General features: G+C 32.0%; 4 protein-coding genes across 7 annotated transcripts in view; 3 read left to right on the forward strand and 1 right to left on the reverse strand.

The window, feature by feature from the left end:
• Window positions 1–25,387: 25,387 nt before the first annotated feature.
• On the forward strand, window positions 25,388–27,119 carry LOC105785413 (syntaxin-121). Its single transcript, XM_012611494.2, has 2 exons — window positions 25,388–26,190; window positions 26,515–27,119. The coding sequence occupies exons 1-2, from the start codon at window positions 25,626–25,628 to the stop codon at window positions 26,865–26,867; spliced, it is 918 nt and encodes a 305-aa protein (XP_012466948.1). The 5' UTR covers window positions 25,388–25,625; the 3' UTR covers window positions 26,868–27,119.
• Window positions 27,120–57,266: 30,147 nt separating this feature from the next.
• LOC128039681 (protein ALP1-like) lies at window positions 57,267–58,136 on the reverse strand. The gene is made up of 2 exons (XM_052627827.1): window positions 57,609–58,136; window positions 57,267–57,509 (listed from the first exon to the last, which is right to left on the reverse strand). Exons 1-2 carry the CDS (start codon window positions 58,134–58,136, stop codon window positions 57,267–57,269), a joined length of 771 nt encoding a protein of 256 aa, XP_052483787.1.
• An 8,826-nt stretch (window positions 58,137–66,962) lies between these two features.
• On the forward strand, window positions 66,963–69,268 carry LOC105785416 (dihydroneopterin aldolase 2). 2 transcript variants are annotated; one of them, XR_001130974.2, is made up of 3 exons: window positions 66,963–67,829; window positions 67,913–68,196; window positions 69,122–69,268. XR_001130974.2 is itself a non-coding variant. In XM_012611496.2 (2 exons), the coding sequence occupies exons 1-2, from the start codon at window positions 67,627–67,629 to the stop codon at window positions 68,115–68,117; spliced, it is 408 nt and encodes a 135-aa protein (XP_012466950.1). In that variant the 5' UTR covers window positions 66,963–67,626; the 3' UTR covers window positions 68,118–68,406. The 2 variants fall into 2 exon arrangements, 1 of the variants encoding a protein (XP_012466950.1); XM_012611496.2 differs by lacking the exon at window positions 69,122–69,268 and having other exon boundaries at window positions 67,913–68,406.
• An 85-nt stretch (window positions 69,269–69,353) lies between these two features.
• Window positions 69,354–72,089, forward strand: part of LOC105785415 (uncharacterized) — a 4,056-nt gene continuing 1,320 nt past the window's right edge. The window contains exons 1-10 of one of the 3 annotated variants that reach the window (XM_012611495.2): window positions 69,354–69,503; window positions 69,659–69,853; window positions 69,937–70,064; window positions 70,144–70,252; window positions 70,395–70,434; window positions 70,618–70,707; window positions 70,826–70,925; window positions 71,031–71,170; window positions 71,571–71,673; window positions 72,088–72,089. The exon at window positions 72,088–72,089 is cut by the window's right edge and continues 612 nt beyond it. In XM_012611495.2, coding sequence (XP_012466949.1) covers window positions 69,715–69,853; window positions 69,937–70,064; window positions 70,144–70,252; window positions 70,395–70,434; window positions 70,618–70,707; window positions 70,826–70,925; window positions 71,031–71,170; window positions 71,571–71,673; window positions 72,088–72,089 — 851 coding nt within the window. In that variant the 5' untranslated portion in view covers window positions 69,354–69,503; window positions 69,659–69,714. Of the gene's footprint in view, window positions 69,504–69,653; window positions 69,854–69,936; window positions 70,065–70,143; window positions 70,253–70,394; window positions 70,435–70,617; window positions 70,708–70,825; window positions 70,926–71,030; window positions 71,171–71,570; window positions 71,674–72,087 lie in introns of all 3 variants that reach the window. The other 2 variants (XM_052632908.1, XM_052632910.1) reach the window with 2 other exon arrangements.

Below are 72,089 nucleotides of genomic sequence, written 5' to 3' on the forward strand. Positions count from 1 at the left end.
AAAATATTAAAATGAAAAATATAAAACAATTATAAATAATTATTAAAATTTTAAAAATTAATTGAATAAAATATAATATTTACTCCTAATTTTTTATTTTATCATTTATAATCTCCAATCATGGTTGTTTGTTAGTATATTTTGGAAAAATTGCCGGTTGAATACATTCATGAAATCATATCAATTTTAAAAGTAAATGGTTATAAACTTAGTAAATGTACTTTATAGAAGGAAATTATTATTAACTTTTCAAATATAAATATTAAATTTCAAATTTTTGATTCTCGATCAAGATTTTAGAATCGGATCGACGATTGGATTGATGTACATTTGGTTTGATCAAATAAATTATTAAAAATATAAAAATAAAAATAATATTTAAAAATAGAAAACCACTTTAATCGATTTTTTAGATTGATTTAAAAAACCGATCGATATCAATTTGCTGGTCAATTGATTCAACATTTATCATTGGACCAATATCTTGATCGGTTTTTGATCCGACTGGTCGGCCTAATTTTTAGAATTGTAATTTACAATTTTTAGAATTATATTCATGTTGGTTTTAGATGTGTAAAATAATACTCTCTTTTTTTATTTATAATTTTTAGGGTTTTATATTTTTTCTAGTTATTAGAAATTCTAATAATTATTTATGATATTTATAATTTTTACCATTTTTAATATTTTTTACAATTCTTATAATATTTAAAATTTATGTCTGGAATGTACTTGAACCCTAAACCCTACATCTGAACAAATGATTGCTCAAATTCATTTTAGGTGCAAATGTTTAAATTATTTTTAACAAATTTTTGGGATTTTCTTTTACTTTTTAAGCATATGTTTATGTGACATGACAATTCAACAACTTGTCGATATGGCATCCTATATGCCAGCTTTGTCAACCACGTTAGTGCCATTAACGATCAATTGGGTTTTTGTTAATAGAAAAACTTAATTTATTTTTTCCATAATGGCTCAATTAAGTGCACTTTTTCTTTAAGGGCTCAACTTTTTTTTATTTAATTTTTTTATTAATGGCTTTTTAGATCCATCTATTAGTATAAAATTTCTACGTTGTTGTTTACTTGAGAAATTTTAGTGTCAACTAAAATTTATTTCATTTATTTATGAGTTAAGAGTATCTACAAATTACATGCTTATGTTTGGGCCTTTTTACTCAAATAATATAAAAATAATATTTTTTACCCAAATAATATAACTTTCTTTTACTAAAATAATATGAATGCTATAGGAATTTCTATTCTGACACATAAATCGCCTTATGAAATGACGATTTGGAATGGAATAATAAGTATGGTTGATGGGGTTTAATGGGCCAATTGACCCATTCCATCGAAGTCAGTAAGGCTGAGCCCAAGAACCCAATATTGCTATTGGTACATGTAGCCATGACGTGCGAACACGGGTATTTAAGAGTTTGAAACCTCCTACAATCACACCATCTATTAAGTAGATTGACTCGATAAGACCTGGGTAGGGTACTTGCCTAATGACCAACAAACTCAGTCACTTAGAAAGTTTTATTAGTGTAAGAGTAGATTTACGTAGACATCAAATTTGCTTTTCTTCAGTTGACATCCATCGCCTTTCTCAGATCCTCTAAGTATATGTAGCTTGTCCATGTCACTATTTCTTGTTTACTACCTATCTTTGGCATCAAAGCGATCAACTTGTAGAATGTTACTGAGAAGACAATTGATATTGGTAGATGGCACACTCTTTTGAATACAAAATTCATAGCCTCCGCTAGATTGGTGGTCATATGACCATAGCGTGACCTGCCATCAAAGCTCTGTGCCCATTGATATGGCTCCACTTCATTAAACCAATCAACAACTTCTTCGCCATCTTCCATGCGAAGCCTCTCTATCCTTTGATTGAATCGATGACTTTGCAGATTATAACTTATTGTTCACAAGAATGTCATCATTTGGAAAACTATAATTAAATAATAACATAAGATATTCGAAGGCATTGAAGTAAGTACCCATGTTAACGACTTGTTTATGTCACAATGTATTCTTATACTTCGCATGGAAGTTACTTGCTATATGTCAGATACGATATGTAGAACATCGCGAACTCCCAAACACCTAATTGCAATAATGATACCCTTCGCCTAATAAAAAATCAAGCAAATAATGTCCTGAGTTTCAACATGGCGGCACAAGTTAGTTAAGAAAAATTCTCGAGACTTTGTGTTTTCTTTGTTGACTATGGTAAAGGTGATATGTAAGATGTTTTATTTACCATTCAATGCAACCAAAATAAACAACATCTGCTTGAATTTCTCGTAAAGCTAAGTTCAATCAACCTAAACAATTGGCTCGCAATGAGAAGAACTTGAACTCGGGCTGTAAATGTCCATAAAAATGATGGAATATTTTTATCCTTGGCACTATTCGGTTTGCCTGTTAGTCTACATCGAATGTTCGCATCCTTACCACCATTCCTAGCATATCGTCCTGCAATGCTGCCAACCAATATTGTAGTTCGTATTAGGAGTCATCCTAATCATCGTAGAGCTCTTTCATTGCCATTTGTTTAGCTATCCAGGCTTTTTAATATGATGCTTTGTAACCATTTCTGCTCATCATTTCTGCCACCAAAACAACAACAAGAATAGGTGGGTTTCACTTCCACCAATGGCTTGAAGCATTTAGAGACTAAATTCACATCTAATTTTTTATAGTCTTATGTTAATTGTGTAGCTGTGCAAGTACGTCTTCCCAATTATCCAATGACTTTTTCATGAGTGTGTTACCCTCAGAGGATATCCTTAATCTCTTTGGGGGTAATATCTGTTTTTCCAATATGATCCTATTTTATCTCATGATAACCATTACATCTTCCTTCATGAAAAGTCAATCACTATCAAATAGTAATCAAGTCATCCATCATAAAGATGAACGACCCGTGACCATATTTGTAACAACCCGATTTTAGGTCTAGTTGGAACAGTGGTTTCAGAACCACAAATTCGATGAGAAAAAAAATTATTATGACATGGGTTGCATTATGATAGGAATGTTGCATGAAAATACTGATATGAAAATTTTATCGATTTAGTGATTAATTAAGGAAAGAACCTATTTGTATAAAATGTAGAATTTGAATTCTAGAAGCTAGAAGGGTTAACTAGCTATGAAATTGTAATATCCCGAAAATTTCTACAAAGGAGAAAGTAAGATAATATCCACGATATGGAAAAATAAGAAAATAAAGTGATAAAAGGGTACTTGATTTATGTCAACATTGGGAAGTATATTATGACATATTAATTCAAGAAAGGATTAAATTGCAAAAGTGAGAAAAGTTTTGTTACCCAAGAGTAAATACTCAAAAGTTTAGGGGTTAAAGTGTAAATATGAAAAGTTGAAGGACCAATAGTGTAAATATTTTAAGGGTAGAATAATCTAGAAACTAAAGAAAATGGATGAATTGGGACCAAATTGAATAGATGAAGAATTATGAGAGACTAAATTATAATTTTACCAAATTAAGTGATGACTCAAGGATGGAATTTTAAAAGATCTAAAGGGCAAAATGGTCTATTAGAAGAAAGAGAAATCTAGAAAATAATGATGATGTTGGAGATATTTTAGATTAAATAAATAAATAAATAAATAAATATTAGTTTATTAATATTTTAATTAGATTTTAAATGATATTTTATTATTAATTTATTTAGTATATATATATATGGAAGAAAAGATGAAGAATCATCTTCTTCCCCATGCAACTAACGTATGAAGAGAAAAGAAAGAGAGAAACTTTCTTTTCTTTACAAATTGGTCCTTTTACCAAAAATTCACCATTTTCACTTAGAAATCAAAAGAATTTCCATACCATCAAGAGAGAAAGATAACAAGGAGACTATGGGGAACTAGAATATCAAGTTAGATTCAAGAAATAGAAGCTGAAGAAGGCAGAAAAATCAAGTTAAAGATTGAAATCAATGGCATAAGGTAAGAACATCAAGATTTTTATATACTTTGAGTTTGATATTATTGAAAAAGTAGAAAATTAATGTTAAGGAAGAGTTTCATTATATAAGGTTCTATATTCTTGTTATGTTATTAAAGGAAATAAGAGAAAGTGATGGAAAATATTGAAGAGAAAGGAAAGGAAAGTGTTATAAATTTAGTTATCAACATTTTACACTAAAACAGTTTTGAGACAGCAGCAGTAGTCTGACTTTGAAAATCTACCAAAAATCGTATAAATTTAATTAGAGGGTGAAAAAAATATAAAATTAAATATTATTGAGTTTAGTTTCTCATAGAAGAAACGGTGTAAGCAATGGAATTTTATATTGTAAGATATAATAGATTTTGTGAGACAAGGTCAGAATGATTTCGGGTTCCCCTGTACTGACTTTGGAAAATCATAAAAAATTGGAGAAAAATAATTAGAGGCTTAAATTTATATTTTTAAATCCTTAATAAGTCTATTTTCAATATAAATAAACGGTAACATCATTATAATTCTGTATGAGGAGATAATTAATTTTTAGTAAAGAAGGGTCGAAACTGTCAGACAGCAGAACAAAGATGACTTTAAAGAATAAACTGTACTTATTCGCCAAACCAAAAATTCTGAAAATTTTATGGTAAGAATATATGTGAGCCTAGTTTCAGAAAAAAATAACGTATCTTAATTTGGAGTTCTGTAGCTCAAGATATAAATAATTTAGTGACTACGACTCAAGTGGACAACTTTGAATGAATATATAAGTAAATGGTGAAATTATAGATAATGTTACCTATAAGCATGTTATATATATTAAGGATGTGGAATGGAGAGGAGGAGGAAGAAAATATATGATTATTCAACTAGCATGAGTTTTCATTAAAATGACCAATTTACATGTTTTAGGTTTAGGGACTAAATTGAACAAATGAGAAACTTTAAGGGTAAATTTGTAAAAATTTCAAAAAGTGACCAAATTACATGAAATGAATTGTATTATTATTTAAATTAGTACATTGAATGAAATATTAATTTAGATCATGATTGGGTGAAAATTGAGAAAAATAGAAAATTTTCAAAATATCCACGAATTTTGGTATTTACGCAATTTAGCTAGGTTAAATTCATATGAACTATATTTTGTGTAATTTTAATTGAAGTGAATGCTATTTGGTAATGAATATTATATATATGTGTGTTTTATTATTGGAATTAAATTATTATTGGTAATATGTATAATTATTAGATGTTTTGAAATAATTATCTAAGCTCGATTGGATTGGAAGCTTGTTGGAGATATATCACATTATCTATTGGTTCTATCTGTAATTTTGGATGACTTGATTCTGGTTATAATGGCATGTACAAGTTAAATTGGTTAACATTAGCTCATTAATATTTTGATTTTGATGGGTGATAAATATGAATGCTAGATAAAAATGAAATGTCTGAAAATTAATTAGTAAACTTCGGTAATGCCTCGTACCCTATTTCGGTGTCGAATACGGGTAAGGGGTGTTACAATGTTTACATTTCATCAACCATGTAATATTAATGAGAGGATATGTAACAACCTAATTTTCAGTGGTGACGGAATAATGGTTTCAAGACCACAAATTTTCATTGTGTCGTCTTGTAAATATTATTTTTAGAATATTTATGGATTCATTAGAGTCATATTAAAATTTTGTTAAGAAATTTTAACGTTTAGATAGTTAATTAATGCTTTTAGTCACTAAATGGCTTAATTATTAATTGAGGAAGGAGCTATATGGTAATTAGGCCTTAATTAATGTGGTGGGATGGTATTAGTAAGGAAAAAGATAAAAATATTATGTAATTAATGGAAAAATGGTAAATAACTTGAAATTTAAGTAAAACAAATTGAAAAACTAAACAATTCCTATTCATTTTTCTTCAACCTTGGCCGAATTCACCATTAGGGAGAGCTTCAAGCTTCGGTTCTTTCACCTTGTGCATGTGAGCTTAATTCTCACTTATTTCTTGTAATTTTTATGTTTTTGAGATCGTTGCAACTAGGTACAGCTAGCACGTACCTTTTTTTTGAATCTGTTAAAATTTTTAGAAATTTTCATTGATGAATCTTGAATGTTATTGATGATAATCATCTATTTGAAGCTTTGATTGTGATATTTGATGATTTTGTGGAGTGATTTTTGTTAGATTTTGATTTAGGGATTAAACCGTAAAAATGTTAAAATTACAAGGTTTAATAGTGAATTTGTTGTTTAATAGGGACTATTTGAGGGCCTAGTATATTTTTCTAAAATAGTTACTTGAGAAAAATAGTTAATTTGATGATTTTCGGGTTAAGGGATTAAATTGCAAAAGTTATAAAAGTTTAGGGTAATTGTGTATTTTGAAAAATAAAAGGGTATAAATTGTAAAGTGGATTGCAATGTGAAATGTAAGATAATAATTGAGGAATTTGACATTTTAGATCAAGACCCAGTTGATACTCGTGGAAAAAGAAAAATTACGGAATAGTCCTTGAACTTCTGTAATTACTATTATTCAGTCCAGGTAAGTTCGTACAGTTTGTAATTTAACATCTATATAAAATGTTTGATGATATAATGTGATAGAATAGATATATTTGATTTTAAATGATGTAAAGATATTTGAGAAATTGTTGAAATTCTATATTTGAATCAAATTGAACGTGGGGTAGAGTACAATCGATATTTAGTGTGTTACGGGGGATTGGTGTGGAGATTGTTGTGGAGAGTATTTCCCGAGTGGACCGAGGTTCAACATTTGTTACGAACTCTTGTGTTTTACTCTCTATTTTGGTGTGTTTCGGATGGATTAGCTCTTATGAGCAATGGTGTATTTCGGATGGTTTAGCTTGTATGAGCATTGGTGTGTTTCAGATGGTTTAGTTTGTATGAGCATTGGTGTGTTTTGGTTGGATTGTCGATGTAATCTTATCCATAAGTCGTTCATCGAATTGAAAATCTTGGTAAGATAGTTTGTTTAGTGATTTTGATTAATTTGCTATATTTTTGAATGTGGAATTGAACTTTTATGATTTACTAGTTGAGATTGTAGATGACGGGGAACATTATTGGTTGTAATGTTATTGTTTGATTTGTTGTACTCACTTCGATAAGATTTATTGTTTTAATATGTCGAACTTACTAAGTTTCTTTAAGCTTACTTGTGTTATTATTTGTTCTTGTAGATACTCGGAAGGTTGGATGATCGGATCGGCACTCAAGTCACACTATCCATATATTTCAGTAGTTTTGGGAACCTTTATTTCGGATTATATGGTATGTAATAGGTTTGTATGTCATTTTTAATGTTTTGGATGTGTAAAATGTTAAGTAAAATCTTATATATATATATATATATTACTAACTTACATGATATATGTGAATGAGGTAAGATGTTCTATTGCAAATATGTATGATATGTGTTAATGATATGTTGTATTTGAGGTACCTATGATAGGTACACTGGTTAGGTGATAGATTTGATGAATTTGATAAGTTGTGTTTGATGTTTTATTTTGATGTACAATTTTATATACTTGTGGTGTCAATGATGATACAATGGTTAGGCACTGAGGATGTTGGTTTGGCATGTTTTTGGCTTGATTAATGTCACATTGAATAAGTATTTTGGTTGATAAATGGTTTACTTAGGGTCCAAGTAAGCTTGAAATGGTAAACTTGCTGTTTAAGGTTCATTTTGGGTCCACACGGCTTGAGACACGGGTGTGTGACTCAGCCGTGTGTGACACACGGTCTGACACATGGGCATGTGACCCTATTCAGTGACTTACACAAGTGAGGACACGGGCTGGGACATGGCTGTGTGTCCCTAGTCCAAAAGTTACAAGGCCTGAGACACGGGCATGTGTTTGAGTCGTGTGAGGCGCATGGATGTGTGACCCCTGTTTCTATAATTTTGTAACTTTTGCATAAACTTTCCAAATGATTTCAAATTGGTCCCAAATTATTTCTAACGTAATTTTTGGGCCTCGAGGGCTCGATTTAGGGACTATGTGTATGTGAATGATTGATTTATAATGTGTACTGGATAAGATATGAAATGTATGTTTAAATGTTCCGTTTGTACGATAACGCTTTGTAACCCTAATCTAAGGACGAATATGGGTTAGAGGTGTTACAAGATATCATTTACCCATGTCTCGGGCTATGAATTCCACTGTTGAGAATGACACTACATACTACAGAAATCGTACACTCAATGCACCTGCTTTCAGTTCCTTATCTATTAAAACTCAGGCTTTTACTTACATCAAAGTGTACAACTCATACATACATAGCCCGTAATCCACTGAGGATTTAGGTATGCCACACTATGAATGTCACAAGTGAATAAATCCATAAATCGATTCATGATCTATTCCTTTTGGGTCTAGTTTGATGTATTGTTAATCTAGTCAGTAACATCTATGTATATATCTTCTGGGTATCATCCGCTCCAATGCCCAAGACAAAGTATCTCCCCAATTGGACTTGATAGATGACATATTAGTCTTTCAATCAGTTTGCTCATTTTCGATTAGATTAATGACATGTTTATGTTCATAAATTAATATAAGTCATCTTTCTGTATTACGATCCAACCACGTAATACTGCTTAGTATTAGTTTGAACATTAGACAACCAATGAGCAACATTTGCTTCCATTTTTCTTTGCGTACAAAAACCATATGAAGACAATCATAAAAAGTATATTAATTTAATCAATGAATTTGTTTTATTAACCAAACTTTTCAAAAAAATTACAAATTTAAAAACGAATATACTACACTCAAGGTACCAGATTCAATAGTTTCCCACTTGCCCTAGTGAAATTGATGAGTAATGTTATGTATTCTTATGCTCTCTACGTGTTTCTCAAAACTTCTTGTTGTCTTTAGATGTGACTTTGACCATATCTATGATTCTGCCTGCAACTGCCTCCTTTATGATATGATACTTCCAATCAATATGTTTTGTCCTCTTGTGGTTTCTCGTTTCCTTGGTATTAGCTATTGCCGCACTATTGTCACAATGCAGTGTGATAGCTTTTCTTATGCTAGGAATGACTTCAAGATCTGTAAGGAATTTTCAAAGTCATATTGCTTCTTTGGTAGCCTCAAAAGCGGCCACATATTCAGCCTCTATAGACCCACCGCCTAGGACAAAACCACATCTCGGTGTTGATTTACTCGAATCTTGACACATTTGGAAGTTAGAATCAATATTTCTGATAAGAGTAAGATCTCCTCCATAATACACAAACATATAATCCCTCGTCCTTTGAAAATACTTGAGTATATGCTTAACTACTTGCAAGTGTCTTGGTCCTAGATTCTTAGTTATAATTGTGTGTATGTCTATAATTATATTATGATATCCATGTTCCTGTGATTTGTCTAAAAATGGTCGAGTATTCCTAGTTTTAGAGCTCACTAAGTTCTTTTGAACTTACTCCATTTCTTTCCCCTCTTTTAGGTGGTACTTCGTTGTAAGGCTTGTTGCAGGAACTCAGCTAGAAGAAATGACATTTGCTATGAGCTTCGTCTGTGTTTGTTTTGGAACATGCAAATATTTTGGGGGTGGCGTGTAGTGCTATTTTGTAATTAAGATCTGTATTAAAATACTTCGTTATAAATCTCTATTTTCAAAAGCATGTTACCCTTGAGAAATTGATTAAGTTTTGATGAAGTTGGTATATGAGGTATTTCCTAAATGTATATGCCAATATGTCTTAAACGGGATTTATCGCTAGTATTGCCTTTGGGAATTTTGTAAAAGAATACCTGGTATTTATGACAATTTGTTAGTTTTATTTAAGATTCCGCCAAAAGTTATTTACTAAAAACATTTATATCATATGGTTTACACCCGTTTTGGTTGTTTTAAAATCTAAAGGTTTTGAGTTAACTCCCAACTTGTTTAAAATATGTCAAATGAAGTATATGAGTTCAACTATGTGAAAGCCTACTTTCTATGTAACACCTTAGCTCGCTATTTAGAGGTAAGGTGCTACATTTGGGTTCGATCATTGGAATACTCCAGTGTTCCATTGTAACACTACAAATATTACAATTGATCTGTATGCTTGCAGTAAAACTGCGCTTTAAATTTGTTTTATAAAATCAATTGTTTTATGTGCACAAGTGAACACGATCATTGAACCAATGAACACCGTTAGTTAGGTGTCATGCACATAGAAGGGTGTACCTTTAGAGGCTTCGACTCGAGGTTGAATATATTGTAATTAAATAGTTCCTTTAGAGTTTGAAATTGAAGATAGTAAGTTTTTATTTTAATTTAAGGTTTTTATTGCATGAAGTATTTATTGTTACTTAATAAAGTCAGTCTTTAGAATTGTTAAGTTTAAAATTGTGTTTAGTCTAATCCAGTCCATTTGTGGCACCCCATACCCGGATTCAACGATCGGGTTGGGTAAGGGTGTTACATGTAAAATTTAAAGTTTCTTAGTATTAGTATCAGATATATTCTTTGTCTTCATTGTTTAATTAATTGCGGATAATAATGCTTAAAGTCTAAGTTCTTTTTTGTTTTTTTTTTAAATTGGAGTGTAGCATCCTATAGTCCAGACCCGACGATCAGGTCGGGTATGGGGTGTTACATATGTACTTTTAATTTGTTCATTTTGATACTTGTACTTTCTTTTATGTCTTTTATTTTGGTACTCCACCCTGACGACATTAAAATGTGTCCAAATTTGATACATGGCCCATTGGATGAGTGACACATTGCATAGTTGTTTAGAAGAAAAGTCGGGTAAGGACTTCAAAAAAAAATTCCCTTTTCATATTTATAGGTTTAGAAAATTGAAGAAAAAGTTAATAATGTTAAATTTTTTTATTTCTTTCATTTGTTCTTCTTTATTTTTTTTAAAATTTTTAACAAATAAAAATCTACAGTTGTTAGTAGAATAGTGAAACATTGAAAAAACAACTGTTTCACTTCCATTTCTTTGATTCCTGTGAGATAAAAGGAAAGAAAAATAAGAAAGCTAAACAAATATTAGCTTCAACTTCCATTTCTCCTTTTTTGGGTTTGCTTCAACTTCTGTAAATATATTTAATGGTTGAGTATATCTATTTATTTAGGAAGGTATCCTTTCATTTATATGGTATTTTCTTTATGCTTTTTCAGGCTTAATGCTCAATTTGACCCTTGAACTATTCTCGTTTCCCCACTTTGGTAGTTAAACATTTTTTTGTCCCAAATTGATACTTAAACTATCATTTTGTTACCTAGTTCAACACTTTTTTTTGTAACGATGTTAAAAAATTGGTATCCACGTGGTGCCAAAAAGAATGTGCCACGTGGCACATCCAACCAATCACAATGTATCGCGTGACAATTAGGTTTATTTAAAATAAAAATATTAAATTTAAATTAAAAATAAAAATTTATAATATTAAATATTAAAAACCCACTGACTTTGACAACCCATTGATCAAATGTTGATCAACATTGATAACCATTGACTGATATTGACCATCGTCGACCATCCATGTGGTGCTATTAGTACTTGCCACGTGTCTTTTTGTTTTTTAATTATATGTTGTATTGATTAAAAATGTAAAAAAATATATTAATATATAAATAATTCAAAAAATTTTAAAGAAAGTGCTGGAACTCTATGCCAACCTGCTTTAGAGTATTGATGATGCCACCAACAATCTATATCACAAAGTGTGTGTGCGAGGTAAATGGTACAAGTTCAGCCTGCACAAATCAGAGACTTGCTACACCATCCTTGGACTAAGTGTGTGGAATTTGGGGAATCTAAAGACACTATTGTTGCCGAGATTACTAATGGAGTTCACCTTACATGACCAGTTGGTTCAGAACTTCACTCATCAACCTTAGAACCAACTTATGTTTCACTCTATGCCATAGCCATGAGGAATTGACTTCCCAACAGTTCAAGGCACAATGTGACCAAGAAGGTGGCTACCTTGCTAAGGAGTGTGAGAGTAGGAATCCAATTTGATATTGGAAACTTGATCTTTACAAAAATTTGTTGTCATGCTGAAAAGGTTTACAGTAAGCTTAGTGTTTCCTATCCATCTCTCATATATCAAATCCCGTTTTTACAAAAAGAATAAATTGTAAAAAATATTGAGAAGTATGAGGGTATGCCTCCAGAATTGAAGTTCTCTCAAGTGATTAGAAATCAGGCAAGCTCCTCTGGACTGTGGAAATGTGCAAAACGAAGAAGCCCTTACTGAAGACACAATAATGCCTGAAATTGTTGGCACAGATTCTGGCACAATTCTTGGTTTCTCAAGCACATCAACTATTGTTTATTAGATTCTCCTCAAGTTGCTTTCTATTGAAATTATTGCCAATAGGAAGCAAACTAAGGACCTCAAAGCATGCAACAATAAGCTATTGGCCATGAAGTTGGATATCATGGTCAAATAGCTTCAGTGATCCCTTTGCAATCATTGAAAAAAAAAGAGGGAGTAGTGAAGTGATGTATGATGTTTTTTTGGGACAATAATAAACACAAACTTAGGGTTTCAATTCTTATCAGTCTAGTATGGTGATTCTTCTGCTCTCTGCACAAATGCTCACTCAATCTAGTAATTTTGTACTCCTTTCCTTGTTTTGAGTCATATATTATTGTCTTTTTTCTGTTAATACATTCAATAATGGTTAAATTACTTTGAGATGAGGTAGTTGAGATTCTTTGATTAAGGGGGAGATCCTTAAGGGGAGAATTTGTAATTGTGATGATTTTATTTTTCCCTATATATATTTATTCAAAAATTGCTAAAGAGGTAGATTGTTAACATATTTGAAGGCAAGGAAAAATTCTATGGTTGTTTTTATGGCTGAAATAGTGGCCACAACTTGAGGCTCTGTTTCATTGCTTTACTTGTTTATTTTTAGAGTTGGAAAATTTTAGAACAAAGGCACTGAACTATTTGTTTTGGAGATATTTAGACGAGTTAGAGCCCAAAACATGAAGACCAATTGAGTTAAAGTTGAAGACTTGAAGATCGGTTACTCGCGGACCAAATAAAGTCACTTTCCATATTTGAAGGCATTGGATTACATTGAGACTCTTATGCTGATTTTTAGCTTTACTTTATAGAAAATTGATTAGATTATGACTCTTATGTAAGCAAAACTTAAGTAGCATATAAACTTATGTTGTCTTGGTTAAAATGTAATTGAGAGATTGAGATATTACAAATTTGTTCAAGTTAGACACATTTTATATGCGCATTGTTTTTGTAAGCAATCAAGAGAGTCTTTTGTACTGCAAAACTAATTTATAAGGGGGAGGCTTAGTGGGAGAGTGATCTAGCTTTTGTACAATGGTGATGTCTCTAAATTGGTGACAGTTTGCTCAATGTTAAGACTTAAAAATCATTGGTTGCATTTTGAGAAAGATAGTGTATCAGTGTTTTGGGCAAGGCCCTATAAACGTAGGCTAAGGTTGAATTGTGTAAGCAATCTTGCTGTTCATCGTTACGTTTATGCACTTTTTATTTCGTAGTTGAAACTGTGACTATAGTTCCAAGCACTATTTTAGCCATAGTTTCTGTTTGCTAAAGTAAGTATCCCCTTTTTCTACAAAATTTTTATTTAATTTTATTTTGATATAAATAGTAATTAAATATATTTAATTCCTATATTAATACATCATAAATTGATAATTTAGTACGAGCTAGTTTGATGTTATTTAATTTTGCTTCAATTAGATTCTTAAAAAATTTAATTTATTTTAAAATTTGACCATAAATATCATAATATGATAATAAAAACCCCAAATAATAAATAATAAAATTATTATAGAATCAAAAGTTACAAAAATCCAAACAAATTAAGAAAAAAGTTCTAATTACAAGAACATTAATCCAATCAAAAGGATATAAAATTAGGTTATTTTTATACTTATATGTTTAAAATTTTAAAATTGAAGCTTTTTTTTTGTCTCCGCATAATCAACTCATAATCTGCTTGAAAGAAATATACTAATATAGGATTGTTATGTTTTACTTTAGATTTCAACAAAAAAAATTGTATCCGCATCATGGAAAGAGACAAACACTTAATAACTAAGTTTTCTCTGTAAACCTTCCAAATCAATAGTTTTCTTTTTGTTCCAACACTTAACCCTGCAATAGTCCTTCATTATCCATATCTCCACCAACTTATTGTTTTGTCTCCTGCATATTATTGTGAGCTTCTCTTCCCGTACGACAAGATTGATGAAATAATGATTATTATTGTTTCACGAATTTGGCATTAGAATAGGCTCCAAATTCTCCATATCTTGGTTAAAAGATAATATTTTATATTGATTTTCGATTAGTGTAAATTAAGTTTAGACTCATGTATGCGAAAGTTGAATCTTATGAGGTCAAAAGTTCATTATGTAACTTTAAATCATCTAATCGTTTTCAAGCTCATATATTTTAATCAAAATTTCAAAATGAAAAAATTGAAATTATAATGAAAATTTCATTAAGCATCTACATGCATAAGCTATTAGCTTTGCCATGAATATCAATGTCTACACTTTATGGTGAAAAATGAAATACACAAAATGAGTGATCTTGTAAAAAATTAAAGAATAATTTAAATTATTATTATTATTTGTTATTATAAATTATAATTTGTGATCATAAAATCTACAATATGATATTTACATTTTGTGGGAATCAAATGAGATAAAATAAAGAAAACAAAGTTTACTCTCACATATACTTTTAAGTCCTAACAAGCATGATAAGAAAACACAATGCAAATATAAAAAAATATTAAAAGTGTTATTAACTCAAATTTTAGCTTATGAATGAGTGAGGTGATTCCTTATAATCATTAGAAGTAGATCTCTACTTCATCTATACTTCTTGTGTCTATAAATAAGTGTATACAAGGAAACCAATAGAAAATGAAATGACTGAAATGAATTGAAAAATGATTTATTATTGCCTACCTTGATGTAGTTTTAACTAGTGTATTTATATACAATTTACAGAGAGATAATTTCTACTAACAACTTGTGAACAACTCACTAACCATACTAATAACCTAACAGAATCTTTACCAATAACGTATTCTAATATTCACCCAACTTCTCGACCGACAAGATTTGAAGAAGACGATGAAAATGAGCAAACGCGGATGCAGACAAAGGTTTTGTGAGAATATTGACAACTTGATCGTAGGCTGGAACCTCAAGTACAATAAGAGAACCATCAACCACTTCCTCCCGAACAAAAAACAAGTCAAGCTCAACATGTTTGAACCTAGAATGCAAAATTGGATTAGCAGCTACCGCAACAACACTAGAGTGTTCACACCAAACAGTTGGAGCATTAGTATAGCACAACTGTAATTCATTTAATAAAGAAATCAGCCAAGTAACATCAGAAGCTGCAACAACCAAACTTTTGTACTTAGCCTCAGCAGTGGAGTGAGATAGAACTTGTTGCGTCTTAGAGCACCAAGAGATAGGATTAGTTCCAAAATACAAGCAATAACCATTTGTCAATTGTCTATCATCAAAGTCCAAGCCCAGTTAGCGTTAGCATAACCAACCAAAGCTAGTCTATCAGAGGGGCGAAAAACCAACCCATAATCAACAGTGCCATTCAAATATCGTAAGATTCATTTTAATGAAATCAAATGAACACTAGTGGGCGCATGCATGAATTGACAAATTCGATTGACCGCATAAGCAATTTCAGGCTGAGTGAGAACCACATATTGCAATGCGCTAGCAAGACTTCTATATTCAGTAGGGTCATCCAGAAGAACTCCTTCATCATTAGACAACATAGAAGAACTGATCATGGGCGTGTGGACACCCTTGGCATTATCTAACGAATATCTATCAAGAAGATCCAGAATATACTTATGTTGGCAAAGATGAAGACTCCTAAACGACAAATGATAATACTCTAAAATGACATACTTTTATGTGTTAATTACATATATATTTTGAGTATGATCCTACTAATTTGGGTTGTTTATGGTTTTTTATCTTGTAAGGAATAAATTGAAGGCAAAAAGAAATTTGGGGGCAAAAAGTGTGAATTTAAAGACAAAATGGGTAAGCATGTGAAATAGGGAAGAAGTGGTGCCGAAAATACAAAATGTGGAAGACTTGGGGAAAAATTTCAAAGAAAAGATTTATGAACATAAAACTTTATTTAAATTTAAATTTTATTGTTAAGATTATTGTTAAGATTATTATGATATTTTTTAGATTTAGTTTCAAATTATCTTTTAAACATTATCATCTAGAGTTTAAATAGGAATATACTAGGGTTTTTTTTATGTAATATAAATAGGGGATGTAGTGACATGAATATTCACTCATCACTTCTGTAAAAAAACTTCATCCCCCTAAGGCTCTTAGCCTTTTTGTTCCTTTTATTTTCGAATAAAATTCCATTCCATTAAACTTGTGTTTTTCCCCAAAAAGAATGAGCCACTAAACTCATCTAGCCTTAGGTTATCAAGACTCCTCCAAAAAATTTCATGAGGCTTAGAACCCGCACTTAACCCTTCTCAACGAGTATTCATCATTTCTTCGCATTACGGGACTGGGGCTTCCATCTATGTCTTTCAAAAAGTAATCTTTTCATGTTCTGCAAAGGTGGTCGCTTTGTATGTTTTGGGAAGGTTGCACAGTCAATTCACTAAGTTACTGCATCAGAGGTTATCGAGCCCAAGAGATGAAATGGTGTGGCATTCGCCATTGAGAAATGATGATCTAGTGTAAGACGGTCCCACAAAAGTGACGGTTAGCTAGAGTCAGGTTCCTCTAGATTGTAAGGCTATAACCTAAGTGGAGTTGGTGGTTGTAGGCATCCTCTTCCACTATAATTGGTTTATTCGGTCATGAGAAGGATCACCTAAAAGCCTATGATTGAACCAAAGGAGGATCGAGATAACTAGAGGCTGGAATTCTTCAAATAAAAAAACCCCTTCCCTCAACTTTGTTTCTTTTTACAATTGCAATTTCAATTTATTCAATTTCAACTTTTCCATATTTTTAATTCTATTTTTTTTTATTTTTTTCCCTGGTCAAACGCTTTTCTTGGGCATGACTGTGCCTAGGATTTTAAGGAACAAGAAGTTGTAGCGATCCAGTCTCTGAGGATTTGACCCTACTTTCCTTATACTATTATTTTCGTTATTTCTTATGGATAAGTTATTTTTGGTGCTTTGAACGACACACTAACAAACGAGTAACCTCAACACCCAAAAAATAATGAAGGGCTGTCATGTCTTTAAGAGAAAACTCATCATGCAACTGTTGAACAAAATCATCAATACTTTAAGGTGCATTTCCGGTAATGATAATATCATCCACATAAACTAACACATACATACTCGAGTCATTTGTAACCTTAACAAACAGTGAAGTATTAGATTTTGATAAAACAAAACCTAAGGAGACAAGAAACTGTTTCAACTTATCAAACCATGCTTGTGGAGCTTGGCGTAGCTCGTACAAAGCTTTCATCAATCGACACACCAAAGGCTCTCGATTCACACCACATTGAATATACCCTGGAGGTTTTTGCATGTACACTTCTTCAATAAGATCAACATTCAGAAAAGGATTGTTAACATCAACCTGAAGTAGCTGCCAACTATTGGAGACAACAACAAATAAAATAGTCCGAATAGTAGCAGATTTAACCATTGGACTAAATGTTTCTTTAAAATCGCACCCTGCTACCTAAGAACAATACTTTGCCACTAACTGAGACTTATGGCGAGCTACAGTACCATCACAATTCTTTTTCACTTTGAACAGTCATTTACAATCAATCGCCTTTCATCCAAGCAGTAAGGGAACTAGTTCCCAAGTGGAATTTTTAATTAAAGCATCATACTCAGCTTGTGCTGACAACCACCACTTTTCACTAGTAAATGCTTTAGCAATCGTGTGCTGCTCATGATCAACAACTGCAACAGACAACACTTTGGGTTTAAAAACTCATGCTTTGGACCGTGTAACTATGTGATATGTAATACCCATAGGCAGAGGGATAGAAGGAGTAGTCGAAGTGGTAGTCGAAGTAATATGACTTGAATCCTCCGGTGTAGCGGATAGAATGTCTTGATCACAACCAACCACACCTCTTTCAATCTGTGAGTCTACCAGTCTTGTTGTGGTATGAGAATCAGTGTTAACAAAAAAGTTATGAAACAAAGTCCAGGACTTGAGGACTCAGTTGGCCTATCAGACAGAGACTCCACAATAGGAATATACGTAGAGACATATCCACCGGACTAAGAAGGAACCATAGAACTCTTAAGGTACAGAATTTGACATTCATCAAACATAATGTGTCGAGAAACAATAACCTTACCATCCGGTGTAAAACATTGATACCCTTTATCTTGAGGACTGTATCCTAAAAATGTGCATGGTTGAGAACGAAATTCTAGCTTGTGCTTATTAAATAGACGTAGATATGGGAAACAACAACACCCAAACACTCGCAGATGATCATACGTTGGATCTTTACCATAAAGAATCTTGTTAGGAGACTGACCTTTCAAGATCGAGATAGGTAGTCTATTTATTAAATGCACAACACAAGTGAAAGCATAACCCCAAAATTCCATCGGTATATTCTCTTGAGCCAAAGGAGTAAGACCCATTTCAACAATATGTTTGTGTTTTTGTTCGGCCACACCATTTTATTCTGACGTATGTGGGCACGAGAGTTGATGAATAATACCATGCTGAGCTAAAACTACTGTGAAAGCTTCAAACTCACCACCTCAATCACTTTGAAATTATTTGATATCTTTCCCAAACTGAGTTTTAACCAACTTTTGAAATTGAACAAAACAATCAATGGTCTGTGACTTCCACTGAATGAGAAATAACCAGGTAAAACGACTAAACATATCAACAAATGAGACATAATACCAATTACTTCCGCAGACAACAGACGCAAGTCCCCATAAATCGAGACAACTAAATCAAAAGAACCAATATATTTAGTAGTAGAGTTCGAAAAAGGCAACTTATGAAATTTTCCTCATTGATAGGCAGTATAAACATTATCAAGAGAAACTTTATTCGAAACAATTTGACATTTATCTAAAATCAATTTAACAATACGGGCAGAGGGATGACCAAGTCGGTAGTGCCATAGTGCAAAAATGTCATAGGTGTTGGAGCAAGTTTGAAGTCTTGTGTTATGAACAGAAGAGAAAACACCCTTTGACTAGTAGCAACCGGTGAAAAATGATAGAGCCCATCACGAGTGTGACCTAGTAAAATCGATTTAACAATACGGGCAGAGGGATGACCAAGTCGGCAGTGCCATAGTGCAAAAATGTCATAGGTGTTGGAGCAAGTTTGAAGTCTTATGTTATGAACAGAAGAGAAAACACCCTTTGACTAGTAGCAACTGGTGAAAAATGATAGAGCCCATCACGAGTGTGACCTAGTAAAAAAATTTCTCGAGTTTGAATGTCTTTAATAACACAGTGAAACATGTAAAATTCAAAGAAGACTTTATTTTCTTTAGCAAACTGTGAAATAGATAACAAATTTTTCTATATATTCAACACACACAAAATTTTTGACAGATGAAGTAATTTATTCTTCGTAGGCAAAGTAGAATGCTCGGTATATTTAATTTTTGCAGATGTCTCATCACCCATTAAAAGAGGAGATGTACCTGAGTATGGCATAGATTCATTTAAGGGTGAGGCATCATTGTGGACATGATGTGCAGATACCACGACAAAGTTCCTATAGGCATAGGGACATAGGAATTAACATTATCAAAATTGGACCCATACTAGGCCGTATTCACATTAGACCCAGTAGTGTTCAAGAAATTCGACTCAGGAGCATTAGGAACCTGTGGCAACCCAACACATGGTGGAGAATCAAAAGAAAAAGTCGGATCTAAGGCCCTAACTCTAGAAGTCAACCCATAAAGAACACGCGCTCTAGGCTTTGTTAACCATGGAACACGTGGCCTACTATTCGGCCCATGAAAACCCACATTGTTGACACCTAATCGCTCAATACCTTGTCCATGACCAGCTGGGCCTCCAAAGCTAACCAGGTTAGCATTCGACCCAAGTCTTTGGCCAGCATCATGCTGCCCAAAAGTGTGGCCTATACCATTTGACCTAGCAAAGTCATCATTTGGCCCAAAATTATGGCCTGCAACATTTGGCCTAGTAAGACCTATGGGAGAAGCATGTGACCCAATGCGCATAACTTCATAAGGGTTATGCAAAACCTTAAAAGTTTCCTCATTTGAAACGGTCGCATCTGGTGGTATACCCTCCCACCATCGGCCTTGAGTAAAACCTTGTGGAGCCGCCATTGGAGATGCCCCGAACAGACTTGGAACCTTCGGAGGGAAGGAGAAACCACCATAGGCAGCATCCTCGTGCTGATTTACAGTATTTGAACTAAATAAATCATACGACCCCCTTCCGTCACTTGCAATCAGAACCCACGCAGTCGAAGCCCGAGCCACTGCCGACATATAGGTGCTGTCGTAATCCCTATTAAACCGATAATAGCAACGCTGTGCTAAGTGCCCAAACCAACTACAAATTTGAAACTGGATCCGAGATCAAAAATCCCTCCTATGGCCACCAGAGGAGAACGAACACCACGCGCGGGTTCCACCACCATCGGCGACGGATCTGATTCCATAAGGTTTGTATAAAATGACATCTCCTGCGCCGCACGAGTCTATCAACTCTCATATTCCAACAAGACTCCACAAGCCTTTGCATGAGGGCTCGGGCGAGAACGACGCAAGTGTGAGAACGACGTCGTACTCGGACAACAAGCCCGTAAGAACAATCTCAACCTTCTCAGCCTCCGAGATTCGAGACCCAGAGGCTTCGATCAAGGCACAACTATTCTGAATTTTAGCCACATATTCTGTAACACCCCTAACTGCTTTCCTTCATCGGATTAGGGTCACAAGCATTACTAACACGTCATACAAGACTATTCCAATTATTAGAATCAGAGTATTAGTCCATATTCTGTCTACGATTATCTTTTTAATTTATAGTTGATGATGTTAGTGGAATGCACTTAATTTAGGTTTGCTAATCCACCCCAATACAGAGTAAAAATTACTCTTACATCCCCTATTTCGAGTCTACGGGACTTTAAAAGTAGTTTAAAAATAGGCAGAGACTAATTTGAAACAATTCTGGAAGTTTAGGAAATAACTACAAAAAATTTGATTATAGGGGTCACACACCCGTGTGGCCAGGCCGTGTAATTCTCTGACTTGGGTTACACGCCCATGTGTGTTGCCCGTGTGTGATACACGCCCATGTGGCCAGGTCATGTGCACTTAAAAGTACCTTAAAACTCAAGTTCATCATTTCCTAAGTACGTGGGCACTAAGCGACTCAATTACCAATCGTTTAACCCATTCAAAACATGATTAAACATGACCAAAATACACCAAATTCGTCACTTAATATGCCTAACCAATGTACCTTCATTGGTACCACATTTTATATGTTCAAATACATCAACAACACATCTAACATTCAAGACTTTCATTCATATCTCATTTACCAGAATTGGACTATCACTTAGTTATTTAAGCTACTAAACTTTAATCTAACACATACCAAATATAAACTAGGCTAACATACCAACATAGCCTCAACCACAACCATATACACATTTAAGCATAATTTCACTAGCAACTAAGATAACCACACCTTATAGACAATATCAACAAAAAACTCTCTAGGTACATGCCATTATAAAATGAAATATCACCACACTTGAGCTCGAGATTTGTGATTTGATACTGAGTCGGCAATAATTTGAACAGTACCTAACCTGCGCACGGAAAACAAAATCGTACGCTGAGTAAAACTCAGTGGTATTTCTATAATCCGAATAATATAAACTTGATATAAGTATTTAACATGCAATATGCAACAAGTAAGCTATGTTCATGTTTTTCAATTCAATAGTATAATTTTTGCTCATTCCTTATTCACATCTACTAAGATTTTTACATGTTCAAATATATAAGTATATATCAATGACATTTCATTTAACATTTGAATACATCATCTCATGCAATGTCATGATTCATATCTTAGATCAATACTTGAATTCATTCAAGTTTCACATCTCAATTCATCGTTTCATATCTCATTTCTCATATCATAATCATTTCTCATATTTTCCATTTCAATATTTTCTCATATCATAGTCATTTATCATCTTTACCATTTCAATATTAATCACATAAATTATTATTTTACTTTCCCCTATTAACACGACACGGACTCGGACAAATACATGGATCAAACCAACATACCAGTTTGGCACCAAGTGCCTCATCAGATAAATCCGAAGTAATAACTGCACCCGACACTATATAAATTGATACCCAGTGCCTCATCAGTTAAATTGAAGCAAATTGGCACCTAGTGCCTTATCGACTCAAGGTCGAAGTAATCCCTGAACTCTTCCTATCCTATGGCATACCATCTATATCCAACTTAGACCGATATAGTTAATAGAGATTCATTTCACTTTTCAATACAACCAATGTCTCAATTTCATGAATGTATATCATCACATATAAACAAATATTCAATTTGATAATAATCACATTTTTCTCAATACATGTATATTCATAATCAACATATTTCATAATATACAAAATCAATCTGCTTCATTTCAGTTATGAATTTAATTCATCCCAAAGTACCAAAGTACTCACCTAAATTGCTTACCATATGCAAACAATTATATATGCAATAATCTACTATTTAATTTGGACTATAGAAACACAAACCGTGAATTTCGAGCTATTTGACTTTGATTTTATCCTTCCTCTTTTTACTCGAGGATTCCTGTATGATGTTAGCTACGGAATAAAACAATTAAATCACATTAATATTACACATTTCAGTTTCACATTAAATTTTAATTTTCACACTGTATTTTGCTTATTATTCAATGTAACCCTAAACCAAGACTAATTTTAATCTTCACAATTAACTTCATATTTATATACTAATTTCACTCTAGACCACATTTCACTTCCTCTTGTCCAATTCGACCCCTTAATTTTGAATTTTTTACAATTTAGGCCCTATTGTTCAAAATCAACAATTAATTCCACAATTTAGCCTTTTTCTATTTCTAACTTAAACATCTATCTATTTAATTCCTAATACTTAAACTATTCAACAATGTCAACATCAAAATCTTAAGCAATACTAAAAATTACAATATGGGTCGGGTATCTCGAGGTACTGGGATTTAAAAAATGTAAAAGTTACAAATATAAAAGACTAAATTGACTAACCAATTAATATTTAGAAGATGGAAACCATTGGAGCCGTCGGCCTCTTTTGTGTCTTTCTTTCTTTTGCTTTCTTTAATTTGCATGCATTCCTCTTTCTAATTCTTTATTCTTTCTTTTATTATATGTTTCTATTATTATAACTATTATTATTATATAATATAATTTACATACATTTTATATCATTTATTATAACATACATATATATATATTAAGTAATATATATACATCATACATTATTAGTGCCGTCCACCACACTAAGTAATTGCTTAATTGCTATTTTAGTTCTTTTAGTTTATTTCAATTTATAAATTAACTTTGATCCCTTATGCGATTTAGTCCCTGAACTTTAATAATTCTTAATTTCACAAAATTCACTGATCCAAAAATTAATTAGCTACTAAACTAACCTTGTAAATATTTAATAAAAATATTTACAGGTTCGGTTTACTAAAATGGAGTCCCGAAAATACACATTCTGACAACCCCAACTATTGAGTCGTTACATATTCTTTAATTGTCATATTACCTTTTTTAATCGAATGCCACTCATATTTAATGCGAGACAATTTAGCTTTGGTCACGACGGCAAATAGTTGGTTTGCGGTACTCTAGACATCACACGAAGTCTTTGCATATGTAAAACAGGAAAGTAAAACACCAGTTTTTGTGGACAACAACTAGGACGCGAGCAACTTATCTTGCTGATGAAAGAACGATGCCTTTGGAGTCGGAACCAAAGGACCCTCCGGAGATGGAACAAACCGTGGTGGAGCAGGTAAGGTTCCTTCAATAAAACCTGTTAACTCATACCCTTCAACAATCAATTTTATGTGTTGTTGGCACTGAACGAAGTTACCTTCGTCTAATTTGACAGTATCATGTCGAGGGAACATTGAACTAATCTAGAACTTGACAGAACATTGGATGGATTACCATTGTTTGCAGAAACATACTCAGTTGAGTTAAGCATGAAAGCGGAACACGAGCAAGTCTCCAAGACTTAGGCGAAAGATACCATATAAGTGTTTACAAGGAAGTCAATAGAAAATGAAATGACTGAAATGAATTGAAAAATTATTTATTATTGCCTACCTTGATATAGTTTTAACTAGTGTATTTATATACAATTTACAGAGAGATAATTGATACTAACAACTTGTGAACAGCTCGCTAACCATACTAACAACCTAACAGATTCTTTACTAATGACGTATTCTAATAGAGACTTTGGAGAAATTTTGTAAATATTTCGATTAACCAATAAAATACGCTCTCTCTTTGCTTTCTCACTCTCTTTATTCTTTACTTTCTGTCCTTTTATTTTATAGCATAAAAGTGTTATTAACTTAAATTGGGTGATTCCTTATTTATAGGAAAAGGCCCTTTAGATCCAATAAATATGATTAATATAAGAGTAGAGTGAAGATGAAGTCTTAATTTTATCCAATAAATATGAATATTAAGATGATGTTTTTACAATCTTAGAAGATTGTAGCAGAAGGTTTGTATTCAATTCTATAAGATTTTAATCCCTTCCATAAGCTTCTGAACTCATTTAAAGCTTTTAAGCTCTTTGGACGCATTTTAGAATCATTTATGATGTTCTAGTAACTTTAAACTTTCTTGTTCCGGAATTGTTGCAACTAGAAAATTGATATTGTGCCCAATTAACATAGTTGTAGTACCAAGTAGGTTTTAATTGAAAAACAAGTTCAATATTACTCCTGAGCTAATTTCCCAAGGTTATTTTGCTTCAGCCTTATTATTTATTTCTTGGTTGCATATAAGTCTTTTAATGACTAACTAAGTCTCCTATCAAATTGTATAATTTTGGGATACAATCGTAAGATTTAAAACTGTTGGATAACTGTTAATTTGTTATGTATAATTGAGTGATTATTACAAGTTAAAATGGTTATATTTATTTAGGTAAAATCTTGGAGTAAAAGACAATATTAATGCATGCAGGATTAGTGTTTATATTTTATATAAAAAGTTGTAAATGGATGTCATTCAGCACCAAGAAATAGAAAAATCAACGATTACATAGAAAGAACATTCCAATTTACTCAATCAAAATACAATGCTTTTTCCTGCTCATGAAATCTGACTTTTTCTTTTCTTCCACTTTCCAAGATCTTTCTCTTTTCAATTCTCTTACATCTTTCCCACCACAAAAAGCGATCATCAATTCCCTTCATATACCTCACTTTTCCGCCGTTTTTTCCTTCATTTCTCATTAGTTTGAGTTGGTAAACCGGCGATGAACGATCTGTTTTCAGGCTCTTTCTCTCGACCCCCAAGCTCAGAATTTTCCCCTGATCACCATGTAATCCAGATGACTCCTCAACCCTCCTCCCCCGCCGGCGACGGCGTTGACCACCTCCACAAGTTCTTCAAGGACGTCGAGTCCATCAACGGTGAGCTCAAAGAACTCGAGAAGCTCAACGGCGACCTCTCCTCCTCCCACGAGCAAAGCAAGACGTTGCACAACGCGAAAGCCGTGAAGGAATTGAGAGCAAAGATGGATTCCGACGTCAACATGGCGTTGCAGAAGGCCAAGCTTATTAAGGTCAGGCTCGAAGCACTTGACCGGTCCAGCGACACAAGCCGGAACATGCCCGGGTGTGGACCGGGGTCATCTTCGGACCGGACGAGGACGTCGGTGGTCAACGGGTTGAGGAAGAAGTTGAAGGATTCGATGGAAAGCTTTAATGGTTTGAGAGAAAAGATATCGTCTGAGTATAGAGAAACTGTTGAGAGAAGGTATTTTACGGTCACCGGCGAAAACCCAGATGTGCGGACTCTTGATCTTTTGATTTCAACAGGTCAGTTGAACCCATTCAACGCTCTTACTATAAGACCCATTTTTATGGTTCATGTTTTAAAAAAATTGGAAGTAAAAAATATTTATAATTATTTAATTAAAATTTGGATGGATATATTTATATTTTTATTATAAAACTAAGTCCTTTACATTTAATTTTAAAGTAGAAATGTAAATTTTAAATGTCCAATGTTGATTTATTGTGTTTTAAAATAATATTTTTTAAAGGCTTATTTTTGTACCTTATTCAAATACCATAAATCATTATTTTTCAACATTCAACTTTGAAAACCTTGCCTTTTATTATTATTATTATTTTATAAAGGGGAAAGTGAGACATTTATGCAAAAAGCGATTCAAGAACAAGGGAGGGGAAGAGTTTTGGATACAATAAACGAGATTCAAGAAAGGCACGATGCTGTTAAGGACTTGGAGAAGAATCTCAAAGAACTTCACCAAGTTTTCATGGATATGGCGGTGCTGGTTCAAACCCAAGGTGAAGAACTGGACGATATCGAGAGGCAAGTGAACCGAGCTAATTCGTACGTAAGAGACGGAGCTACCCGACTTCAAACCGCTAGAAATTATCAAAAAAATACCCGCAAATGGACTTGTTATGCTATCATACTCCTCCTCATCATCTTGATTATCGTGTTAGTCATAGTGAGACCTTGGTAAAAACAATGACGGTTATTTTAATATTATTTGACCTATAAATTTAGCTTATAAATAAATCATTTTTCATCTTAAAAAAATAAATTAGCTTTTACAAGTTTTTAGAGAATTTTGTTTTTATATTTTGAAGATTCTTATTTCGGGTTTCGGTGTTTAGTTTTATCTTCATCCTTTTGTACTATTGTTTTTGTCATTTTAGTGAAATTATCTTTACCCGTGGTTTTTATCCTCTTTGGAGAGGTTTTTCGTGTAAAATATTTGTGTTCGATCTTTTCAATTTCTTTGTTATTTTACTTGTTCGTTGCTTAACCGGTTTTATCCCCAACAAACTCGTATTAGAGCTAGTTTGATTTTCGCAATCAACCCATTTAGAAATGACATTAACAATGTTTGATATTGATAAGTTCGATGGCATCACAAATTTCAATCTGTGACAAGTTCGGATGACGACAATTCTGATTTAGAGCGATCTTGAAAAGGCACTTATAGAGAAGAAGCCTGCAAACATAGATAAATCATAATGAGATAGGTTATATAAAAATAGCTCTATCTATGATTCAATTATGTCTAACAAATAATGTGTTGCAAGAGGTTTTGATGGAGAAAATGGCATTCACATTATAGAAAAGGTTAGAAACCTTCTATGCGACTAAGTCTTTAACTAATCGATTAGTGTTGAAGCAATGGTTGTACACGTTCCACATGAACGAAGGTGAGCACACTAGAGATCACATCAGTCAATTTATTACTCTTCTGAATGATTGAAAGAATGTTGAGGTTCAGATTGATAATGAAGATCAGACTACATTATTCTTGTGCTCTTACCCCATTTATACAAGTCTTTTAAGGAAATCCTGATTTATGGTAGAGATAATCTCTCATTCGAGGATGTGCAGGGTTATCTATTGAACAAATGCAAACTCGACAATGAGTTTGGTTTGGATAGCAAGTTAGATAGACAAGCCTCGATTTTGGTAGCATCAAGGAAGCGAGACAAGAGATGTCGCTATTGTAAGAAGTTAGGTTATGTTAAGGCAGATTGTTACAAATTACGAATTAAAAGGGTTGCTGAGGGCAACAAGGAAGATTTAGCTGGTGCTAATTTGACCAATGACAAGGATGATCATTTGTTGTTGGTGTCAACAAGTGAAAGCTCGAAGCTTACGTCCGAATGGATACTAGATTATAGGTGTTCTTTCCACATGTGTCTCAACAGGGACTAATTCTCCACATACAATTCAGTTGAAGGTGGAGTTGTGAACATGGGGAATGACTCACCCAGTAAAATAACCAGTGTTGGTACTGTTCATAGATCAGGATGCACGACGGGACAATCAGGACACTGTCAGATGTCAAGCATATGCCTGACTTAAAGAAAAATTTCATCTCTTTGGGAAATTTGGACTTAAAGGGTTGTAGAATTAACATCGAGTCAAGCGACATTAAGATATCCCATGGGGCTCTTGTTTATATGAAAGGTAAAAAAATTGACGGTTTTTATGTTCTGGAAAGATTAACGGTGACCGGTGAAACATGACGTCCCTCGTCTGTTAAGAAGTCAAAATTGACTCATTTGAAACAAAGACAACTTGGTCATAGAAGGGAAAATGGTATGATCTTTTCGTATAAGAGAGGTTTTCTTTTGGATGCTAGCTTTGAAAAGGTAGGGCACTGCGTTCGTGGAAATCATACCCGGGTTAGTTTTGATTTGACAGTGCACAAGTCGAAGACTAGAAGTCTTCCAGCTTCTAAGCACAACTTCGACTCAGTGAATATCCTGCATAGTTCGAGATAAGCCCATGGCGGGATTTGACAAAAAAGGCGTTGTGGAAATATGAGTGAAGGTGAAGATTTGTAAAGTTATGCCTCATATTTTTTGGCTTTTCTTCTCCTAGTTAAACTCTGTTTTTATTTTCCCACTTAAACTCTGATTAGTGTAGGTTATTTTAATATTATTTTACCTATAAATTTAGCCTATAAATAGATCCTTTTTCCACCCTAGAAAAATAACCCATAACACATTTAGGTTTTAGCTTTTACAAGCTTTTAGAGAATTTTGTGTTTACGTTTTGAGAGTTCTTATTTCGGGTTTCGGGGTTTAGTTTTATCTCCATCTTTTTGTACTTTTTTGTTTTTGCTGTTTTAGTGAAATTAACTTTACCCGTGGTTTTTTATCCTCTTCGAAGAGGTTTTTCCACATAAAATATTTGTGTTTGATCTTTTCAATTTCTTCTTTATTTTACTTGTTCGTTGCTTAATCGAGTTTATCCCCAACATAAAAAAATAAAAATAAAAATTAGGTTCAATTTTGGGTTTATTAAATTTGATTTAATTAATGTTAGTTTTACCAATCACCTTTTACGGATTGACATAATTTTTTACTAATGGTTTTTAATCTTTAATTGTTGAATCTTGAAGAGGATTACCAACCCATTTGTAATGATTGAATGTGCAATAATCAATCTAAGTAAAGACTAAATTGAAAACTTTCAATACAATTCAATCCAATCCAATCCAAGTTCTCTTATATAAAAGATTGGATCTTGGAGAGTGTTTGATACTAAAAGATCACTACTATTATGAAGATAAATAGAAGGTCATTTTGTATAGATATTTTAGTAGAATGAGTAATTGTAATGTAACAAGACTTAATTAATGTCTATATATGCACAACTTGTTTAGGCTAAGGATATGATTTGAGAAAGCACTTCATTTGTTCATAGAAGAATTATTTTATTAAGTGCAAACATTGTAAGTAGAATAAATTGAATCAATAAGTTACATCTAAGCTTTCAAGGGGAAAACTTAGGAGAGTTATTTAATTTGAGTATAGGCATGAGGTTGCTTCTTAAAGAGTGAGTAAGACTTAAATCAGAGCTTGTACTCAATGAATAAAATTTTTGTGCTCATCTTTATTTTTCCTACAATAGATTTAGTCTAGTAGTAGCTTACCGTATATCCGACATGTAACACCCATATCCTGATTTCGTTGCCAGAATAGGATACAAAATGTTACTAGTTAAGTTGGAACATTTAATAAGGTTTAGAATTCAATAATCAATTCAATTTCATGATTGCAAGTAATATTCAATATGAAAGAGATCATTCAGTTTCGGATCTTAAATCGAGCTTTCAAAGCTCTAGAAATAAGTTACGAACATTTATGGACCAATTCGAAACAATTCAGAACATTCAGGAATAAATTAAAAATTTTCAAGTCAGGTGTTACACGGCAGTTTGTCCGGGCCGTGTGACAAAGCCCAACCTGTGTGGTTCCAATATGGTCGTATAGCTATCCTGCACGCCCGTGTTCGACCTCACACACCCATGTGCTTAGGTCGTATAACTCTCTGATTTGGATCACAAAACTGTGTCACCGGCTGTGTGTCTTCCCATGTGAAAACTGCACCTATAATGTTTTTACACACACTCTAGGCACACGACCGTATGGGTTGCCCGTGTGCTTCATACGGCCGTGTGACAGGCCGTGTGAGCCCAAAAATGACCAATTTCATGCTCAATTACACCCCTTTTTGCTTAGGTACCTAAACACATTCACTTATGCAATTTCATAGGCTAAACACCAACTTCAAACACACACATGTCAACCAACTCAACCAATATATCAACCATTATGTCATCATTGACACCTCAATACATTTTATCTCATATCGTTACCAATATGCAAATTCAAGCACATTATCTAGGCCTACCATAATAACCATTATATTAGAAGCTTTGAATCTCCACATAACATAGGATTTCATACTTTTAACCAATAAGTCACATTCTAGTAACATGTAGATTCTTACAAGTCATTCAAAAACACTTCATAACATAAAATTTTACTCAAACTAAGTAATTGACACAAATTATACATAGGGGTCCTAATACATGTCATATACCAAAACCAGGAATCAAAGTCTACCAAGGTTCCCGGATAGTGTGAATTCTGACGTTGACCCGATCTTCTTAGCCTTCAAAACGAAATCTATAAAATGAACCAAACACAGGTAAGCTTAACTAAAGCTTAGTAAGTCTGTTTTATAGTTTAATAAACCTTTCCAATCGAACATAGAATTAGCCAATATTAAACATAGCGAATTCCATTATACGCAACCTATAGCAGTAATTAACAACCAATTCAGTAGTTCAGTATACTTAATGGACATTGCTCGATTGAACTTTATATCCGTATATCCGTAGATTTTGCTCGTTTAAACTTCATTCAGTATAACAGTAGAAATTGCTTGTTTAACCTTCATTCAGTATAATAGTGAAATTTGCTCGTTTGAGCTTCATTTAGTATAATAGTAGAATTTGCTCGCTTGAGCTTCATTCAGTATAACAGTAGAATTTGCTCATTTGAGCTTCATTTAGTATAACGATAGAATTTGCTCATTTTAGCTCCATTCAGTATACAACATCATATTCAACAGCAATATATTAATAGAGAATTTAAGATAATTTGAAACAGAAAAAATGTACGAACTTACAAGACTGATTTGTAGAAAATTCCAAAGTAGAGGGGTACCCCGTAATTTTCTCTTTCCCACGTTTATCATGGCGTTCTTGATCTAAAATAATAATTTCATTCAATTAATTAGAATAACAATACAATTTGATCATTTTTGGAAAATTACCTAATTATCCATCAACTTTTCATTTTTATTCAATTCAATCCCTAGGCCCTAATCATGCAAATTACTCATTTTTCCTTAACACCCATGATAGACCAATGTTCTATAGCTTCATATCAACCCCTATTTACAATAATTTCACCTCAAGTACAAGCAATTTATCATTTAATCAATTTAGTCCCTAAACATTAAAAATCATTAAAAATCACTTTTCAAAATAATCTAATCTATCAACAAAGCTTCATATTTCACCATAAGCTTTAAGAAATAACTTCATTCATCAATGGAAAATTTTATAACATTTTACAGTTTCACAAATTGGTCCTCGATTTATCTAGATCAAGCTAATCTGAACTTAAAAACATAAAAATTATTAAAATGAGCATCAATGTACTTACCAAATCAAAGCTTCAAATCAAAATATGAAAACCCTAATATTTCTCTTCTATTCTGCGGAGAAGACAATGAAGTTGAATAGAGAATTTTCAATTTTATTTTCTTTAGTATATATACTTTGATACTTTTGTAATATTATAAATTTTTAATTAAACCTTAATTAATCTAGATTAGGCCTAATTAAGTCATCCATCTAAGATCATCATCGTTAATTACCACTAATTTAATTCCCATGACTAAATTACCCATTTAGCCCCTTTAATTTAATTATTCAACTTTTACAATTTTTGCGATTCAATCCTTTTTACTCATTAAACTATCTAAATGATTAAATTTCTCAACCAAAATTTAATATAACTCTAAAGGCCTCGTAAATATCTTAATTAAATAATATTTACAAATTATCACATCAGAATTATGGTATTGAAACCATTGTTTCTGACACCACTGAAAATCGGGTTGTTACACGTTAGCCAAACATCAAGAATCTTTCAATTGGTATTAGAGTTAAACACTTAACGCACCAAGTGGTGATCATGTTCTTGATTTTTGTTTGAGATAGAAGGTGTTTTAGTAACCAAAACCCTATGTCAACAACTCCAACTACACATACTTAAAACCTAGGATGATGGTTTTCATTAAGTTCATGGACGGGAAGGCTTGATGCTCAATTTTGACAAGTTAGAAATTCTTTTTGCTGATGTTTCAGGGTCAAAACTATCAAACCTAATAAAACCTAGTCTAGTAAAGAAGACAAGCTTGTTAATGGAAACTTCAAAGCATTTAATGCTTCTTTTAAAAGTTAATGAACAAGAGTTTAGAAGAGTTTCAAAATGCAATATAACAAGAGAAATCTGGTTAATTCTCGAGACTGCACAAGAGAGAACTAACATTGTGAAGCAATTAAAGCTTCAACTATTGACTAGTAAGTTTGCATATCTATAAATTTTATAATACGAGTATTCAAATTTGGTTCTTTTGTAACACACCTAACCCGATCCCTTAGAAGGATCCAAGTAAGACGTGTCACTACTTAGAAATCATTCATCTTCAAAACTGAGTTAGCATGATCTTTGTAAAACTATAGTGTTTGGAATAAACCTTTAATGAAATATAGAAAATAGAGTATAAGCCTACTGATGCATATAATATCAGTAAGACATTTTTATCAACCCAAAATATAATACTTTAAAATCACTCCATAAACTTTAACAAAACTTCATTAAATCATAATTCCTCAATATGAGTCTGAAGTAAAGGTGCTCATGGGCCGGGAGGCCCGGCCTAGCCCGACGGCCCGCCCGAAATATGGGAGAGTTTGGGTAAAAATATAGGCCTGAAATATGAGTTTGTGCAAAAAAAAGGCCCGTTTAGAAAACGGGTCGGGCCTCGGGCACCACTTTTTTGGCCCGGGTCCGGCCCAAATATATAATAAATATATTTTTTTATTTTTTATTTTTAAAATATTTTTAAAATACTTTTTTTTATTTTTTTATTTTTAAAATAAATTTTTGGTGTTTATTAAAAAAATAGGCCGGGCCGGGCTCGGGCTTACGAATTTTTTCTCGGGTCGGGCTTGAACAAAATTTCAGGCCCATATTTCGGGCTGGGCTGGGCTCGGGGCCTAGGACGAGGGCTGAAATTTTTTTCTGGGCCCGACCCGGCCCATGAGCACCTCTAGTCTGAAGTACAAATTCTTCTGAAAAATACAATTAGACATTACCCCCATCATCATGCATAATAGAGATAAACAAATATCTCACAGTAGTAGATGTCCTCTGGCGTAGTCCTTTAGAAAATCTTCCTTCGATGGTAAACCTGAGAAGGAGAGGGTTAACGGGGTAAGTTCAAAAGAACTTAGTGAGTTCCATAGAGATCTTAAGTAGAATACTAATATCACAATTTAGTCTTTCAAAAGAATCACTCAACATTTCATAGTACGCCTAATGGCGCATACAGAATTCAGACATACTGAGTATGCCAATGGCGTGTCATATGAGTGAATATTATACGCCAACACAGCATAACTCAAACATTCCATTTTCATGCTAGCCACATATTTAGAGTTAAAAGTCAGAGTCATATCAAGTGCGCTTATAAAAAATTAAGTCTTTTCATCTACAGTAGCTTAGTTCTATTCTAATTAAGTCTCAAATTAACTAACAAATTTATATATTAATAATAAACAAATCCATTTTACAGTAAACCAAGCGAGATCACCAAAGCATTTGGGTGGCGTACACATAACAGAAGAGTCTGCCAAACATAAATCTTTGCCAAGTTAGGAGTTCGTCAAATGACGCATACAAAGAAATCTATACTTAATCAAAACAAGCAATTTAATTACTCAACTTTACACTTAATTTACCAAAAAACTCTAAATAATAATTAGATACCAAGACTTCGCTAGGCAGACTGTTACATATAATCAATTAGTTTTATTGGTTCAAGAAATAAACTTAAGCACTCAAACCAAATAGCTCACACTAACATATCATAAATAGACATTAAAAGGCTATTGCAAAATCATTTGAACAAAACAAAAGGACACTAAAACCTCTCAAATAGACACCATTTTCAAACACAAATATATTTGCACCACCAAAACCATCAAACAACATGACAAGGCTCAAGCGGATTGTAGATCAACAAAAACTAGCATACAATCTAAAGTACAATCTAGCCTAATGCTCACATACTTATTTTGGAAGGCTTCTTGAAAATACTCTCAGGTCAAACATTTAGCCTACGTACCCCTTACATCAAACTGCCACCAATGATAGGCCTCTTCCCTTAGAAACGACACAGTACCCTTTAATTTTTGTTCTGGAGTACAATCTAGATTCTCTAGAATCCTTTCCGTTGACACCATCCAGTACTCTGCCATAGTAGGAGTCATTCCAGCAACACCATTAAATATTTCAGCCCATTTGACCAGATCCTCTTCATAACAGATCCACGACTCCCTAATCTGGTTTAGGCTCTAGCAGCCCTTTTGCAGGAACCTCAGCATTGCTTGGGACACTGCATCGTCTCCATTCTTGTAACCTCTGCCATAATTGGCGATAGAATTCTCTACGTACTCCTCAAGGTTTGGGTTTTCTCTCTGAACAATAGGTGACTCAATAGGTGTAGCCTTACGTGGCCTACCCCTATCACATCTACCTTGAGTGCTCATAATGTATTCTCAAAAATTTTAAAATCTAAAGTATATCTAAAGTTTTCAAACAAATAGTTCAAAAATTAGTTATTTCCTAAGTATTTACAAGGGTAACAGTAACTAAAGTAGGACCAGCATCGGAGTCTTAGATTTATTTTCTTGCAAAAAATCAACTTTTCAAAACTTTGTGGCATGGTTTTTCCCAAAAACACCCATATATGATATGCATGCAGACTAATTCTAATTTCCTCAGTTCGAGTTTAGAAAACCTAAGCGCCACAACCTGACCTAGATGTTAAGCCTGAATTCAAAAGATTACATTTGGCTACCGAACTGGCCTAGCAAAACTATCGAGATTTAAAAGTAGTTATTTAAAACATGTGCTTTAAATTCTAAGAAGACTTAGCATGTTTCCAAAAAGGAATTACAATTTAGTTTCAAAATTTGGTTGATCTTAATGATAGTTTTGCAAAAGTTGAATTCTAATATTATAATTAAATATATTTTTCAAACCTCATTTACTTAGTCATGAAATGGAAAAGTGATATCTAACATAGTTTTAATAAAAACTATACATTTTATATATAAATAATTAAAATCCATATTTCAACATCTCAAAGTTAAACTAAATTACATGCATTCTATATAACTCAAAACCTAAGTCTCATACCACAATTTAAAAATAAAACAATATAGTCTCTGAATAACAGAAAATGCGAATATTAAACCTAAAATACTTTAATATATAAAAAGACATTCTGAGTCGAGACCTTTTAGATGCCAAGTCTACGTCCTAGCCTAGTGGGTTATCTATAAAGATGGAAATAATGGGGAAGTGAGCTTAAGAAGCTCAATGTAAGTTCAACCACAAGAAAATCAGTGTAAAGAGTAGATAAAATATACTAAATAAGAATACATAGAATAATCACAATTGAATAACAATTCAGAGTATCGTTATCAACTCAACACAATATCATATCAGAATTCACAATTTTGTATGCACATGCTTATGAATGCAATGAAGTTCTAGTTTAACAGGAAAGATCCTACCCAACTCCGCTATGCACCACAATAAGAGTTACCTAGAACTCATCCATCCCTATACACCGCGTTATGGATAAATCACCAGTAATTTGTAGATAAATTGTCAGTAGTAAAAATTATGGATGAACCACTGATATTTTTAGTAAAAAGTTTGTAGAAAAGCTACTAGTAGGATATGGAAGCAGAACATTTTTGTAGATAAAAGCTGCTAGTAATTTGTGGATGAACCACCAGAATTTTCAGTAAAAAATTTGTAGACAAGCTGCTAGTAGGTTGTGGATGCACAACATTTTTTTTAAAATAAAAGCTGCTAGTAATTTGTGAATGAACCACCAGTGTTGCAGATTATTAAACTGTCAGTATTTCGTCGTTTCATATCGTCCCCCACATAATACAATATGACATGGTTGTAACAGTATCATGTAAAAATAATATACATGCTTAACATGTTCTTAGTTCAATAGTAGCAGTAGACATGTATAATCATGTATTTGGTTCATCAGTAATAGTAGGCATGTTGATCATGCAATCGGTAATACAATGGTAGTAGTAATAGTAACAGTTTACCATAGATACAATGACAGTAGACATGTAACAATCACATATCATGCATATATGGTAATAATTTAGTCAATCAGATCATGGATTCCAACATTATTAATATTATCAGGGACTCAATTTAATGAAATAGAATACTAAAAACAGTTCTGGGACTATTTAAGGATTAAATTGAATATTTCATAAAATTTTAGGCAAAACTGTAAAACATTGGTCACATGGCCGTGTGTCTAGGCCGTGTAAGCTGCTATAGGCTGTGTAAAGGTTTACACAACCGTGTAACAGGTTGTAACCGTGTGGCAAACATAAAAATTACCCTACAGGAGCGACACGATCGTGTGGCAGGCTATGTGGGAGGTTTTTGGCCGTGTGAGATACAAAGTACCCTAACTAAACAATAGCACATGGTCGTGTGGTTTACATGCCCGTGTGGGAGACCGTGTGACCCTAACCCTACACACGATTTGCCTTGATTTGCTTGGTAAAGAACACACCTTTCACTAGGATTCCGATCAACGTTCCCCACACTCAATTTTGATCTGTTCAAGCTAAATTAGGCCTTTCAAACGACATTTACAAAAGAATTATTGGTTGATTTCAATATTTTTCAAGATTATCGAAGAATTTGGCAAGATCCATAAAAGATTGTTTAATCAAATGTAAGGTTAATGTCGGTTAGAAATACTATAAAAATTTAAGATTTAATCATCGTAATCGAGATACACTTACCGATTATTGGCAAAGATTAAGGATGTTATTTGATGATAACTCTAAAATGGTTAAGAATTCAAGAAACGGGGTTGATTTGATACGAGAAAGAAAATATTCAATAGCAAAAAGATGAAAATTATGATATAAAGGAAAGAAAAGAAAAGATATAGGGAGATGAAGACAAAATTCTAAGTGAAATTAAAAAAGGGGGAAAGTGAAAACCAATTAGGAAATAAATTGCTTAAATACCTTGGGCTTGGAAACCCTAGGATGGCATGCGTAATTTATCCAAAATTTCGGCTAAAAAAATAAAAAAGGATGCATTTAAGGAAGAAATGCCTTGAACCTAATTTCACAAGGGAAGGAAGCAAGCTTTTAACCCTTAGGTCTAAGGCATATTTCTTGTTTAGTTTTTATTCCTAACATATATATTTTAGTTGTGATTTTCACCTTAGATTGCTGAACATAAAGGAAATGAAATGGGAGAAAGGAAGTTCAAACCTAGGACCTTTAGGAAGAACTTTTAACACTTAACCATCCAACCCTATTCATTTTTTTAATTAATCATTTCAGCTAACCCCATATATTTTGGGATGTGACATAACATTTGATCCCTATATGCCACAAAGAATTTTAGGAAAATGGAGGGAAACCTTTGTTAGATAATACACACGTTAGCGAACATATAACTAATTATAAATAAACACATATGAAATAAAATATAAAAAGAATTATTTATAATTAATTTATCAAATACGAAAATAAAATAAAACCATAATAAAATAAGAAATTAAAATAAAGAAGACTCGAGATTTTACAAAATGTTGAGGCCTGTGAAACAGTTTCCATAAGACAGATTCGGTCACTCCTATGGTACTTGGAGAAACGTTGGTCGAATGTCTCCCAAGATACAACAACAACAGTGATCAAAGTAGTAGCACCTCTACAAAGATCAACGAACAAAATTTAACTTTTTCTATCACCAGAACGTTTGAAAAAATACAGAGAGGAGAAGGAAGAGTTTTGAGAGTAAAAGAGTCTCAGTGTGTGAGAGTATGAGTGTGTAAAATTGTATAGAATACACAACCTTTTATAGGCATTTAGGATGGTGGAAAATTTGGAAATAACAGAAAAATCTGCCATTAAGGAGCCAAAAAATCAATTTGATTTAAAAATTAAATCAAATCAGATACTGTCCATATATAAGCAGATTATGTCTTATGAGGAAAATAAATTTGAGTTGGGCTTAAAATATCCCTAGGCCGATTTGGGCCCGATCGATCCGGACATTTTGCGTTGCCCACATCGTGCGGGTGCGCCCCAACCCCGTCGGGTTTGGACTTGTTCCCCTATGCGCGCGAGGCAAGGTTACAAGCTTAGTAATTCAATTACCCTTCAAGAGGGTTCACATATATAAACCCATCTCACACTTTGGTATTTAACCAATGTGGGATCTAAGCCTTCATTTTTCTCAACAATATTTCCAAGTAACTTACTTTGAGCATCAATTTCTCATTCATCACTCAACCATTTTGAGCATATGATATACCGTTATAAAGGTATCATGGAGTAGAATATGAAACCTTAATTTTATGATTCAACTCTCCACCTTTACCTATTGAGAATATGCCTCAAAGTTCCCATAAAAATGTAACTTTTCCAACAATCCCCCACTTGAATGAAAATTGATAGTTTTATCGAAAAACATTGACTCGATATTGTGATAGAATCTACGATCGATAGTTGCATAGGATAGGTAGGTATCCACCCTTGAACCTTCCCTTGCGAAGTATATTTACTTTACTAGCTGACTAGTAGACGTGATGTTTTTGAACTGCTCTATCGTTTGTGTAAACGATGATATACCTCACATAACTACTTCTCTAGCAAGGTTTTAAAGGTCATTAAAAGCATTGCTTAACCTATCCCATTTTTAATCACTGTTTATATCATTGGAATAGACTTGGAATAAGTACCCTCATAGTGACATCACAAGGTTTATAAAATTAGGTTGTTCCTTTGAACCTAGATCTTGGGATCTCCCGTCAACTAGTTAGAGTTTTCCTTCACATAGCGCCTTTTATTTTCATGAGCTTTAGTCACATTCCTTTCGATGTTTTATCAACATGATCTCGTTTTAAGCCTTTAGTTAGTGGATTCACAATGTTATCTTTTGATTTTCTAAAAGCAATAGAGGTAACTCCGTTTGAGATCAGTTGTTTTAATGGTATTGTGTCAATGATGCATATGGCTCGACTTACCATTATGCGTACACTTTTAAGCGGTTGTAGGATGGTTTTTTATTTTTCCATAACTCATATAGGGTCTTGTCTCTTCTCTTGTGGGGTACCATATCTGAAAGGTCATTATTCATAGAAGCGCTCCCCCACATTTCATGTGACAACCTAGAGCTTTTTAGCAGTGCGTTCATATTTTCCTTTAGAGTATGATTTTTTGCTCGGCTACTCTATTTGAGGAAAGTATGGTGGTGTTATTAAGTTGTGTACATTATTCTAATGATTCAACATATTCATCTCTACGATCACTTAATCTTTTTATTAAGTTGGTTTTCAACTTCTTGCTTATAGATTATAAAATTCTCTTCGTCTTAGCTCTTAAGAAAATAAACGTAGTAATGAAGGTAATAAACATCTTTATTCCTTCCTGTTGTTTAAACAAGCTTTACAAGCATTACTACGTATTAGATCAAGTGGTTTTTTACCTTTGTTAATTTTGCCTCAACACATGTTTCACATTTATTATTATAATTATTGTGAAAAAAATGAATGTGTTCTACGTTAATTTATACACGTAAAATATCATAATTACCATGACCGAGCCTATTATGCCATAATTTAAATGACTTAAGCATATAAATAGGAAAATAACAACATTCTTATTCATAGTTTTGCTTTTACATAGATAACATTTAGTTTAATACATGTCCCCTTCCCACAAACATTCCCTATTTTTAATGAACATTCTTATTCATAGTTCTTGTGTATGTTAGCCACACAATTCCATATCGGACACTTCCTTAGAAATTTCTTCCACACTATTAGCCTTGTTAGCTCTAACTTTCTTTGGGATGCTATAGTCGGATGACTTGTCCCCCATCTTGTTGCAATTAAAGCATTTTTCTTTAAATTTTTGCTTCTTGGAAACACCACCTTTTGATCCCAATTTAGACCCATTCTACTGTTGTTTTCCCTTCTTAAAGTTTGTCTTGACTTTTACGATGTTTGCCCTCGCAACATTGTCATTTTTTTTTGTTTTGTGAAGCCTCTTTTCCACACCTCCATTGTCTTCTTCAATCCAAAGTCTAACAATTAGGTCTTCTACTGACATTTCCTTTCTTTTGTGCTTTAGGTAATTCTTGAAGTCAATTCCAAGCAAGAGACAATTTCTAAATAATGGCTATCACTTAGAATGATTCACTTATTATCATCCCTTCAGTAAGAATTCCGTGAATGATCAGTTGAAGTTCCTGCACTTGATTCACAACTAATTTAGAATCATCCATTACAAAATTCAAGAATTTAGCAACTAAGAACTTTTTAATTCCAGCATCTTCGGCTTTGTATTTATGGTTCAACGAGGTCCATAATTCCTTAGTTGTTTTCTTAACACTATACACTTCATATAGTGTATTTGACAATCCATTTAGGATGTAGTTTCAATATAGCAAAACTAAATGTTTCCAAGCTTCAACAGCAGTGAAAGTGATAACTTCATCTACCTCGCCCTCTTTAACAGTAAGAGGGTCATCTTTTAAAAATTTGGTCAAGTTCAACATGGTCAAATAAAACAACATTTTCTGTTGCCAAGTCTTGAAATTCTATCCCGAGAATTTTAAAGGTTTCTCGTTGTGACTTACAACAGTTACCACCGGTAATACTGAGTTTTGGATCGAAGATTATGTTTGAGCCAAAGCTTCAGATTGCGAATTGATTGAATTGGTGGGAGTCTCCATTTTTCATTTAAGAAACAAAACCAGAATTAGAAAACTTATCAACTTTTGTTAGATGACAGGAATCCAATAAAACCCAAAAGAAAAGTTTATACGGTCTAATTAAAAATGCAATAAAACAATGAACCAAGTAACCCTAAAAGAGAGGTGGTACACTTGACACGCTTAAATACCAAGTCTTTCAAAGAACCAACCCTAGACATGCATTCTCATATTTTCTTTTTAATTCAACGTTGATAAATTTCTTTTAATTCAATTTAAAGTCACAATTAAGGCCACCATAAACAGAAAAATTTCCCTTTGATTTATTAAACGGCAGAATAAAACTTCCAAAACGGAATAAAAAAACAATTTTGTTAAAAGACATGATTAAATCCTAAAATCAAATTATATCATTAAATAAAATTAAAATCTATTAAACGACGGGAATAAATCCCGAAACAAAATTATTTGATTACGTCTTTATGTGGAAACAAAACAATATCGAATAAAATCTTGTTAAACGGCGGGAGTAAATCCTGAAACAATTTTTATTTAATTCAATTCAAATTTGAAAATAAAATAAAATCTTGTTAGACAGTGGGAATAAATCACGAAGCAGATTTTATTTAAATCAAATAAAATCTTGTTAAGAGGTGGGAATCAATCCAAATGCATTTTATTTAAATCAAATAAAATCTTGTTAAACATCGAAAATAAATCCCGAAATAGATTTTATTTAATTCTATTATAATTTGGAAACAAAATAAAATCAAATAAAATCTTATTAAATGTGCAAGTGTACACAATCGCAACAAGTAATAAAGTGACAAGTAAATGTTGAGTTATCGTACCCACAGGACTATGAAAAGAATTATTTATGAATGCTATTTAAAACACTTTGGTGAAGAAAATACTTTGTTTGAAGAGGGTGATTAAAACTAAGATTTTAAACTAAGTAAACTAAATAAATAAATCTCAAATGCACAATTTCAAAATACGATTTTAATCAAGATGACATAATTGTGTTAGATTAATTACACTTCTTAACCTAGAATTATTAAACTCATGTTTATATTATTACGAATAAGTTCAGGGCAACTCGGTAATTTGCTAACTTATGAACATAATCACCTACCAAAATCCATTTATCTCTTCTATATCCCTATGTCAATTCAACCGATTAAACAAATCTTAATAGGCAAATATGTTATTCCACATACATACTTATAAATCGAAATAATCTCTTGTACATATCCCTATGTCAATTCAAACAATTAACTTGATTTAATAAGCACATAAAACACTATGTGAGGTAAAAAAGTATCCTTACCTTGAAACAGTTTAATCACAATAATTTTGCAAGTTATGCAAGGCAAATGTTTCGTCAGATACCGTTGCTAATCTAACCCTCAGCTGCCTTAGATGATTAAACATGCACTGATTAGGTACTGTGTCCATTAATTACAATTTCAATCCGTTTAAATAATTAATTCATTAGTTACCTAACAATTGTAATGCAAGAATAACCTAGTCATGATTTTACTTAATCAAGCATCTTACCGATGCCTATAACAACATAACACAATTTTAATAATTTTAACAAACGAAATGCAATCAACCTAACACGAATTAAATTCAAGCTAAATTGATTAAATTAAACATTCCAACAACATAAATATTCATAGATATTTTCAGCATAACAACAACAAAAATTAAAAAGATAGGGAACAAGAATCAAATCTGGTGTTTTTCCGTGGCTTGACTAGTTGCTCCGTTCTTCCTTCTCCGTTGTCCTCATTGACCAAGGCTGCTATGAACACTTAATTGCTGCTCCAAATAGCTGATGAATGCCCCTTTCCCAAGAGGAGAAATCGGCAAAAGAGCAATGGAATTTTGGAATGGAAAGAAGAGAGAAAGCAGAGAGAAGAGAGGAAAGATGTGAGTGGTTGAGGTGTGTTTTCAAAATGACCAACTTAAGGAGGTTTTTATAGCTGAGGAGGGCTGCTAAAAATAGCCAAAATTATCAGCCAAAGAGCCCTCCCTTGGCCGGCCACACATGTGGCAAGGTTGATAGTTTCAACTTTGCTAATATAGGCTTGGGGAAAATCTATAAAGCCACCAATTGTGGAGGGGTTTGAATGCAACTTGAACAAGTCTTCAAGGGCCTCTTTGCAAGCTTAAATAATCAACTAATAAGCTGATTTGGGTCAGCTCTTGGGATGGTTTTGGGCTGTCCATTTCTTGATCGGTTCAGTTCACTCGGTTCAGTTCAACTGGATCACTTTTTCATAATTAAATAATAATTTATTAACCCAAATTATATTGGATATAAATTAAAATTAATTATATTATGAATTAATACATATAATTTTGGACCGTCTTAGGCTGAAATTTAGTTTGCCTCGATACTTTAAATTGCTTCTCAGATTTGTGCTTCTAGCAGTGTCTACCGAGCCATTTTTCACCCTTTGTGCAAATCTGTCGAAAATAACCAAAATTCATCAAAATTAATTATAAAGTTAACTATAATTCAACATGTTCATATTTTAAGTTCAATTTAATTATTTTGTAAAAATTAATTATTTTTCGACAAGAATTTTATCAAAACTGTATGATTTTAAGTTAAAAAGGGTATGTAAAAATGTGTAAATTTTTGTGTTTCCGCCCCCCCAAACTTAATTCATTGCTCGTCTTGAGTAATGCACAAATTAAAAAGAATTACTCAAAAAAAACCTTTGAAAAATTCCTTCAGAATAACATTCTTCCCAAAATTATGAATTTAATATAATTATGCTCAAAAATAAGAAATTTTATAGTTACGCTACTTAAGTATACATATCGTTCAAATTAATCTCAACAACTACTATGATAGCACAATTAGACTAAATGCTTCCTTAATAAGACATGTTAACCCTTACCAATTTGATTTTATTTTCTTATTCAAGATTAAGTTGCAATCATTAAGTTTAACTTATGCCTTCATATGTTGAACATAGCAATTTCTCTCCACTAATGTAGGTAGCATAGAAAACTTGAATCAATAGGTCTTTAAAAAGGTTGTAACATAGCTAGGATAGAGGTAGGTAAAAGATAGATAAATTTAGGCTTTTAAACCCTAGACTCAGCTTCAATCGGACCTTTGGAATAATTTCCCTTAATACACCAACTTACTTTGCTTTCACATGCTCCTTTGTACATCTATTTTCTTTCAAGTAAATGTGCTCTTTTTTTTGAGCATTTTACTGTATGTACTACAATTTTTAGAGCATTTGATACTTCTTTCAACTCCCTCAAACTTATTTTCAAAGAATATTTTGATTAGTACTGAGTCTAGTGTTTGGGACAATTTAAAGATAATTAAGAGAGAAGTGATGGCTAAATATTGTAAGGGTTCAAATAAAATTAGGTCGTATAGTCTTAAAGTTGGGTTTCGAAGGATAAAATTTCTTCAAGGTTGGCTTGAAAGGCTCAAACGGTCCAAACAAGAGTTGCCTAAATCATTTTCAACATTCTATGCTTTTTAGGATTTCGCCTCAAGAAACTACTAAATCAATTCTAGAGACTTAAACTTTCATGCGTGCCTACCTTTTTTAAGGAACTAAAAATTTTATGGTACAATTTGCATGTTTTATTGAAAATATATTTATATCATTATTCAGCTAACACAACAATTTATTGAAATAATGGAACTTTATTTATACTGAAGTTTAGCATACTTAACAAAATTTCAAATTATTGAACAAAATATATCCTAATCATAATTAAAAGAACTATTTATTACGAGTGGAAATAATTTCAATTTTCTATTTACTTAAAATGAACGATGTCCTCATTGTTTAAAGTGAATAGATACTATACACTAGGTAAGATTCTAGAAAACTGGAGGTGAGTCAATTTGACTGTTTAAGTACCAAGCTCTTTCTAAATCCAATCCTAGACATATATATATATATATCTATTGCCACACTTTATACTTCGCGACTTGTTTAATTTTATTAATGATTTCAATATCTTGTTTTATTATGCAAAAATTCCTAATTAACTTTATCCTAAAATAACCTAAGAACATAAATAAAATAAAGTCGAGATCCCCCCTTTATTTATTTGCAGATCCTTCCAAATTCGATTCATCTTTTGCTCCATCATTATTGTCCTTGCATGAATCGCTTCGCTCCTTTTTCGATAATGGGCTCCATGGTTCAAATATGTAATTTGGAAACTCAGGTACAAAAATAAATGGTTTATTGTAAATTTTCATAATAGCACTTCTCATCGAGTCATCCCTTATTTTTGAGTATTTCCAGTAAGCTTGTTGTTGCCACTGCATATGTTGCATTATGTATATCAACTTTGACAGCTCATCTCGAAGATCTGGGCGAGGCAATTGAGCTCTGACCCTATCCTATTTTTAATCACTGTTTATATCATTGGAACAGACTTGGGATAAGTACCTCCATAGTGACCTCAAAAGGTCTATAAAATTAGGTTGTCCCTTTGAACCTAGATCTTGGGATCTCCCGTCAACTAGGTAGAGTTTTCCTTCACATAGCGCATTTTATTTTCATGGGATTTAGTCACAGTCCTTTCGATGTTTTATCAGTATGATCTCGTTTTAAGCCTTTAGTTAGTGGATTCACAATGTTATCTTTTGATTTTCCAAAATCAATAGAGATAACTACATTTGAGATCAGTTGTTTTAACGGTATTGTGTCAACGACGCATATGTCTCGACTTACCATTATGCGTTACGCTAGCAAGACACCCCATACACTTTCAAGTGGTTGTAGACTACTTTTTCGTAACTCATATAATGTCTTGTACCTTTTCTTGTGGGGTACCATATATGAAAGGTAATTAACTCATAGAAGCGTTCCCCCCCACATTTCATATGATAACCTAGAGCTTTTTAGTAGTGTGTTCATCTTTTCCTTAAGAGTTTGATTTTCTGCTCGGCTACTCTATTTGAGAAAAGTATGGTGGTGTTATTAAGTTGTGTACATTATTCAAATGATTACATATCCACCACCACGATCATTTAATCTTTTTATTAAGTTGGTTTTCAACTTCTTGCTTATAGAGAATAAAATTCTCTCTGTCTTAGCTCTTAAGCAAATATATGTAGCAATGAAGGTAATAAACATTTTATTCCTTCATGTCGTTCAAACAATCTTTACAAGCATTGCTACGTATTAGATCAAGTGGTTTTTGACCTTTATTAATTTTGCCTCAATACATGTTTCACATTTATAATTATAATTATTGTGAAACAAAGGAATGTGCTCTAAGTTAATTTATGCATGTAAAGTATCATAATTAACCTGACCGAGCCAACTATGCCATAAATTAAATGACTTAAGCATATAAACAGGAAAATAACAACATTCTTATTTATAGTTTTGCTTTTATTGAAATAACATTTAGTTTAATACATATCCCCTTCCCACAAACATTCCTCCTTTTTAAAGAACATTTTTATTCATAGTTCTTGCGTATTTTAGGCACATAATTCCATATAGGACACTTCCTTGGAAATTTCTTTCATAGCATTAGCCTCGTTAGCTTTAACTTTCTTTAGGATCCTACAGTCGGATTACTTGTGCCCCATCTTGTTGCAATTGAAGCATTTTCCTTAAAATTTTTGCTTCTTGGAACCACCGCCTTTTGGTCGCAATTTAGACCCATTCTGTGGTTGTTTTACCTTCTTGAAGTCTTTCTTGACTTCTATGATGTTTGTCCTAGCAACATTGTCATTTACTGCTTTGTTGAGCCTCTTTTCCGTGCCTCTATTGTCTTCTTCAATCCAAAGTCTGATAATTAGGTCTTCCATTGACTTTTCTTTTCTTTTGTGCTTTAGGTAATTCTTGAAGTCATTCCAAGCAGGAGACAATTTCTCAATCATGGCTGCCACTTGGAAGGATTCACTTATTAGCATCCCTTCAGTAAGAATTCCGTGAATGATCAGTTGAAGTTCCTGCACTTTATTCACAACTAATTTAGAATCAACCATTACAAAATTCAAGAATTTAGCAACTAAGAACTTTTTAGTTCCAGCATCTTCGACTTTGTATTTATGGTCCAACGAGGTCCATAATTCCTTAACTGTTTTCTTAACACTATACACTTCGTATAATTTATTCGAAAATCCATTCAAGATGTAGTTTCAATATAGGAATTTTGAATGTTTCTAAGCTTCAACAGCAGTGAAACCAATACTTCATCAACCTCACCCTTTTTAATAGTAAGAGGGTCATCTTTCAAAAAATTGGCCAAGTTCAACATGGTCAAATAAAACAGTATTTTCAGTTGCCAAGTCTTGAAATTTTGTCCCATGAATTTTTTAGGTTTCTCGTTATGACTTACAGCAGCCACCATTGGCAATATTTTGTTTTGGATCGAAGATTGTGTTTGAACCAAAGCTTCAGATTGCGAATTGATTGAATTGGTGGGAGTCTCCATTTTTCTGTTATAAAACAAAACTAGAATTAGAAAATTTATCAACTTTTGTTAGATGACAGGAATCCAATAAAACTCGAAAGAAAAGATTATACGGTCTAATAAAAAATGCAATAAAACAATACACCAGGTTGGTAACCCTAAAAGCGAGGTGGTGCACTCGGCACGCTTAAGTACCAAGGCTTTCAAAGAACCAATCCTAGACATGCATTCTCATATTGTCTTTTTAATTCACCGTATAAATTTCTTTTAATTCAATTTAAAGCCACAATTAAGGCCACCATAAACAGAAAAATTTCCCTTTGATTTGTTAAACGGCAGAATAAAAATTCTGAAACGAAATAAATAAAAAACAAATTTGTTAAACGACAGGATTAAATCTCGAAACAAAATTATATCATTAAATAAAATTAAAATCTATTAAACGATGAGAATAAATCCCGAAACAAAATTATTTGATTACGTCTTTGTTTGGAAACTAAACAATATCGAACAGAATCTTGTTAAATGGCGGGAATAAATTCCGAAACAGATTTTATTTAATTCAATTCGAATTTGGAAACAAAATAAAATCAAATAAAATTTTGTTAAGCGGTGGGAATAAATCCCGAAATAGATTTTATTTAAATAAAATAAAATCTTGTTAAACGATGGCAATAAGTCCCAAAAGCATTTTATTTAATTCTATTCTAATTTGAAAACAAAATAAAATCAAATAAAATCTTGTTAAACAGTTGGAATAAATCCCGAAATAGATTTTATTTAATTCTATTCTAATTTGGGAACAAGATAAAATCAAATAAAATCTTGGTAAACAAAGATAATAAATCCCAAAGCAGATTTTATTTTATTTAATTTCTCATTTTGGCAACAAAATCAAATCAAATAAATCTTTATTAAATGGTGTGAATAAATCCCGAAATAGATTTTATTTAATTTAATTTCTCATTTTTAGCAACAAAATCAAAATGTAATAAATTCGTTGAACAGCGAGAATCAATCCCAAAATGGATTTTATTTTACTCGTTTTTGGAAATAAAACAAAATTTGGAATAAAATCATTGAACGGCGAAAATCAATCCCGAAACGGATTTTATTTTACTTGTTTTTGGAAATAAAACAAAATTTAGAATAAAATCGTTAAACGGTGGGAATAAATCCCGAAACCGATTTTATTTACCTTTAATTCATGTTTGGAAATAAAATCAAAATAATGTAATAAAATCTTTTGAATGGAAGGAATAAATCCCAAAACGGATTTGTTAATAGGCGAGAAAAATTGTGAAACAGATTTTATTAGTTTTAATATTCATTTGGAAATAAAACAAAATTAGTGGAAAAAGAAATTTGTTGAACGGCGGGAAAAAACCCAAAATAGATTTATTTAATTTTTAAAAGAAAATTGATTTTCGAAAAAATATTTTTTTTCGCCTTGATGTCTCATTTGTCTTGGATTAGAAAATTGAAAAATAACATGTTCTGTCTTAAGATTGTTAGACAATACACACATTATCGAACATATAACTAATTATAAATAAACACATGAAATAAAATATAAAAAGATTTTTTATAATTAATTTATCAAATACGAAAATCAAATAAAACCATAATATAAGAAGAAATTGAAATAAAGAAGAATCTAGATTTTACGAAACGTTGAGGCCTGTGAAAAGTAGTTTCCTTAAGACAGATTCGGTCGCTCCTACGGTACTGAGAGAAACGTTAGTCAAATGTCTCCCAGGATACAACAACAACAGTGATCAAAGTTGTAGCACCTCTACAATGATCAACGAACGAACTTTGCCTTTTCTATCACTGGAACATTTGAAAAAATACGGAGAGGAAAATGAAGAGTTTTGAGAGTAAAAGAGTCTCAGTGTGAGAGAGTATGAGTGTGTAAAATTGTGCAGAATACACAGCTTTTTATAGGCATTTAGGATGGTGGAAAATTTGGAAATAACCAAAAAATCTGCCATTAAAGAGCCAAAAAATCAATTTGATTTAAAATTTAAATCAAATCAGATACTGTCCATATATAAGCAGATTATGTCTGTTGAGGAAAATAAATTTGAGCTGGGCTTAAAATATCTTTAAGTTGATTTGGGCCCGACCAGTTCGAACATTTCATGTCACCCAATGTTGTGCTGGTGTGCCTCAACCCCGTCGGGTTTGGACCTACACCCCCTATGCACGAGGCAAGATTACAAGCTTAATCATTCAATTACTTTTCAAGAGGGTTCACATATATAAACCCATCTCACACTTTGGTATTTAACCAATGTGGGATCTAAGCCTTTATTTTTTTCTCAACAATATTTCCAAGTGGCTTACTTTAATCATCAATTTCTCATTCATCACTCAATCATTTTGAGCATATGATATACCGTTGTAAAGGTATCATGGAGTAAAGTATGAAACCATAATTTTATGATTCAACTCTCCATCTTTACCTATTAAGAATATGCCTCAAAATTCCCAAAAAATGTAATTTTTCCAATAACCTTGTTTTCTCAAAAGATCCACTAATGTGCATTGAGACCATTCCCCTAATGTGGGTTATTCCCTCACCATAAAGGTTTTGGTTTAGATTGAAAAATATTTACAGATCAATGAAAAGGGAATATGTGAGTCGATGATGATGAATAGTGAATTAATGAGGTGAGGACTTTTTTCAATGATGGGGTTGTGTGTGAAATGAGATTAGTTAAGGTTTGGTAGTAAGAGAATGGTGAAGATAATAAAGTTGTGGGATATATGGCGTTTTGGAATAATTCATTATTAGCATACATTTCTCTTCATTTTTCTTATGGTAAATAAAATATATGAAGAAGTGAAGAAGGAGATTAAGTTGAAGAAGATGAATTAGGTGGTGCTTATGTAGCAAATTTAACATTCCATACCAGCTTTCCATTAAAGGTGTAATGCCTGTTAACGAATAGTTGACCATGTATAACCCAATAATGTTAGTGACCAAAGCATAATATTTCATAATTAAGTGGCAAAAAAAAAACCTCTAATGATTGAGTGACCTAACTTAAAATATTTGACAAAATAAAGCTACAATAAATATCTAAATTTATAGGTTTATATCAAGATTTAATCTCTAAATTATACTTGTTTTTCACTTTTGTACCTAAAATTTTTTTTGTCCCTTTTTGGTATTTAAACAATTATTTTCTAACAGTTTTGTCTTAAAAAAGTTAATGGTGTTTAAAAAAGGTGATACATCTAATAAAAGAGACCATGCCATGTGTTTAACTTTTTCCTATATCATCAATGACATGGTCATTAACCGATGTTGTGGTTGTTGATCATTAACCGATCGTTGACCAATGTTGATGGCATTGATCGATATTGATCGTTTACCGATTTAATATGTTTTTAAAAAATGGAATTTTTAGAATTTTTGCTTTTTTTAATTTTTGAATTATTTCTATTTTATATAATTTATATTATACAAATATTTTTTAAAATTCAATAAATTTTTAATTTAATATTTTTTATATTTTATATAATTTTTTAGGATTTATATATTATAAATAATTTTTTATAATTTTATATATTTTTTAAAATTATACATATTTTAAAGTTTCACAATCACAAATATAGCATAGGTTATATGCCGAGCTACTACAAAGAAAAATCAAACCACTATTGTAACAGTCCGTTTTCAGTGAAATCGGAATAGTAGTTTCGGAACCACAAATCCGAAGTCAAAAAATTTATTTTAATATTATTTTAATATCTACAGCATGATAATATGATAGTATAAAAATTCTGTTAAGAATTTTGACCGTTTGTATGCTCAATTTGTGAAAAATGACAAAATCACGTAAAGTACGAAAGTTGTGTTCTATTAGCTAAAAGTATTAAATAGCTATAGAAATTTAAAGTGGAGGTTCTTATATGGTAATTAGACCATTTGTGGATGTGCATGGCTTGGAAAAATTTTTATTTTTAAAGTTAGGTAAGGGTAATTAGGTAATTAGCCAATTAAAGGTTAAAATTAAATAAAAGAAAATGGTCATCTTTTTCCCATACATGCAATTGAAAATTTCAGCAAGGTTTTGGCCATTGGAGAGCTCAAAATTTCAGCAAAAATAAACTCTTGCATGTAAGTGAATTTGGTGTTTGTTTTTGTTGATTTTTATGTTTTTGGAATTGTTGTAGCTTAATCTAGCTAATTAGGGGACTAATTTGCAAAATGGTTGAAATTATAGGGTTTTTCCATGAGAGAATTTTAGTTTTTCTTGAAGTTTAATGGAAGAAAATGAATCCTTGTTGTTAATTAAACAAGTTTTGTTAAGTGAGTTTTGTTGAAATTGTCAATTAGGGTTAATTTGTGAAATGTGAAAATTGTGTGGTAAATGTGTGAAATTGTGAATTGTATGGGCTGCTATAAACACATATATAATTCGGCTAGGCTTAGGTGTGGATGAAATTACATGAATTTCATTTTACAAGCCTAGGGACTAAATTGTAAAGAAGTTAAAAGTATAGGGGTAAAATAGTATTTTTTATAACATGAATTTTGGGTTGAATTGAATATAATGATGCTTAAATTAGTAAAATTTGATTATATAGATAAAGAAAAGCAACATTCAGAATTAACTCGAGGAAAGGATAAAGTTGTAGACGAAACAATTGTATTTCTCCGTATGAGTTCGAGGTAAGTGCGTGTAATTAAATTTTTTATTTATATGCTTTAATTGAAATATATGTATGTGAATGATTTAATTATTATGTATAATTATCGAGCGCATAACCGACGACATACGAAGAATACCGAGCCCCGTTTGAACCCTAGGTATTTGTAAGATACAAATGACATGTCATTAGGGTTACCGATTCCAGCTCTTATGAGCTTACTTATACTCAGCTCGTATGAGCTTACCGTTATTCAGCTTGGAGGAGCTTACCATTTATCTCTCGTATGAGCATACATGTACAAGAATTGACGGATTACAGTTCAGTACACCTCCTGTGTACCACCCGCGTATCTAACGATATTCTAAGTGGTTCAACAAGCATAGTGTTATTATGAGATCATACAAGTTCGATACGTACTATTACAGGTATTTACATAGAAATTATATATGTATGTTATACGGATACACTGTATAAATGGTACATGTATATAGAACTTAATAATTTTGAATTCATACATGATTCTCGGTTTTTATATGAATATATGGCTAACTTGGTTAATGATTATGTGGTAGGCTTTAGCCAAATTGAATTGTGTTATGCTTTGAATTACTTACCTAAATTGTGGTTAAATGGTAAGTTTAATTAATTATTATACGAACTTACTAAGCTTAATTGTTTACTCTGTTTATTTTTCTGTGTTTAATAGTATTTCAGAAGCTCATTTGAATTGGAAGTCGTCGAGGATCTCATCACACTATCAAACTTTATTTTGGTACTTTTGACTTTATATTTTGGGTTAAATGGCATATATAGGTTATTTTAGCTAATGGTAGCTTATATGTTTTGGTCATGTTTTTAGCCATTTGACTTGGCTTGAATTTGGTATGTTTTGTGATATATATATGTATAAATAGCCTTTTTATATGTAGTGTATGAATGCCATGTGAATGCATTGTTTGTGAATTGGTATTTTGGGTATCAAATGGTTGAAATGGATAAGTGGCATGCATGATATGTTTAGGCACATTGATGCATATATGTGTTGGACCATTTAGGTATATTTTGGAGGCATAATTAACAAGTTATAAGCTTGATATTGGTTGGTTTTGAATGTCTAATTATGACATGATTGTATGCAAATGGTTATGTTTAGGTTGGTACCAAGTTGGGTGAGAAATATGGCTTGGAAAATGGCCTATTTTTGTCCACACGGGCAAAGACACGGGCATGTGTCTCAGTCGTGTGTGACACACGACTAGGTGACACGGCTGTGTGTCCCCTGATACTTCTATAGAAAACAAGTCAGTAGGTTTACACGGCCTAGCACATGGGTGTGTGGCTTGGCCGTATGGTACAAGTCAGTATACCTTCCAGTTTTCACACGGCCTAGCACATGGGCGTGTGAGGCCATTTCGAAGGGTACACGGCCTGGTACACAGGCATGTGGTCTGGCCGTGTGACCCAAGTCAATATGCTCACTAGTTTTGACACGGGCTTGTGGCCCCATTTCAAATGCCCCTGTACCTCTGGAAATTTTTCATGTTTTCCTAAAAATTCCTTGAGTACTCGGTTTAGTCTCGAACCATTTTTAATGTTTGTTTTGGGCCTCGAAGGCTCGTATTAGGGACTATATGAATGAATTTGAATGGTTATTGATTTGAATGTGAAATGTAAATGAGATGTTTGTTTAATTGAGTTATAAGTCTGGTAATGCTTCGTAACCCTGTTCCGGTATCGGATACGGGTTAGGGGTGTTACAACTATTGAATTAAAAAAAAAAGGAATTAAACTATTGCAAAGCATAACAAACAAAGAACATGAAAGAACAAGACAAAAACTCATCCATGGCATACACATATGTTGTGAGTAAATACCACACATCGCAATTACAAATGGTGGGACTTGTGCCTAGATACTCAAAGGGCCTAGTCTTAATCAACAACACCAAAACTTGAATGCTAGTTTTGTATAATTTTTAGATATTATATATTTTGAAATCTTTAATGGATATCATGTCATCAATTGTTGGGTATATTACCTATTCTTTATAATAATATTAAGGGTGCGTTTTCGCTGTATTGGATTAGAGGTGTATTGGATTAGAGGTGTATTGGGATTAGAGGTGTATTGGATTAGAGGTGTAATAGCTAATCCACTGTTTGGTTGAATGTAATGGAATAGAGGCGTAATAGTAATCTTGTGTTTGGTTGAATGGAATAGAGGTGTAATAGCATAATGGAAAAAACTAAAATGACTAGAATACCCTTAGCATAAAATTGTTTTGGTAAATGATTATTGTTATTGTTATTTAAATTTTAATAAGATTATTATTATCAGTAATAAATATTTTAATCATATTTAAACATAATTATAATTAAATATATTTTAATTAAAATATATAATTTAAAAAATTCTTATAATTAGCGAGAAAATTGTTTTGGTAAATGATTATTGTTAATGTTATTTAAATTTTAATAAGATTATTATTATCGTAATAAATATCTTAATCATATTTAAACATAATTATTATTAAATATATTTTAATTAAAATATATAATTTAATAAAATTCTTATAATTAGCGAAATTTGTTATTGTTATTTAAATTTTAATAAGATTATTAATATCAATAATAAATAATTTAATCATATTTAAACATAATTATTATTAAATACATTATAATTTTGGTATATAATTTAATAAAATTCTTAATAATTCATATTCTTATATGAATTTACTCAAATCATAATATAATGAAAATTTGAAATAATTAATATTAAATATATTTTAATTAAAATATATGATTTAATACAATTTAAAATAATTATTATTAAATATAATTTCATAAAATGTTCTTATGAATTTACTAAAATAAAAATATAACTTGAGAATTATTTTCGCATAAACATAATTAACTTATACTAAGAAAAGTTATATGAAAATGAAATTGTACATCATAATCCATATGTTATATAGTTTTACAACATCAAAAGTTTGAACATTGATATTTAATGGTGAGAAAGAAATCTTCTGACCCATTCCAATCGGGCAACAGAAGGTAAACTAAAGAAAACGATCATTTGATTTGGATGATCGGGAATTTTACTCAAAGCATCATACCACTGATCGTCGGTTAAACCTTCAATTGACCATAAGGCTGAATATAAATTTGAAGCTTTTTCTTCCATATTCTTTTCTGACTTGTGCTGAACTACCACCTCGGAGGCAATACTCCTACTGATTTTATCGCCAACGGCCTGGATTTTTTCCCCCAACAAGGTGGCAGCCTCCTCAAATGAAGAATACACATCATCACGAGCATCAGATTTCTTCTTTCTCTTGTTTGAAGATGAGGAACCCCCTTGGTCTCTATCTCCTCGCGGATCCGTGCGAAACATCCATGTCGTCTAAAGAGACGTCGACCGCAGATCATAGAATGTGTTTCTCTCTTCATTCATATCGTAGTACGTTCATCCTCGGCATGTATTTCTTCAAGAACATCAGTATTGTTTGAGCGTCTTTCCAAGTCGCCCGATCTCTTGCGTATATGGCAGTAAGCTGGTTGTAGTAAGGGAAAGAACGATGTCTGAACTGAGAGGCTTCTTTGTGACTCTAAAAAAAACGAGGAAATCATATTAGTCCATGTGTTTTGTAAAAAAACAAATTAATACTTGAAATACATTTTACCTTAACATAGGATTCCCAAACAGCATCTTCAGCAACAACGAGCTGCCTATGCTCGTCCCAACCAAAACCGCTGTTGTTCTGACCATTAAGCATGTCGTAGACGACTGACCATTCCCTTTTTAGGCACCTAATCCGAGATTCAATATTTGGTCTCGCCTTCAACATTGCTCTTGGTAAAGCCTTTTCTAGCATTTTCTCTAGCTCGTTCAAATAACCGGCTTTGAACCCAGTATCAGCATTAAATGTTCCTACATTGTGCAAATCCACCATGCAAGAAACCAAGGTGCATCCTCTTCGAACCCATTTTCTTTTGCTTCCTCGAGAAGCTTGAGAAGAAGCACCGTTGGTGGAACACGACATATTGTTCTTAAGAAAAAAACAAATACACATTATTTACTATTTTGAATATCATGAATCAAAAGGTGAACAGTTTATATATATTATATCGGTAGTTCAATACTAAATTTAAATTTATAACACATCTTTGAATGAAAAGATAATTAAATTATAATTCAACAAAGTTTAGTACAATACAGAATTGTAATCAAAGACTACCAAAGTTTAATAAACTAGATACATAAAATAACATCAACAAATCAATTCAAACTCAAATTGTCCCTAAACCTAACTAATTTCTAGATGCTTGCCATTCATCGAACATTTGGTTGGCTAGTTCCATCCTCCAAGTAGCCCAAGCATCTGATGGATGAATATTTGTTATATTCAGTTCATCGTCATCCACCACATTAGTAGGTAATCCTTCTCCCACCTCCGCTTCAATGGGATCAATACTCATATGGGTTCGAATAAAATTATGGAGCAAACAACATGCAATAATAATTCTATTGTGCACCCTTACAGGATAAAACGATGGACTCCTAAGTATTCCCCATCTAAGTTTTAATAAGCCAAAGCATCTTTCAATGACATTACGTGCTGAGGCATGTTTCATATTAAAAAACTCTTGCGGAGAACTTGGCTGATAACCCGACGCCACTCGTTCGGATGATATCATTGTCCTCTAAATGGTGCAAGAAATCCTCACAATTTGTGTATCCAAGATCAACTAGATAATAACAACCTATAAAATAAATTGGCTAAAAATGATTAATTCAAAAACAAAGTTTGATCTTAATGAATAATTCAAATTCCTCTAACTATACACTGTACCATGAGGAACTTTTAGTCCATGTCTTCTACTAATGGCATCTCGAAGCACCCGTCCATCGGCAACTGAACCTTCCCAACCAGGAAGAACATAAACAAATTGCATCTCAGGTGTACAAACACCTAGCATATTTGTTGCTATGTCACCTTTTCGGGTGCGATATCTAGGTTTATCAACTGTTGGCACCCTAATCTTGATGTGGGTTCCATCAAGAGCACCTAAGCAATTCTATATCACATGATATAGAACATTGAGTTAGAACACTATGATTAATCATATTAGTCAACTAAATATTGTACAAGCTATATATAAAACTCAGTCTAATACCTTAAACCATTTCCACCTTGTGTCAGAAGAATCAGCTGTAACTGGGTCCGGCTTTTTAAATAAGACATCTTGTAAGTGTATGACAGCATTTAAAACATTATGAAATGCTCTGCTTACAGTTTCCCCGGACCTCCTAAAGTGATGCTTGATAACTCGATTTTTTAGGTGATGGGAGATGATATGTAAAAACATTGCTACTTGCTCATCAACAAGCATGAACCTTGACGACTTCAATCCCCCTATCGATTCTAACATCTCACATAGTTTAAAAAAGGCAGCTCTATTCATCCGTACTTGTTCAATACAAGTCTCGTCACTAGCATATACAAGCCTCTTCACATAATCCCGTTGTGCATAAAAATCTACGGTATAGGACCTAATCCTTGGTCTATAAGTATGTAGGCTAAGGCTGGCACCCATTCTAAATAAGAACCAAATCGCGATTCTACAGATTTCCAACCAAATTGTCAATGCAATACCAATTCTTTGTCGCCTCACACTTTGTGCAATTAAAGGCAGACGAGCCATTACTGCAATATATTAATGTGTTCCATATTGTCAAATCGCAGTAAAAAAAGTCACATTTCTCTAATCATAATTTCAATAACAGTAAAATGAAATTAAATAATTTATTTGCTTCAATAGGAAGCAATATCACACTATCAAAGAAAAATGATCAGCACAAATTTAGAATCTTAACGAAGCAAAAAATAGAACTTTAACATTAACATTAACAATGAATATTTGTTTTCTAATCAACAATGTTACCAAATACTTGTTTTTAATCAAGTTATTTTTAATCAATCATAATAACAATGAATATTTGTTTTTAATCAAGTTGTTTAATTGATTATATCTAATGATCCAATTTTAATATATTGAATATTTGTTTTCTAATCAACAATGTTACCAAATACTTGGTTTTTAATCAAGTTTTTTTAATCAATCATAATAACAATGAATATTTATTTTTAATCAAGTTGTTTACTTGATTATATCTAATGATCCAATTTTAATATATTGAATATTTGTTTTTAATCAAGTTGTTTACTTGATTATACCTAATGATCCAATTTTTATATGAATTTACTCATGATTGGATTGGGTTAAATTGATACATATTCAAAAGTCGATATATATGTAATGATATATGAATAATATTTTAATTTGTTTTATTTAAAATATTTTTAAATAATGTGTTGCATATGAATATACACATTTAATTAGTTTTTTAAATAAAATGTTTCTAATTTATTACTTCAATTTTAAGCACCTTACAATTTTAATTAGTTTGATTATATCTAATGCCCCATCTAATAGAAATTCACACCAAAAGCTTATGTTATTAGGCTTTAATACCAATTAAAAATGTGTTCGGAAGGACTTGTTAAATAGACTTGTTGTATATACTTGTAGGCATAAATGGTGAGACAAAAATATTTGTTTAAACAAATCCAAGAGCAATTAAGTTCATTTGCTTATGCAATTCAATATCAAATCTTTCTAGAATCTACTACTAAACTCATAATACGATAAAAATAAATACCTAAAAGACCGAAAAAGAAAATAATTTCCAAAAAAATTAGAAGTCCATGAAAAAATCAGCATGTATGTGTTTCTTGTGTTTCTCTCAGATTTGATTTTGAAGTCTTACAATTTTAGAAGATTGGATAAGTTAACAAACCTCTTCAATTGCAACTACTGACTTGACTTGCCAGCGATTTTTGTCTGCGAGCAAATCGGTAGCTAACAGTTCAATACCTACAAAATTTCACATAGAACATCAATTTTTGGAACAACAAAGGGTCGATACACTAGGCGCAAGAAATTTAACAACTGTGCTAATATACAAAATAATTTACACTTCTAAGAATTCGACTAGTATTAAAATCAATCACACATGAATTAGATAGGCACCTATATTTCCTGGTAAAGTATATGAGATCACATATGCTAATTTTCAATCAAACCCCAGTTTTAGGGGACTACTTCAACGAGACAAGGAATAGGTGAGCAAATAATGGAACTAAAAAGTTGTATTAACCCCAGGAGATAGAAATAAAGAAAGTAACAGAAGAAGAGTAAGAACAGCTAGTGATGGGCTAGTGTTTGATTTCATGGCTATGTTAAAATGTTAGGAATCCTTGTTCATTTAGTGAAACAAAGTTGTTTTATGTTTTGGTTTCTTTCTCCCAATCTTGATGCTTATAAAGTTGTAGAAAACGAAAATTTTAAAGTGAGATATCATGTGCAGTTCAGTAGTGGTTTTATTTTTTGTTCAGACTTCAGAGGGTTCATGTGATTAGGCAGGTTATTTTTGACTAATTTTGTTGTTTGTTTGTCTTCCGAGATAAAAGTGACTAGTTTTATATTTCAAAACAACCGTAATTGAGCAAGCATTAAAGGATAGAAAGGAAGTAGAGGTGAAAATGTTGCTTAGGAGGTAGAAATCTAGAAAGAAGAGAACTAAAACACCACAAAAACACGCTAGTAGGAAAATGAAACAATGAGCTAGCATGTAAGCTATATATAAAAGCGTGAAAAGGCTAAACTTATATTTATGAACCATAACAATCCAATCTCCATCAATGAAACTAATCATAGCAAATGAATATTCATAAAATTTAATCCTACTACGATTGCTAGCTTAACTACTCTTGAACAATAAACACCAAACAGGTCCAAACCCCAAGATTAACAAGCACAAAAAATATATTATAGAGGAACAAATGCCCATGGAAAGGGTAAAGAAACCTCATAAAGCCATCAAGCAAACAACTCATAACAAGAACCATTAATAAATGGTACAAATTAACTACCAAAATTGAACAACATTTTCCCGATATTTACTCAAGCCCACATTTATTTAGACCAAACAATATAACTTTATATAGGACTTAATAGAGATGGAGAGAACACGAAGGTTATGGGATTTGATATAGCTCGGATATGCTTAACAACATCGGGCAGGAAGCCTCTGGGGCTCCAAGGAATCGAGCCAAAGTAGGAGAAACAGGGTAAGTTTAAAATCCCGAGGGTCGAGTGGTAGTTCGAGGAGTAGCTGGTTTTTCAGTCTTGGGTTTTGAAGCAATTTACATTGCTAATTAAAACAGAGAAAACGAGACAATTTACATTGCAATCGAGTTCCAATTTCCACCAGCAACAAAAACCTTTAAGAAATAGAAATCTACTCGGAACTTAAGCTAATTAAAATACAGGAATCCATATAAATTTGAGAGCAAAAGAGAGTTAGAAATATGAATTTACCTTTCCAGTTGCAGTAAACTCCGAAAATAAAAGGTTGAGAAGGCCAAGCGTCGATTCTATTGTAATCTTCAGCAAAAGAAAGACAGAAGGAAGAAACAGAAGACGGAAAGGGGAAGCAGGAGGGTAAAACAGGGTCTAAAACTCAAGCAGCACCTAATCTGAGAAAGAGGAACGTAATAGAAATCGGTGGATTTTGGGGATTAGGGGTGTAATGTAATAGACGGGTATTAGCCAATACCCTGAACCAAACAGAGGATTGAAGTGGGATTAAATGGGGCCCACCGATTAGGGGTGTATTGGCTTAGCCAATACACCAAACCAAACAAGCTGTAAGTTTTTGAATGAAAAACTTCAAGGAAATAATAATTTAAATACTAAAATGAAAAAAAGGGTTTAGATACCATAATTAAAAAAATATAATTGAAAGGCTAAATGCCGAATTTATATAATTTGACCACTTCTAGAAGCCATTTACTTATTTTAGAAATTCACATATAAATCCTCCTCAAAAACGATGGCTAACTATAATATATTTTTGTTATTAATGGTTTTTTCCTTTACATTTTATACTCTTTTGTCAAACTTTCCTATAGATATTTTGAGGAAAGAAAATATAATAACCCAAATAAATAAATATATTTGAAGTGAAGTTAAACGTCAACCATATATATTATATATAATCAACAAATGCTGACAATGAAAATTTTGAATTTTGGGATAATTCTTTAAATTCTAAAATGTTTCTTCTTCTTTTTAATTAAGTTTTAACTATGATTTTATTGCCATTAATTAACATAATAATTTTAAATTAAAATTTCTACACAAATCATAATTGCAGGCAATAATGAGATATAATAAAAAATCTTAATTATTATATAAACATCGTTTAAATGTAAAGATTTATATATATATGTATGTAAACCGACATCATTAAGTTTAAAATTTTTATGGATACATTATATTCAAAATATTTCAAATAATTTATATAAATAGTAAACATGTGCTTGGTATGGGTAAAGAAAATCCTTAAAAATATAATCTAATATTGTATTGGGGTATCAAATTTGTTAAGGTTTGAGCGTGTTTCTTGTTCAATATATAATCTAAAATTTTGGGTTGAACTTTCGTACAGACGAGTTTTTAGCCATCGAATTCAAAGTAACGTGGAGCTTTTATTATTATTAGTTTTAATGGTACGTATAAATTAATATATATAACATATTTAATGTAACTAATATTTTATAAATAAAAATAAAATTTTAGAATTAATTGAAAGTAGATTATAATATTAAATTAAAATTAAAAGGTAAAACAATATGCATCAATAATAATGATTCATGAAAGATATTTACATTAAATTAATAAACACATTTAATAATAGTGATTAAAAATAATTATCGATATCTTATATAGTAATTCTTTTACTTCTTAAAAGAATCTCTCTCATCCGTTTACGTTTTAAAGTATAATAATAATAAGGTAAAAAAATTTATAAAAAGCACTTGTTTTGCATGGAATAAACAACTTATAAAAAATAAATTAAAATGATCTTACATACATGTATCGTTGTTGTTCGATTTTTATTTTTAAGATACTTATGCTACTAATGGATGCTATTTGTAAATCTAAATTTTAAGAGATAAATCCATAAACTATAGTTTAATGTGCAATTGTATATTGAACTTTGATTTTGTGCAATTTTATACATTAAATTTTGATTTGATCTAATTCTTGTAAATTATTAATAAAATTATTGATATAACATCATTTTGTGTTTATATATTGCATACATAAATAATTATATTTATCTAATATAAAAATAAATTGATGTATTTATTTCTTTAAATGTGTATATTAAATCAAAATTAAAGTTTTAAGTATACATTTGAACCACAATTAGAGTTTCACGTGTATAATTGCATAAAATTAAAGTTCATGTATATAATTGCATATTAAATCAATGTTCATGTATAATTTTGAGATTTATCCCAAATTTTAATTTTAATTTTAATTAAGCGGTAATTAAAAGATAAAATCAATCTCTATTTATATACTTAGACATCTATTCAAGTAATAATTTTATTTTATAATACATTTTTAAATAAAATGAAATTCAAAATGAGATTAAAAAAAGATAAGTTTTGACCCGTTTTCCTATAATCTATAATATAGAAAAAAATTCGCTAAACTTATCGCACAAACATTTCATTGATCTATTTTTTTTCATTAGGATTCAATGCAAATCACGATGTCATTTTCTTGCTCGTAAATGGGTTTCATCAATTTTTTATTCAATTCTTCTACGTTTATGCTTTACTCCGAGTAAAGATCTGCCCGATTTTGATTTGCGCATATAGGACAAATGACCCAATACCACATCTTTTTGCTATGATTTTGTTTCCTTTTTTATTTTAATTTAATTCCTTTTTAAACTTATTTTTAAATAGAGTTATAACTAATAATTCTAAATTAAATTATAAAGATTTTAAATGTCAATTTAGTAATACGATAAAAAATAAAGGGTATTCTCATTGGTTCAAAAGTTTTTCCAAACTCATGCTTTTATATATATATATATATATATATATATATATATATATATAAATATGATGTTTGATAGTTTTATTATCCTTTCATTTATGCTTATTTGTATAATTTTAATTTTTTAACCACTAACTTCTAATGTGACCTGTGTTGCACATGATTTTAAATATTTTTAGTTCATTAAATAATATATTTTATAATATCAAATATATATTTGTGCTAAGTAAATGAATTTATACTAAATGCCAAATAGTTTTGAAAAATGAATTAATACATAAAACTATTAAAACAAAATACAAATCATATATACTATAGCAATAAGAGGTTAAAATGTTCACATTACTGTTCTTTTGACACATGACACTCTATATTTGATGCACTTATTTACAACTTAGGTAAATTACTCTTTTACTCCTTACATTTTAACTTTTAAGTTATTTCATGGCTTTTGTTTAATTTTTTAATCTTTTATTTAATTGAATTAAAATTAATGTTATAATATTAAGATTAATGAATAATAAATTGTTAAGCTTAAAATATAGTTAAAAAGAAATACATACATATTAATAACATTTATCAAATTAAATTTATATTTGAAAAATATAATAAGAGTTATTATTTTAAATGATTAAAATAGAGTAAAGATAAATATAAAATTAAAAAATAGAATATTAACAATATTAATATTAAAATAAATATATAAAATAAATAATTTGTAAGAAATTATTTATAACGCTATTTGAATTATATTATATTAATATTAGTATTCAAACCATGATTATTTTTGTATTATTTTAATATTAAATATTTTTAAAATTAAATAACATTAACATAACCTATTCGAAATTAGTTAAATATTTTTTAAAATATTTTATAATTACATTAAATTTTCTGTTTATTGATTTTTTTGAAGAAATTCATTAAAAATTATAAACAAAAACTAATATTATAAAAAATATTATATACACAACCAACCAATACAAATTAGTTAAAAAGTAAATACAAAAGTATTTATACTAAATTAATGATCATAACTTTTACATGTGATAATTTAATTTCATTTTCATAATTTCTCTAAAGTTTTACATTTTATTCAATTTAGTCCTTAAAGCTAAAACAATCATAACTTTTACATTTGAGCTTCGTTTTACAAATCTATTTCAATTTCATCCTTCTAAGACTCTCTACAGTCCATAATTATAGAAACTTCATATCAATTTCGTAATATTTTTATTTTAGTCTTTATACTCAAAACTAACAAATTTCACTTTAGAATTTAATCATTAATCACATCTAAGCTTACAATCAAGCCATTTAATATCAAAAGCTTCAAGAACCATAATATTTCAAAACTTTAGAAATTTTACGATTTAGTATGTAAATTAACTAAATCAAATTTCCAAAACCTAAAAACATAAAATTTACGAAAAACGTACCTCAAAATTACTTGCGTGCATAAGTCTAGGGGTGTTCATTTGGTTAACCGATCCGAAATAATATTAACCGAATTAATCGACCTTTCAAAATTTTTAACCGTTAACCGAACCGAAATTTTTTCAAAAAAAAATTAACCGAACCGAAATTTTTTCGGTTAATTCGGTCGGTTAACCGAATTAACCGAAAATTATATATTTTTTATTTTTGGTTAAAAATTAACCGAATTATCTGAATTAACCGAATTAACCGAATTAACCGAATTAACCGGGTTACCCGAATTAACCGAATTAACCGAATTGAATCACTACATAATTAAATTATTTTTAGACTTTTAGACTTTAGTTTTAGAATTTTTTATTTATTTATTAAATTATTTGTAATTTTTATGATTGGGTTGGGTTGGGTTGGGTAATTGAGTTGGGTTGAATACTTGGGTTTGGATTGGGTTTAGGTGAATAGTGGGCCTATTTATATATTATAATTTTATTTATTAATTTTTTCGGTTAAATCGAAAAAATTTGGTTAACCGACCGGTTTCGAACCTAATTAACCGTTAACCGAAAAATTAAAAAATAATTAACCGACCTCCGACCGAAAAAAATTCGGTTAACCGACCGATTAACCGAATTCGATCGGTTAACCAAATTTTTTCGGTTTTATCCGAATTTTGCACACATAAGTCGAATGCTTGGAATATTTGAAGCTCTTTCCCCCTCTTCAATGGTGATGAAACGGTGGAAGAAGATAAGAAGGAAGAGAATTCTCTTTCTTTCCACTTTTGTTTTATTATTATTATTATTATTAATTCTTAATTTTTAACCAAACTTCATAACAAAATAAGGCCAAAATTTATGTCTTAATCGCCCATGCCATAACATTAGGGTTCTATTTGCCACATAAACCCTTGAACAATTTCTTTTTAAGCCATTTAGCTGATTAACATTTACAATTTTATGATTTAATCCTTATAACCTAATTAGTTATTAGACCAATAAAATTCTCAGACCGAAAATTAATATAACATTATAATAAATTCATGAATATAAAATAATAACATTTACTGACTTGATCATCAAAAAATAAAATTCTAAAATTGTCGTTTCCGGTACCATTGAAAATGAATTGTTCAATTTTCGAATATCATCTTCATTGGTGAAGAACTTTCAAAAGATTTATCTCTATACAATGTGACTTCTTTGTCTTCATTCAGAGCTTTTTCTTGGAAAGCCACCACTTCTGCCTTGAAACCATTCCGTAGTATAATATTTCGGAACTAGCGAATGAGTCATTTAGTGAATAGGTGTAATACTTTTATTCCACCTATCATGAAGAAAATTTTGGATTACGTTTAAAAGCCTTAGAGTGTCCAGTTATCAAGTCTTGATCTTCATGATAAAAAACTATTTCCTTATTTTTTTTCTATCATTGTGTCTTAGTTATCAAGTCTTACTTCCCTGAAAAGTTCAATCATATACGCTGTGTGAACTTTAACAGAAAATCAATTTTGTCTATCATGCTTCTTTTGCTTTCAACCTCAAAAATGTTAGAAGCAAATCTAGTTTCGGCTACCTTCAATAACATCACAGTTGAATATCCATTGAAAATAGATTGTGACAAGTTATGGTCTAGGATAAAGTAGATCACTTCACGCACCTCACCCACCAAATCATTCACCCATCTGCATTCCGAATAGTGAGATGATTGATCAAAATACTCACAGATAGTTTTTAATGTCAAGTTCAAGCAATCAACAACTCAAGGAGTCCAAAAAATATGAGGAAATTTTTATTCAATTAACGCACCTGCACTTTTGAAATCGGATAGATTTGCACGACTTTTTGTGGTGTGATTTTTTCGATGCCCTGGATGAACAAGCTTGCTATATATTCCGCCATCTTTATTTTTGTCACTTGAATCAACAGCCATGATAAACATTGCACCACCCAAAGAAGCCGCCATTATGTTAATTAGAGGCCTTTGTTGAAGATCAGACCACCCATTAGAACATATAGAAGTTCTCTTCCTCCATGTCTCTCGTATAGGTTCAAGAAGCCTATCAACATATGCCCTCTCTTGAGTTCAAAACGTCATCCGAAGTCGATCAAATGTAAGAGGTACATAGTCGGCTAAATTAGGATTTGCTAACTTTTGAGCCCAACTTCGAAATCAATGATATTTTACAAAATTAAAAGGTATGGGACTGGCGTAAAATGCTTGACCAAAATCCTTATCTGCTACATTGAAAACCAACTCCAAAGCTCCTTTCCTTTTCTTAGGCGGAACTAGGTTAGACCGTTGGGGAAGTGACATGTAATATGTTTTCTATTTTGATGTTACGATTATATTTGCTTTCTTCCGTTCAGCAGTTTCATGTTCTCTTCTAAGCTCTCGAAGTATTTCATTATTAACACCATTTTTTAACCCTGTTCATAGCTGTTGGCAATTGTCCCATTGTTATTTTGTCAAATAAATGGGCTGAATCTGCATTTTAAAAAAAAACACCTTCCTCATTGACAAGAAAAACCCTAGGAACTAAAAGTAAAGCCACGAGAAGATCTTCTTATCTGTTACTGCCGATTACCGTTGTGGGCTTTCCCCATCAGTTTTTCTTTTCTTTTCCTCCAGCAACTACTTTATCAGAGCTTGTAGACGATCGCCGACGCCGCTGCCACCGCCGTGTATCCTCTTCCTTTCGATTTCGCCGGATCTGATCCGTGTCCAGTGTCGGATCGTGTCGAACTGTCGAGTCTGGGTACCGGAGGTGACGAGGATGGAAGCTATTGGAAATGGAATACCAACCGGGGACAAACTCATATTGAGGGGCTTGAAATTTCATGGTTTCCATGGAGTAAAGCCTGAAGAGAAAAAACTGGGTCAGAAGTTCTTGGTGGATGTAGATGCTTGGATGGATCTTCGGAAAGCCGGTAAATCTGACAACTTATCGGACACCCTTAGTTACACCGATATTTACCGGTGAGTAACCGAAAAGACATTGAATTGAATCTTTTATCTTATGTATTGGTTTTAAGTAGAAATTTGGCGACTTTATGTAATAGCATAGTGAAGGAAGTTGTGGAAGGGCCATCTCATGATCTTTTGGAATCAGTGGCTCAAATGATTGCATCAAAAACCTTCACAAATCACTCTCAAATATCTGCAGTTCGAGTAAAGGTTGGGAAGCCTCATGTTGCTGTTCATGGCTGTCTCGACTACCTTGGAGTTGAGATTATGAGATATAGAACCATCGATGCGCCTAACTGACCTGAAAATATCATCCTTTGAGAAGTCCGTCACGTGGATGTGGTAACAGATCATCTTTCATCCATGCTTGGTACCTCAGGTTTTTCATTCACTTAAATGAATGTATTTGTGTTTTTTCTTCTTCAGGTTTGTTTATAGTGTAATGGAATGTGTCCGAGTTGTGACTGTATTGAAGTTCGATGCCTATGGTCGTATTTAATATCGTATTACTTTCTTTCTTTCTTTTTTTAATTTATGAAATACTCCTTTTAGATAAAAGAAAAGGCTGTATAAGAGTTATTTTTGTAGATATTACGGTGATTTTATATGAATATAACATAAAATATGACGTTAAAATATCATTTTTAAATTCCTTTTAATTAACTCTATCTATAATGGAAATATGAAATTGGTATCAACAATATGATATCCCCATGATCTATTTAAGACTTCAATTTTATTGTTACCTCACTTCGCTTCGGGCAAATGAAGTAAAATTTAGAATAATTTGTAATAAATGTAATTTTGTAATTTAATTAGTTAAAATTAAATTATTATAACAAATTATATGGAACACAAAACAATTTAAAACACGGGGAATCATGAAAAGTTAATCTATGTAAAGTTCTATATGTCCATAGCGACAATAATGCCTAGTAACTTGTAACTTTGTAAGGTGAAATATCCATCCGAATATATGCAAACACTCCTTGCCACCAAAGCGAGGCGGGACACACATAAGCACGTATGATGATATTTGGGTGTGAATCCTATTAAAAATACATGTTTAGAATATGTGTCAAATTTAAAAGGGTATGTATCGTTCGGATTATATGTATAGCACCTAACTATCTCTCTAATATGTCATATTAAAGGAAAGGTCAACCTTGTTTATTTAGTTAAAATTCAATATATATATTTGAAAGATATATACATAGTAATTTTAATTCATAAATATATTTTATATTTATCATTTGAATTCATTTACTTAATAAAAATAAATTTTATTTCTATATTCAAATTAGGCCTAAGACATCTGAAGACGGAAGCATGAAGTATGTCTTTATTGGTGGGACCCTTCTTCGCAGTTGTCCTAAGAACCCACCCAACATGCACGTACTGTGCGGTTCAAGAAGAAGAGATAACAAAGAGATGTAATTTCGATTTTATTGCTGAGTGTGGTTCATTTATTTTGCTTTTGGGGAATCTCAAATCAAGTGGCTTTTTGCATTTTTATCAAGATCAAGAGAGAGAGCCATTGGAGGTTGAGGAAGTGAAGTTTACTTTTCATTGAGATCTGCAGCATTTTCGTTTTGGGTTGCTGGGTTTTTACTTTTCTGATTCTGGCTTCTTCCCAGAATTCTGATTGGAGAACAAAGTTTTGGTTTCATTCTCATTCAGCTTCATGTAAGTTGAGCTTCTTTGATTTCAGGCTTTTTTTTTTTTGGCTCAAATTCTGCACATTGTCCCTTACAGCTGCATATGCATATGCATGTTCATTTGTTTAACATCGTAAAAATCGTGAAGTTCTTAATCGAATTGGTTTTTATTCGCAAGGTTAGTTGCTCCTCCAAGTGCTTAAGAGGGAGCTGAATACTGTTTATTTACAGATGTAAATATGGAAAAGGAAAAGGCAATCTCTCGATACAGAGAGAGGCTGGACAAGACATTGTCTTGTGCTGAACTGACTGATCCCGAGATGCTTAAAACCCTAGTCAAGAATCAGATTTTACGATATGCACAGGATGAGAAAGAAGGTTAATAGCATTTAAACTGCCATTGATATGGGTCCTTTAGTCCCTCTATGCTCATTTTCTTTTAATTTTTCTTTTGCCGACAGATTTTAGTGAAGATTTACTGGGCAAAAGGGCTCGGGAAGTATCGAATCTTCTAGGCATGTTAAGGAGTACTTGTATTGATGATCATCACGTTTCAAAATCCAGTGAAACATCACATGGTGAATGGAAAGTATGGTCTATTAGATGGACACTCTGTGGTTCTCTTGTATAAATTGCTCTGCAAATGCCTTATCAGCTTGTTTTGACAGTTGAAGCACGATAATGAAGAGTTCCGTGTTATGTACCGTGAAGGACCTCATGGCACTCCGTTTCATACATTACTTGTTGAAGGCTATGTCGATGGGCCTTTGGATGTCTGTAAGTTCAGCTCATACTTAATTACTTTAACAACTTAATCCAAAATTATGAGAACAAAGATTATGCAATTAATTTAAGACTTTTCAATACCGGTCATAATTGTATAAAACAACTTTTAAATCAGCTGTTCGCTTCGTTGTAGGTTTATGTATCTCTTGGGAGTCAGCTCTCTACAAGAAATGGTAAGAATTGTTTTCATTTTTCCACTTAATTCGAGTGCAGAATCGACATTTTCTTTCTTTATATCCTTGGTTTAACTAATATGATGTATCATGTTTCCAAATTCTGTACACTTTTATCCATTTTACTTTCGGATCCGATCCTAAACCATGACGCACGCGTGGTATTCTTTTACTTTTTCCCAGGTGGCCTCAGTCTAGTTTTCCACCTTTCAAAATAAGTAGTTCTACTTGTTTACAAAAGGTCCGAATTGGTGAACAGATATCTCTAGTGAGGTTTGTTGAGCCTAAAACCCAAAATTTTTATTTAAATTTGTTTCCCTTTTTTTTTTTAATACTGTGTTGAGGCCTGAAATTGTAAAATGCTTGCTTGTTTTTGTATTTTCGGGAGAAGGATGAAGGTTGCATGGCCACTGTCAGCTAGGGAGGCTCTAGTACACTTTTTCTTCTTCGAGTACTTTCAAGAAGATCTGATTGTCATTCTCGTCAACACTGTAGTGACTTCAAATACTTGGATATACTTTCATCAACTTTGCAATTGGCTTTCTTCCCGTGCATTGGGAAATATAGTTAAAATACGTCTATGTTTTTGCTTGTAGATCTCAGATGTGAGCAGCATTGATAAAGCCACTCATGGATTTACTAATAACGGAATTCCTGAAGCAAAGGATGTTGTAAGGATTGACATGGTTGGAGGCTTCGCTTTGCAGAAGGTGAACGATGAAAGAAGCTATTTTAGGTGAGTTGTTGTAATACTTTTAAGTTGTCATACGAAGATAGGAAAGTAGATTATTCTGTATCATTTCGAGAAAGGGCTTAGGTCTCTGTTAGTACAAGCACCGCAGGAGTTTTGACTGCAAAGATAGTGGACTTGAAACCTGAACAGCTCATGTGCTTGAGGAGTTTACTTTTTGAACATCCCGACACATTTGGTGTTGGCATTAGCTAAATCCTGGTCTTCTGATGGTTCATTTTGGTTTCGAGATAGGATTAGGAGAGAGCCTGAAATTGGGATGACAAGATTTGTGTGGTTCAGTGTTTATATGATTCGAAAAGTCCTGTCATAAGGATTTTTTTATATTCCTCTCGTATACTTCAGTTTTTTTCCTCTAAATGTTGAAGTTTTGTTAATTTTGGAGGACAATTGCAAACATGGATATGAAGCTGGATTTTGTCCCTCCATCCCTTATAAACTTCATCTCAAGGCAGCTTGTTGGAAATGGCTTCAGACTCTATCAAAAGGTCATACATTCTCCTAATACGACATCTTAATTTCCCCCGAACACCCAGTTTAATTTTTTTTTCTCTTCTTAAATTCTAAAATAACTTATGTTACTTGGACTCGAAAGTGAGTGTCAAATACGGGTATGCTTTACTTTTTCAAAGTTTTTCCATATATTTCAAGAATTATATCCCGATACCCATGTTCAAATACCTGTTTGATACTCCAAATACCTGTTTGATACTCTTGCCGGACATGGGTACTTTAGGGAAAATGAAGACTTTGAGCAATGAAATCCTGAGTATAGATGGATACAACTGATTATTCATCGTAAAAGGTTTCATTGCTGAGGGCATTCGGAACTTTTTTCACAATGCAGATTATTACTAGGAACGAATAAATCTCTCAGATTTTTGGGTTTGCAATGCTTATAGAC

Source organism: Gossypium raimondii, chromosome 1 (genome assembly GCF_025698545.1).
Source record: "Gossypium raimondii isolate GPD5lz chromosome 1, ASM2569854v1, whole genome shotgun sequence".
NCBI classification, from domain to species: Eukaryota; Viridiplantae; Streptophyta; class Magnoliopsida; order Malvales; family Malvaceae; genus Gossypium; species Gossypium raimondii.

Excerpts from the sequence above, each read along its gene's own strand:
- LOC105785413 (XM_012611494.2), top strand. The coding sequence starts at position 25,626 with ATGAACGATCTGTTTTCAGGCTCTTTCTCTCGACCCCCAAGCTCAGAA. Across the intron at positions 26,191-26,514 it reads TGATCTTTTGATTTCAACAG|GGGAAAGTGAGACATTTATG; the intron begins GTCAGTTGAACC and ends TATTTTATAAAG.
- LOC128039681 (XM_052627827.1), bottom strand. The coding sequence starts at position 58,136 with ATGGCTCGTCTGCCTTTAATTGCACAAAGTGTGAGGCGACAAAGAATT. Across the intron at positions 57,510-57,608 it reads CAAGGTGGAAATGGTTTAAG|AATTGCTTAGGTGCTCTTGA; the intron begins GTATTAGACTGA and ends CATGTGATATAG.
- LOC105785416 (XM_012611496.2), top strand. The coding sequence starts at position 67,627 with ATGGAAGCTATTGGAAATGGAATACCAACCGGGGACAAACTCATATTG. Across the intron at positions 67,830-67,912 it reads AGTTACACCGATATTTACCG|CATAGTGAAGGAAGTTGTGG; the intron begins GTGAGTAACCGA and ends TTTATGTAATAG.